General features: G+C 36.2%; 6 protein-coding genes across 8 annotated transcripts in view; 2 read left to right on the forward strand and 4 right to left on the reverse strand.

Moving 5' to 3' along the window:
* Nucleotides 1-14993: 14993 nt before the first annotated feature.
* Nucleotides 14994-16469, forward strand: LOC111886843 (DNA damage-repair/toleration protein DRT100). The gene has a single exon (XM_023883091.3). It carries the CDS (start codon nt 15153-15155, stop codon nt 16248-16250), a length of 1098 nt encoding a protein of 365 aa, XP_023738859.1. The 5' UTR covers nt 14994-15152; the 3' UTR covers nt 16251-16469.
* Nucleotides 16470-17866: 1397 nt separating this feature from the next.
* LOC111886823 (protein gamma response 1) lies at nt 17867-20881 on the reverse strand. Of its 2 annotated transcripts, XM_023883067.3 has the most exons (4): nt 20669-20881; nt 20443-20554; nt 18819-19986; nt 17867-18593 (listed from the first exon to the last, which is right to left on the reverse strand). In XM_023883067.3, the coding sequence occupies exons 3-4, from the start codon at nt 19984-19986 to the stop codon at nt 17974-17976; spliced, it is 1788 nt and encodes a 595-aa protein (XP_023738835.1). In that variant the 5' UTR covers nt 20443-20554; nt 20669-20881; the 3' UTR covers nt 17867-17973. The 2 variants fall into 2 exon arrangements, with proteins under 2 accessions (XP_023738835.1, XP_023738836.1); XM_023883068.3 differs by lacking the exon at nt 20443-20554.
* Nucleotides 20882-24002: 3121 nt separating this feature from the next.
* On the forward strand, nt 24003-25995 carry LOC111886833 (sm-like protein LSM7). Its single transcript, XM_023883085.3, has 6 exons — nt 24003-24160; nt 24707-24782; nt 25106-25187; nt 25321-25392; nt 25496-25548; nt 25686-25995. Exons 2-6 carry the CDS (start codon nt 24780-24782, stop codon nt 25773-25775), a joined length of 300 nt encoding a protein of 99 aa, XP_023738853.1. The 5' UTR covers nt 24003-24160; nt 24707-24779; the 3' UTR covers nt 25776-25995.
* Nucleotides 25996-54291: 28296 nt separating this feature from the next.
* Nucleotides 54292-55226, reverse strand: LOC111886781 (zinc finger A20 and AN1 domain-containing stress-associated protein 5). Its single transcript, XM_023883023.2, has one exon. It carries the CDS (start codon nt 55061-55063, stop codon nt 54566-54568), a length of 498 nt encoding a protein of 165 aa, XP_023738791.1. The 5' UTR covers nt 55064-55226; the 3' UTR covers nt 54292-54565.
* A 3145-nt stretch (nt 55227-58371) lies between these two features.
* On the reverse strand, nt 58372-60732 carry LOC111886837 (uncharacterized). The gene is made up of 5 exons (XM_023883089.2): nt 60595-60732; nt 60392-60467; nt 59709-59909; nt 58766-59644; nt 58372-58669 (listed from the first exon to the last, which is right to left on the reverse strand). The coding sequence occupies exons 3-5, from the start codon at nt 59873-59875 to the stop codon at nt 58567-58569; spliced, it is 1149 nt and encodes a 382-aa protein (XP_023738857.1). The 5' UTR covers nt 59876-59909; nt 60392-60467; nt 60595-60732; the 3' UTR covers nt 58372-58566.
* A 9741-nt stretch (nt 60733-70473) lies between these two features.
* Nucleotides 70474-72089, reverse strand: part of LOC111886798 (RCC1 domain-containing protein RUG3, mitochondrial) — a 2563-nt gene continuing 947 nt past the window's right edge. Inside the window, exons 2-7 of one of the 2 annotated variants that reach the window (XM_023883047.3) lie at nt 71931-72070; nt 71631-71825; nt 71403-71531; nt 71153-71308; nt 70877-71060; nt 70474-70719 (exon numbers count right to left, since the gene is read on the reverse strand). In XM_023883047.3, the coding sequence (XP_023738815.1) occupies nt 70716-70719; nt 70877-71060; nt 71153-71308; nt 71403-71531; nt 71631-71825; nt 71931-72070 (808 nt within the window). In that variant the 3' untranslated portion in view covers nt 70474-70715. Of the gene's footprint in view, nt 71061-71152; nt 71309-71402; nt 71532-71630; nt 71826-71930; nt 72071-72089 lie in introns of both variants that reach the window. The other variant, XM_023883046.3, reaches the window with a different exon arrangement.

A 72089-nucleotide genomic window follows, 5' to 3' on the forward strand; every position in this document is an offset into this window, starting at 1 on the left:
AACTTAAGGGACTGGAATTGTAATTATAAGATAATTGCAATTGGGCTATGGATTGCCTTATATTATAAGGTTGGACGAATTCTATGTGAAAACCCATTAGAAATAGTCCAAGGCCTTTAAGGAAAGGAGTCCATGGGTTGCTTAGGGCTTAAGCATCCAAATTAGGGTTTCCTTGTTAGATAACCCTAATAGCCTCACTATATATAGAGCCCTTATGCCCCAAAAACGGCGACAAGCTTCCTTCTAGGGTTTCCACACGTTTTGGGCAGCCTCCTTCTCTTCTCCTCTTCATCCTCTTACTCTTGGTGTTTGTGAACCATTAGAGGAGTGACATTTGTGACTCTAGGCTTTCTAAAGTCAATACAAGAAGGATTTGGGATTGTTATTGCTACATAACAATCAAGGTATGATCTAAACCCTAATTATATGTTATATTGATTATCATATTCTAGATCTAGGGTTTATAGTCTTGGATAACTTGCATGTACAATAGAGAAACCTAGATCCAAGCATTAGGGTTTGTATGAGCACATAGGATGTTCTTATGACCAAAACCCATCAAAATCAAGACCGGTTAGGTCAAAGTCATCTTGAAGATCGGCTTCAAGTTCAAAATCAAGTACCGAGGCACCCATCGGATCGAAAAAGAAATGGGTTAAACCCGACTACATATGGGTTCCGAAGGATCAATCTCCCCAATCACCTAATGACTCTAATATTTCTTCATCTTTTGTTTGTGATAAACAGGAGATGTCATGTGAGAGAGTACAATGCAAGGATGAAAAGGGTTAACCCAGTTTCAAAATGGACTGGGTTCCAAAGACCAACTGATCATGCTCTGTGTCGGAGCTGCTATGGAGGCATATCATCAGACTTCGGTTTGTTGGTAGTGGCTGTTCCAGGCACATGATAGGGGCATCTCTCAAATGTACAACACTCAGAACATTTTTTGAGAGTATGTGTCCTTTGCGGGAAAGGAAGAAAGGAGGGGATCACTCATGGGTTTTGTGCTTAACGATGTGAAGAATTTTCAGATCTGTTCTGAGATTATGCGTGCTATTCTTAGACCTTCTGGATGCAGATTCAATCCGTGACTTACGGTTTGAGTTTTCTTCTCTATACTCCTGAGTTTATCTTACACTGATTCGTTTTGAAGACAATCTTTTATTTTCTTATAGTCCTTAGTTAGTAGGTTGTTTTGGGAAGTGATATAAAGATAAAGTGATAACGGGCAGTCTAAAACCAGTGTAAGGGACTGAATCTGAATTGTCTAGACTCTATGTTCAATATGCTAATAGGCACGAAGGATTTGACAGTGTGGATTTAGATATAATTATTTGGACTGACCATACGACGCTCGGGTTGATTGATCAGTGAGATAAACACGGGAACCCACGGGATAAACCAAATTATTACGCATCTAGAACAATGATTCGACTTTTCTTTGATGTACGGACTTATGTCCTTAATTCTGGTTCTGATAGGGCGACTGGGGGGTTCTGATAAAGTAGGTCAGTAGGAAATTATTTTCTTGCTTTCTATCTGTAAGTCATATGTTGCTTCCTCTGTGTGATTGGAAGAGATCCGACCTGGAATGCAACATATGCAACTCTATTTCTACGCACCTCTTTATCTATGAAATTCTTTCTATTTGTTAGTCATATGCTGTCTCCTCTGCGTGATTGAAATGATCTGACCTGGAAAACAGCATGTGCAATATTCTATCTCTCAATTCCTCTATCATAGTTAGCCATATGTTGTCCCCTCTGCGTGATTGAAAGAGATCCGACCTGGGACACAACATATGCAGCTATTTCTAAATCTGACTTCCTCCTTAATAATTGTCTATTTACCTAAAGTAAGGAGTTCTTTGGAAGCTCTTGATAACCAGGATATATAGGGAAGTAGGGAACACGTTCTAGTGCAACTAACATTGAATCATTTAGAGGTTGTCTGTAGATCTCGCTGCTTAATTTAAGTGGAGAACAATACCCGTGGTCGTCGTCAGCTAAATGGTTTATTTAGAAAAGTTTGTCGATATCCTTTGTGTTTAAGTGGACCACAATACCGACAATTGACCAGATCTATTCATGAAGGTGAAGGTACTGATAAACAAAGTTAAGACTGTCTCACAACTTTGATCCCAAATATTTTTATTTTTGTTAAATTTGTTCATAGTTTTCCTCTATGCACAAATTTTAGGGGGAGAATTAAAATTTTCAAAAATCAAACAAAAATTAGAAAAATTAAAAATCCAAAAATAGTGTTATTTCTTGTTCAGAAAAATCAAAAATCCAAAAATAGTTTTGTTTCTATTTTATTTTTTCAAAAAATATAAAAAACCCAAAAATAATGTGTGCTAACTTTCTTTTAGTTTTGTTTTGTCTTGAAAAGTAAATTTAGATGTAGATGAAACTCATGGAGTTTGTGTCGAAAATTTATGAGCCAAGGCTTCATCCGTACGCAACGAAGAATTCTCATTCGCAGGAGCAAGAAATGAAGATTATTCTTCCAACATTCAATCTTTCAACCCCAGAAGCAAGGTCAAGCTGTAATTGAAGATTATGTCAGATTGCATTGAAGCCTCCTCAATCAATTTGTTGTTATCTTGTACTTGCTGAAGTGATCCAGAAGTTTCGTTCTCTATTCTCTCTAAAGATTCTGTAGCTGAAAGCACCATCTTTCAAGAATCTTTTCAAGAAGCCTCCCCACCCAATGTGCGTTCAATGTCAAATTCTGCAGAAAATCCCAACTGCTCAAGATGAAGTCATTTATTGAAGATTCATATGTTCATCTTGATGTTGTGAAGAAATTTGAAGATTAATGCTGAAGTCAAGCTCCCGATGTAGATTGACAAGAAAACCTAGTTACCTTTTTAGGGGGAGTTTGTTGGGTCAGTTATAAAAAGAAAGCTATAAACCAAGGGGGAAATTTTTGGGCCTAAAATTATGGTTTATACTTTGCTTTTTCTATGCAACTGTATTTTTCTATAGTGTAATAGTGTTTGTAGCTTGTTGTGTGGCTGTGTACGGCCGGACACGTGTGTACGGCCGTATACCCTGTGTACGGCCATACACGCGTGTACGGTTGTACACTCGTGTACTGCTGGGAGTGCTATAAGTAGAGGAGTGTATGTGAGGAGTATACGGCTAGAGAAGGAGAGCATATTGTAGAGAGAGAAACTAGAGATAAAAATAGTGTGTGTGAGAGAATCTAATGTGTATGGAGCATCACTCATATCTTTGAATACATCATAGATTCAAGTTATTCTTCTTCTTCTTCTCTTCTATTTTGATCTGACATCATCCGTTTGATTGGGATTCCACACCATCAAATGGATCTGATTGATAAACAAGCAGATTGGGGACTTACACTAAGATTTATTCTTAAATCCGATAATTGTTCTAATTTGAACATTTGCATATATATATATATATATATATATATATATATATATATATTACTTTTTCGATTTGTTCTACACAGATTCACAGTGAGTATAGATTCACAGTGTGTGTAACGACCCGTCTCTAGTATGTTGCTTCCATGATATTTATTTAGAAGTTTTCAAGAGGGACTCGGAGAGTCTATAGCCCGACTCGTCGAGTAGGGAAGGGATTTCGAGCACGTGTTAGTCAGCGACTCGGCGAGTCCATATTCGGGACTCGGCGAGTCTGCCTGCCAGGAAAAAACCCTAAATCCCGGGTTTGCTCACTATTTAAGCAATGTTATGTGCCCCAAACTCGCCTCCTTCACCCTCAGAGAGCCTGTGAGAAAACCCTTAGCCATTCCTTGATTGATTAAAGTGTTTTGTGTGAATCCTTGAAGGTTTGAAGAAGAGAAAGAAGAAAGGACCAAAGGGGAGAGGTGTAGAGCAAAGATCCAAGGTCAAAATCAGAGTTCATTGAGGTATTTCTCGGAATCCTTCTGTTTTGTGCTTAAAACCTCCATTAGAACACTACTAGGGCTAGTTTAATGTATTTTTCAAGCTTCATAGTTGTATGGATGCCTTAATGGGTCGAGATTTCCCTAGATTTGTTCATTTAGGAGTTGTAGAGCCCTGATCTATTGCCTTTTTGAAGTTGCTTTGCATGAGAACCCTAGATCTAGCCTTTATTATGCTTTTTGAGCCTTATAATCTTCATGGATGCTTATGGGCACGTAAAGATAGAATCTTTACGTGTTAATCGAGCTAAGGGAGCCCAGATCTATAAGTTTTATATGCTGGATTCAAGCAGAATCGAGTTTAGAGTAGCTGCATGCATGCGACTCGGCGAGTCGTGTCCCGAGTCCCCGATTTTTTTCCCCTTTTGAGTGATGACGAGTGGGGACCAGTGAGTAGTAGAGTGGACTCAGTGAGTTGGAGGTCATACTCAGTGATGGAGGGACTCGACGAGTTGTTCATACAACTCGGCGAGTCCAAGACAATCTTCTTAGCTCAAGAACAACTCGTCGAGTTGTTCATACGACTCGACGAGTCGGATGCAGATTGCCTGAGTTTTAGAATCGAAAGGGAACTCGTCGAGTTGATGCCATACTCGACGAGTAGCCACGAGTAGGGTTGAGAAGTGAGAATAGAGACTCGGCGAGTTGGCGGCCCAACTCGGCGAGTCAGGTCAACTGTAGGTTGACTTTGACCAGGAGAGTTGATTTTGACCTGGGGTAAAAAAGTCATTTTACCCCAAATCAGTGATTAGTATTTGATTGAGTGTGTTTATGAAATTGTAGCCGGGGAGATACCGGAACAGCAGCAGATAGCTTCCAGAGCCATACACACAGCAGCCAGTTCACGAGGTGAGTTTTCCTTCCAGTAGGAACGGGTCTACGGCCAAAATGCCGGCCCGTTTAGTTAGCAGTAGTTCCGGACTTCAGTCCGATGCAGTAGTTAGAGTGCTTGATGTCTTTGTGATTCAAGCATGTTTTGTGTTGTGTGTTCCGGACTTCGGTCCGATGCAGTATATGTGTTATGTTAGCAAATACGTGTTTATGCTATGCTATGTTCAGACAGTTCCGGACTTCGGTCCGATGCAGTGGGCAAGGCCCAGTATGTGCTTTATTTGTTATTGTGTGGTATGTGGTAGTTTGGGGGAGCTCACTAAGCTTCGTGCTTACGGTTTTAGTTCTTGGTTTCAGGTACTTCCGCAAGTAAAGGGAAGAACTCGGGATGATGGCATCGCACACACCACAGCTTCAGTTTTGTCCTGGGAGTTGATTCAGTTTCTTAGATATGTTTTGATACAGTTGTGACACAGTTTTTCTCACAGTATTTTAGCATGGTTTGAGATACGCAGCGTATGGTTTTATTATGTGACACTCAGATTTATGATTTTTGGTTATATTAAAAATGAAATTTTCAGGTCGTATTTTTGGGATGTTTCAAGTTGGTATCAGAGCCTTGGTTTGAGGGATTCGGATACACTTCCGGGTATATCTGAACTCAAACTAAGGGAAAGAGAAAAAGATTTTAAAAAGGAAAATGTTTTCGAAAGAATTTTGAAAAGCACTTAGAAAGAAAAGAATTCTTAAACGAGATAAGGGTGTGGTGCATGCGATCAGCCGAGCTCAAGTAAGTACTCCCAAATTACCCATACAAGTTTATTAGTTCAGTTTCAGTTTTAGTTCCAGTTCCAGTTTCAGTTTTAGTAGAACAGCATGCTAGTATAGGACTAAAGATCTAGGAGGATGCCTTATGTTCCTGCTATATGTGTTTCAGCTTTATGAGAATTGCATGCTAGTATTGAGTAGACAGCAGTAGGATAGCCTGTTTAGGTTATGCCTGATAGTATGAGTTTAGCATTGTATGCTAGTACAGTTTTCTCGTTATGAGGATAGAATTGCTTGAGTAGTTTCTTGTGTCCGAATGCTGCTTGCTTTGTGCTTTGTGGGACTCCGAGTGATGGGAGTTAGCCATTAGGTGAATACGTCACATCACATGTGATCAGGGTTGAATAATCTCAGAGTGTTGGATTTGACCCTATTGCGCAGCTCTCGTTTGAGTCCAACCGTTGTAGGGACGAGCCTTTTACTCGAAGGATTATCTGAGCCTCATCACATGTGATGGTATTCAGGTGATGGCTAATTAGCATTATAAGGAGGCCTTCAGCAGCTGAGGACTGATTTGAGTGGAGTCAGAGATTTCCCTAGGGCAAGCCTAGGATGAGAGTAGCAGAGATCAGTAGTAGTAGTAGTGACTTGGTGGAGTCAAGGCAGTTCTTGAGGAAAGTACGGATAGATGTGGAAGGTAGTATGGGCCCGTACTACTGAAAGCAGAGGATTCGTACTTGAATCAAGGAAGGCTCAGGCAAGACCAGGAAGCTAGTAGTAGTATCAATGATCCCTTGAGATATTTCAGTTTTCTGATGTTGCCATGATGTGTTTCAGAATGGTGGTTTTGCGTTCGAGGCTAGCAGACGGCAGTACCGGTGCCGGGGAGGGATCAGGATCAGGCTCGGGGGCCAAGCGTATGGATGAGCAGACCAAAGAGTTTCTTTCTCCAGAGATTACTCGTATCATACCGGAGCAGACTCCTGTGATCTCCAGTTCGATCAAGGAGGGTATCTTAGAGCTAATGGATGAGAGATTGGGCACCTTCTGTGCCGAGGTGGCGGCCATGATGGGGTCGCGCACACTTACGTTCATGGAGTTCAGGGCATGTGGAGCTCCAGATTACCACGGGGAGCGGGACCCCATAGCGAGTACTAGATGGTTGGCGGATGTGGCCAACGTTTTCCGCACGAGCAGGTGTCCCGAGGGGGACAAGGTTAGATTGGCGTCCTGTCTTCTGAAGGACAGGGCACGGGATTGGTGGGAAGAGGTCGGACATACCATTGGAGATGATGCAGCACTAAATGCCATGATCTGGGCTGATTTCTCTACCAGGTTCAGAGCGGAGTTTGCACCGGTTATTGAGGTGCAGCAGTTAGCCAGAGAGTTTCAGGACCTCACCCAGACTACAGAGACCGTGGTGGAAATTACCGCCAAGTTTAGGGAGAGGGCTCTTCTCGTTCCTCAGTATGCAAGCGATGAGGAAATAAAGAAGGCCCGTTATCATGAGATGTTGCAGAGCGATATCCGCCAGTTTGTGAGCCGGCCCAGCTGTAAAACGTTGGATGACATGATTGCTAGGGCTCGGGAGAGGGAGATTGACCTTGAGATGGAGAAGAAGAGGAAACCGGAGGCGGTTTCGGGTACAGGTAGTTCGGGCAAAAAGACCAAGGTTTCAGATCACAGATCCAGGAGTCAGCAGAGCCACGGTCGATGTGGCAAGTGTGGGAGATTGCACGATGGGGTGTGCAAGGCAGGGAGTTCCGGCTGCTACAAGTGCGGTCGGACTGGGCATTTGAGCAGGGATTGTACGGCCCCTGCTACCGCCATTGCAGCATCAGATCTGATTTGCTTTCAGTGCAATCAGAGGGGACATAAAAAGTCCCAGTGTCCGAGTTTAGCTGCAGCAGGGAGGGTGGCTGCACCTGCCCCTGCTACTTTGAGGATTACAGATGGCCGACAGGGCCGAGCCGAGGCGCCAGTGGCGAAGAGTAGAGCTTTTCAGATGACAACAGAGGAGGCACGAGCGACTCCTAATGTGGTGACGGGTATGTATCTTCCCTTCATCTCTATATTATTATTGATTGATTATTTCTTATGATTATATGTTTTGTATAGGGTCGTTCTTTGTGAACGGCATTTCTGCTACAGTATTATTTGATTCGGGGGCTACCTGATCGTTTGTATCGCTAGCGCTTAGCAAGAGATTTAGTAGAGCTCCAGGGGAGCTGAATTGTCCACTAAAGGTCGAGATAGCAGATGACAGGACCGTAAGGGTCGCCAGAGTGCATAGAGGATGTTCTCATCAGTTGTTCGACGAGCAGTTTTCGGTGTACTTGGTCCCTATTCCCCTGCGAGGGAATAAGGTCATAGTAGGCATGGATTGGTTGAGTTCCAATAGAGCGGTGATTGATTGTGAGCTGTAGCTAGTGAGAGTTCGCACTCCCAGTGGGGGAGAGTTAGTGATTCAGGGCGAGAGGCCACAGCACGGACCAGCTTTTTGTTCAGCAGCGAGAGCGAGGCGCTATTTTCAGCAGGGTTGCGCCGGATATGTAGCATATGTTTTGGATGCCCGGGAGAAGGGTAAGGTGGCAGTAGATGATGTTCCGGTAGTGCGAGACTACCCTGATGTATTCCCAGAGGATTTGCCTGGAATACCTCCAGAGAGACAGGTAGAGTTCGGGATTGATCTGATTCCGGGTGCGGCGCCGATAGCTAAGGCAATGTATTGGTTAGCTCCCCCTGAGATGCAGGAGTTGTCTACGCAGTTGCAGGAGCTGCTAGACAAAGGTTTCATCAGACCGAGTAGTTCGCCTTGGGGAGCTCCGATTTTGTTTGTGAAGAAAAAGGACGGGTCGCACCGTATGTGTATAAATTACCAGGAGTTGAATAAGGTAACGGTGAAGAACCGTTACCCACTCCCGAGGATAGATGATTTGTTTGACCAGCTTCAGGGAGCGTCTTAGTTTTCCAAGATCGATTTACGTTCCGGGTATCATCAGATGCGAGTCAGAGATGAGGATGTGCAGAAGACTGCTTTCAGTACCAGGTATGGTCATTATGAGTTTGTGGTGATGCCCTTTGGGCTCACCAACGCTCCAGCCGCATTCATGGACCTCATGAATCGTGTGTGCAGGCCGATGTTGGACCGGTCTGTGATAGTATTCATAGATGATATCTTGGTGTATTCCAAGACGCAGGAGCAGCACGATGAGCACCTGAGGGAGGTGCTAGAAGTTTTGAGGAGGGAGAGACTTTTCGCAAAGTTCTCCAAGTGCGAGTTCTGGTTGTGAGAGGTGCAGTTCCTTGGTCACCTCGTCAACCAGAAGGGTATTTTAGTAGATCCGGCCAAGATAGAGGCCGTGATGCGGTGGGAGGTCCCGAACTCTCCATCCGAGATTCGGAGCTTCCTAGGGTTGGCAGGGTATTACCGGAGATTCATTCAGGATTTCTCCAAGATAGCAGTGCCGCTCACCCGACTGACCAAGAAGTCGGTGGTGTTTCGTTGGGGGCCTGAGCAGCAGGCAGCATTTGAGACCCTCAGGCGGAGGTTGTGCGAGGCTCCGATCCTTACCCTGCCAGAAGGAGTAGAGGATTTTGTAGTCTATTGTGATGCCTCAATCACAGGTATGGGAGCAGTATTGATGCAGAGAGGCCATGTTATAGCTTACGCCTCGAGACAGTTGAAGCCTCACGAGGCTAACTATCCTACCCATGATTTAGAGCTGGGGGCGGTTGTGTTTGCCCTCAATATTTGGAGACATTACCTTTATGGGGTCCGTTGTACCATCTACACGGATCACAAGAGTTTGAGGTACCTTATAGATCAGCCGAATCTAAACATGAGACAGAGGAGGTGGTTGGATGTGCTGAAGGATTATGATTGTGAAATCCTTTACCATCCAGGGAAGGCCAACATAGTGGCCGACGCCCTAAGCCGCAAGGTGACAGCAGCCCCTATCAGAGACTTATGTCTGAGGATGACAGTGATTACTCCGTTGTTGGAACAGATCAGGGAGGCTCAGGTTGAGGGCCTCAAGGAGGAGAGACAGAAGTGTGAGAGGATAGTGGGCCGAGTAGCTTCGTTTGATTATGATAGTCGGGGTTGTTGACCCTTCATGGGAGAGTATGGGTACCGTACTGGGGCGGAGCACGGCAGGTGTTGATGGACGAGGCTCATAAGTCTCGATTTTCTATCCACCAGGGGCGACGAAGATATATAGAGATCTTCGACCCGATTACTGGTGGCCCTGCATGAAGCGGGATGTCGCCTGGTATGTAGAGAGGTGCCTGACCTGCAGGAAGGTCAAGGCAGAACACCAGAGGCCTCACGGCAAGATGCAGCCGTTAGACATTCCCGTGTGGAAATGGGAGGACATCACCATGGATTTTATCACCAAGCTTCCCAGGACCGCACGTGGGGTAGATTCGATTTGGGTAATAGTGGATCGGTTGACGAAGAGTGCTCATTTTATACCGATCTAGGAGAGCATATCGGCAGAAAAGTTAGCCGATATCTATGTGCGGGAGGTAGTGACACGTCATGGAGTGCCGGTATCGGTGGTGTCAGACCGGGACGTCCGTTTTACATCCAGATTCTGGAAGCGGTTTCACGACGAGATGGGTACTCGTCTCCATTTCAGCACCGCTTTCCACCCTCAGACGGACGGGCAGAGCGAGAGGACGATTCAGACTCTCGAGGACATGCTCCGGGCATGTGTCCTAGACTTCGGTGGCAGTTGGGATACGTATCTTCCGTTAGCGGAATTTTCGTATAACAACAGTTATCATGCGAGCATTGATCAACCTCCCTTTGAGATGCTTTATGGGAGGAAGTGTAGGACCCCGATTTGTTGGGGCGAGGTCGGTCAGCGGGTCATTGGGAGCACAGAGGTGGTGCTCAAGACGACCGAGTTGATTCAGCAGGTTCGTAGTAGGCTGCAGACTGCGCAGAGTCAGCAGAAGAGCTATGCCGACAGGAGGCGTTCAGACTTGGAGTTCCGGGTGGGCGATATGGTCCTTCTGAAGGTCTCACCTTGGAAGGGTGTCATCAGGTTTCGGAAGAGGGGCAAGCTGGGCCCCAGGTTCATTGGTCCTTTCAGGGTTTTGGCCCGAGTGGGTCGGGTTGCTTATCGGTTGGATCTTCCAGCAGAGCTTAGCCAGATCCACAACACCTTCCATGTGCCTCAGTTGAGGAAGTGTTTGGTGGATGAGTCAGTAGTTGTTCCCTTAGAAGATATTTAGGTTGATAACAACCTGAATTATATTGAGAGGTCGGTCGCGATTCTGGACCGGAAGACAAAGACCTTGAAGAACAAGGTAATTCAGTTAGTGAAGGTGCAGTGGCAACACCGGAAGGGGTCTGAGTGGACGTGGGAGGCTGAGGAGGAGATGAGAGAGCACTACTCGGAGTTATTTGCAGATTCAGTCGTAGCAGACTTCAAGGATGAAGTCTGAGACAAGTGGGGGAGAATTGTAACGACCCGTCTCTGGTATGTTGCTTTCATGATATTTATTTAGAAGTTTTCAAGAGGGACTCGGTGAGTCTATAGCCCGACTATTCGAGTAGGGACGGGATTTCGAGCACGTGTTAGTCGGCGACTCGGCGAGTCCATATTCGGGACTCGGCGAGTCTGCCTGCCAGGAAGAAACCCTAAATCCCCGGGTTTGCTCACAATTTAAGCAATGTTATGTGCCCCAAACTCGCCTCCTTCACCCTCAGAGAGCCTGTGAGAAAACCCTTAGCCATTCCTTGATTGATTAAAGTGTTTTGTGTGAATCCTTGAAGGTTTGAAGAAGAGAAAGAAGAAAGGACCAAAGGGGAGAGGTGTAGAGCAAAGATCCAAGGTCAAAATCAGAGTTCATTGAGGTATTTCTCGGAATCCTTCTGTTTTGTGCTTAAAACCTCCATTAGAACACTTCTAGGCTAGTTTAATGTATTTTTCAAGCTTCATAGTTGTATGGATGCCTTAATGGGTCGAGATTTCCCTAGATTTGTTCATTTAGGAGTTGTAGAGCCCTGATCTATTGCCTTTTTGAAGTTGCTTTGCATGACAACCCTAGATCTAGCCTTTATTATGCTTTTTGAGCCTTATAATCTTCATGGATGCTTATGGGCACGTAAAGATAGAATCTTTACGTGTTAATCGAGCTAAGGGAGCCCAGATCTATAAGTTTTATACGTTGGATTCAAGCAGAATCGAGTTTAGAGTAGCTGCATGCATGCGACTCGGCGAGTCGTGTCGCGAGTCCCCGATTTTTTTTCCCCTTTTGAGTGATGACGAGTGGGGACCAGTGAGTAGTAGAGTGGACTCAGTGAGTTGGAGGTCATACTCAGTGATGGAGGGACTCGACGAGTTGTTCATACAACTCGGCGAGTCCAAGACAATCTTCTTAGCTCAAGAACAACTCGTCGAGTTGTTCATACGACTCGACGAGTCGGATGCAGATTGCCTGAGTTTTAGAATCGAAAGGGAACTCGTCGAGTTGATGCCATACTCGACGAGTAGCCACGAGTAGGGTTGAGAAGTGAGAATAGAGACTCGGCGAGTTGGCGGCCCAACTCGGCGAGTCAGGTCAACTGTAGGTTGACTTTGACCAGGAGAGTTGATTTTGACCTGGGGTAAAAAAGTCATTTTACCCCAAATCAGTGATTAGTATTTGATTGAGTGTGTTTATGGAATTGTAGCCGGGGAGATACCGGAACAGCAGCAGATAGCTTCCAGAGCCATACACACAGCAGCCAGTTCACGAGGTGAGTTTTCCTTCCAGTAGGAACGGGTCTACGGCCAAAATGCCGGCCCGTTTAGTTAGCAGTAGTTCCGGACTTCAGTCCGATGCAGTAGTTAGAGTGCTTGATGTCTTTGTGATTCAAGCATGTTTTGTGTTGTGTGTTCCGGACTTCGGTCTGATGCAGTATATGTGTTATGTTAGCAAATACGTGTTTATGCTATGCTATGTTCAGACAGTTCCGGACTTCGGTCCGATGCAGTCAGTTCCGGACTTCGGTCCGATGCAGCTAGTTCCGGACTTCGGTCCGATGCAGTGGGCAAGGCCCAGTATGTGCTTTATTTGTTATTGTGTGGTATGTGGTAGTTTGGGGGAGCTCACTAAGCTTCGTGCTTACGGTTTCAATTCTTGGTTTCAGGTACTTCCGCAAGTAAAGGGAAGAGCTCGGGATGATGGCATCGCACACACCACAGCTTCAGTTTTGTCCTGGGAGTTGATTCAGTTTCTTATATATGTTTTGATACAGTTGTGACACAGTTTTTTTCACAGTATTTTAGCATGGTTTGAGATACGCAGCGTATGGTTTTATTATGTGACACTCAGTTTTATGATTTTTGGTTATATTAAAAATGAAATTTTCGGGTCGTATTTTTGGGATGTTTCAGTGTGAATCTGAACATATCAAAAAATAATATATATATATATATATATATATATATATATATATATATATATATATATATATATATATATATATATATATATATATATATATATATGTAAAATTTATTGAATATATTATTTTAAACGTGCACTAATTTTTCCAAACGAAACCATCATCGTGGCTTAAGGCACATGTGTGTTGGCTTGTTTCTACATAGACCGTCGTCGTGGCTTGTTTATTTTACTTCATATGCATCTGTTTAAGTAAATGTAAAGACAACCCACAATTTTCATGTTTTAAGATCTAAAAACACTACACCTGATGAAGAAAACATGTATCATGACTAGTACCTAACAATAAGGTTCGTACCTTTATATAAAATTTGGAGTAACGATTCAGGTTTAAGTTTGGATATAAAGCTATATTTAAAACATTAAACAAATAAGTTTGACAAAACATGATTTGAATGTTTGGAAAGCTCTATGCTTAATATGAAAGTAAAGAAAGTATGTATACTTTTATTAAATTTGAATCAAGTTTGTATTATTAAACATACTTTTAATAAATATCTCAAGTTATTGAAACGCTTGAATTGAATTGAACTTTTTTTTTTCCTATTCGAGTTGGAGCCTTTCTCAAGAAAACTTATGACTTTTCAATCGAGCTCTACTTTTGCCTAAAGTCATTTAATCTAGTTCAAGGTCGATTTTAGTTACATTAACAAGGATATATTCTCCAAAAAAGCATCTCAAAGTTAATATACCAGATTTGTAGAGAACTTCGATTGATGAAATATGTTTAGTTTGTTACAAACATGGTTGGACTCGTTTGGGAAAAATGTAGTATATTGTAGAGAACACTCAGGTTTCAAGTATCAACATAATATGGTTATTGATGTTTTCTTTGACGTTTTTAGCTATGTCAGGGTTTCTGCCAAGAAAGAAACATCAGTAAACTTTTTGCTTCACCCGTTGGAATAAAGATTCACCAACTAACATTTTAGTTTTTGAATGAATAGAAAAAGAAACATGGATGTTTGGATTTAATAGGAGCTACTTTCCTCGTAAGCTTGAAGAGTAGGGGTTTTAGTTTTTTACTGTGGACAAACTATTTTAAAATTTATCTCATAAAAAGTAAGAAAACGTGAGAAAATATGCATGAGAAAATCAATACATGCTTATGTTATTCGTTTTTGATACTTTTGGTTTCTTGCAATAGAAGTTATGAAGTTTATCAAAATAGTTTAATGGATCATTAACTATATTGTTATAATCTTAAAATTTGTATATGTTGTTTTTAAAAGAAAGGTTATCCAAAAATAATTAGTAGTGCATTTTATTGCATGTTTGCCTTGTACCTTAATAAAAAAAAAAGGCTTTAAATTATATAGATATCGATGTATCTTTGGACGTTTAACATTTTACAAACACTCAAATATCATCAAATACCTTTAAAAAGAATTTTTTTTTTCTAAAATTATATAACATTATATATCTGTTTATTAGCGGTTTTGCACCCATGATTAACGTTTGAGAGTGTGTGTTTTTAATAATCACTTTAATTTTTTGATAATTCTAGAATGAATGTGCTTTTTCTACTTTTAGTATTCTCCTATTAAATTGTATTTTCTTGTTTATCAGTAATTATCATTCATTACACGTTATTAATAAAACCATTTTTTTCTATAAGTTTTCTTTATTTTGTTAAAAGTGTTCTACTTTTTTATAAATGATAACTAATCAAATCCTTTCATTAAACTACATACAGATGTAAATATTATTAACATCCGTTTTAACTTTCCAAAGCTTTTTCGCCTTCTATTTGTTATAAAATACTCCGGTATACGATGAATCACAAAATATCAATTTATTCATAAATAATGTTTGTGAAACTACCTCTTTTTGCCAGATTACAAAATGATTCATATTTTGAGAAATATATATTTTTTAAACAAATAAATAGAAAATAAAATAATTTTATAACAAGAACCATTCATAAAATAATTTTGTAAATTAAAATAGTTTTCCGAAAATCAATTATCATAACATAACAAGAACCATTCATAATTTTTTTTATATAGTTTCTCTGGTTATTTGGTAATTTACCATTTCCCATTTAGGATTAACCGTTGGATATATAGCGCCTCGACTGCTTAAACAAAAACACTCATATTTGAAACTTCCAACGCCAAATTAACTTGAGAGAGAATCAGAGAATGGAAACTACATACCTGGTGGTGACGACGGCACTATTCGCCGCCGTCGTCAACTGCTGTCCCCCGGCGGACCTGTCAGCATTGTTGGCCTTCAAGTCCGCCCTGACGGAACCATACTTGGGCATCTTTAACACCTGGACCGGCACCGACTGCTGCACCAACTGGTACGGCGTCAGCTGCGACCCAACTGACAGCCATGTCATCCACGTTATCCTACGCGGCGAATCGGAAGACAAGCTCATGATCGATAAAACCAGCCAAATAAGTTACATGTCCGGTTCACTTTCACCTTCTGTGTGTTCCCTGGACCGGCTCACTACTCTAATTGTTTCCGACTGGAAGGGTATATCCGGCGAAATTCCGGCGTGTATCACTTCCTTTTCTCACCTCCGCATCCTGGATCTCACCGGTAATCAGATAACCGGCGAAATCCCTGCTGACATCGGAAAACTCGGGAAACTCGCGGTCCTCAATATTGCTGACAATAATATCACCGGAAACATTCCTCCGTCTATTGTAAACCTTAGGAATCTCATGCATCTGGATCTCAGCAACAACCGAATCTCTGGTGAAATTCCGGCGGATATAGGCAAGCTCTCGATGATGAGCAGAGTTTTACTGAAACAAAACCAACTCACCGGGAAAATTCCGACTTCGATCACTAAAATCTACCGTTTGGCCGATTTGGATCTGTCAATGAATCAGATCTCTGGCACGATTCCTGCTGAACTCGGATCAATGCCAGTCCTCTCTACACTCTACTTGGATAACAACCAACTCTACGGCGAAATTCCGGTGAGTATACTAAGAAACGCTGGTTTAAACATCGTGAATCTGAGCAGTAACAGTCTCGTCGGCTACTTGCCGGATGTTTTTACTCCGACAACGTACTTCTCCATGATAGATTTATCGCACAACGAATTAAAAGGATCTATACCGGCATCTTTGACTTCGGCTAAGTACATCGGACATTTGGACCTCAGCAACAACCATTTCTGTGGCGCAATTCCAGCGGGATCACCGTTCGAACAATTGGAAGCGTCGTCGTTCTCCGGCAATGATTGCCTCTGCGGGACGCCTCTCACACGAGTTTGTTAACGACGTCGTTTCAGGCTCCGTTTGGTTGGTCACGGTTTGTGTATTGGTATTTGATACACTCCGCATGCGTGATACACTGATACGCGTTATTCACATAAAATCATAAAATTACATGAATATTTCATAGATTTGTATAGACTAGTTAGTAACAAATAAATTACTAAACAATACTAGTTATTTAATTCTTTAGTCATAATAATATATTGATACTAATTTATATATAGTTTTTTTTAGCAGCGTAGACATATATTTAATAACTTGTGATTTATAAAAGATGATATGATATCGATTAATGGAATTCCCCTTGCATTTCTCTTTATCATTAACGTATGTTTACAGATCACGTTTAATAACGAATTCTCGTTTGTGTTCCCAAAACTACAAAAATTAAACGAGGATATGTTGTTATTGATGACTATACGGATTACCACAACAAAACTAGAGCATATTCCACTTGGAGATGTAGTGGAGTTAGCCAGATAGGTATCGAAGGAACTCCTAAGTATTGTCAAAAGATACTTTGATTAACATGTGTTTGTTATGCATGCGTTTAAGTTGTTTTCTTTTTGTTTAGAGTTTTTAGATTTAAATATTGGTTTCCTTTTTATTTATATGTACAGATTTTAAAAATATTTTTTGGCGGTTTGTTCTGAAAAACATTATTGGTATGTTCCTTGACTTTTGATGTCATTTGTTTATGTGATTTTGTTAAATTCATAACTTGTATATATTGTTTATGTGATTTTATTAAATTATGCGACTTCGTGAAATATTTGAACTTTGAAAGTTTTTGATTTAGATAGTAACGTCGATATTGAAAGTCTTTCGCTCAGATGTAGTACTATAATATTCTGCGATGAAGTAAGGTTTTCAGCTTTTAAGCCAACAATTATAGCATGTAATTGAACATTTCTCTTGTTGGTTGTATATCATTTTGAGATTTATTTTATTTAAATTGAAATGGAAACATAGATCATTGTGACAGACACAATTATTTTGACCCAACCAGGTCATATATAATAACTATATACAAGATCGTTAGTCCCCAACGAAGAAAAATTGAATACGCCTGAGAAGAAGGAAACTGAAAATCGGATGCATGGGGACTAAACTATAAAATAATCCCTCGATTATACATGAGCATGCACTTTTAGTCCTCTTAGGGAATTATTTTACATTTTCATTCAATGGTGGCAATCCATTAAATCAAGTAACATGGCAGGTAAGGTCATTTTTGTCATTCAACCTAATCCATATTCATGCATTCTGAAATTTAATTTTTGACCAAAACCCAACCAAGTATTTTCTAAAAAAGTTGTGATCTTTAATGAACACAATAAAATTATTTCAAGAACATGATTCTTAGAAATCAGTCAACGAGCACAAAACCTAAAAGACAAGTAGTTAGCTACTTAGTTATGTATAATAGTTGTACTTACAAAATGTAGTTTAAAGAATGTTCACACCATAAGTAACTTAAAATGTAGACCTAATATCCGATTCTATTGAAAACATAAACTGAACCATATTAATCATCAAGAACTATAAGTTTTTGCCCTGAATGACTATTAATTAATGGAAAGTATCAGAACACTTTGATCATATACTAAAAAACATTATTAACAAAATTCAATTATCTTTTAAAAGAATCTCAATTCTAGAAATACAATAACACCCTAAACTTCGAATTTCCAAATCGATTAAAAAAACTTTAATCTTTTTTTCACATTTCAGATTCAAATCCAATATTCCAAAAACCTTCAGGGGTGGAAGGAGGTGCAAACCTGAATCGATGCCTGGAAACCCCCTCATGATGCTCACAACGCAGATTCTGCTTACTATTATCACTCCCCTCAGGAAGAACAGCATCATAGAATTTTTTACACTGTTTACATTCAATTCCTTTAAGATTCGCCCTATCGGCTTTCTTTCTTACTGGTTCAACATACTTGAAGTTTTTCTTCTCAGGCCTCCCGCTTGGATCCTGTGTCTCATCATCTGAGCTTTCAAAATTCATGTCTTTAGGAACCCGATCTGGAAGATGATGAATCACTTCTTCTTCTTCTTTTTCTTTTGATACTTTTTTCAAATCTTGTTTGATGTTTTCTAATGGAGTATCGAGAAAATCATCGTGAGGGTCTGGTCCGTTTCTGTTTTTTGTAGGTCGAGTGTCTCTCCAGTGAGAAACCGGGCGTTTTGTTCCCGATAATAAGTTTGACTTTTTGGTGATGTCATTTGAGGTCGATTTCATTTCTTTTTTGACTTCACAGTTTTGTTGGTTTGTGGTATGATTAGTTGTTTCACAAACAGGCACTGGGATATTCGGAGATTTCTGTCCATTGACTGTAATCATATATTGATAAGAAGCGATATGTTATTGTTACTTAGCTATTGCTTCGTTCGTTGTACAACAAATAGCAATGTACTTTAACCAGTAAGACAAACATATTCATCTTTGTTCTCCAATTAAAGATAGTATGTTTTTTTTTCTTTTTGGTAATTAATATAATTAACAACATAAGAGGATAAAACAAAACCAAGGAAAAAAGGGAAAAGAAGAAGGATTACCAGGTGAATTCAATATATTTTGATCATGGCCTAACGGGTCTTTATTAACTTCTTTGCTTGTGCTACCAATCATATTTTCTGGAGTTAGGCCTGATTTTGAGCATAAATAAATGTACTGAGATTTGAGCTTTTTATAGGCATCTACAACTTCCCTTCTTTTCTGCTTCTCTATCATTATCTCAGCATTCTTCCCTTCAATCTGCTGAAGTAATTTCCCATGCAATTCCATTCCTTCAGTCGACTCATTACTCCTCTCTCTAACATCCATTTGAAGCTTATCAATTTCCTCCTCTAACCCTTTTACTTTCGCAATAAGCAATTGTTTCACATTTTCACAATCATCAAGAAGCTTTCTAGTCTTTACAATCTCTGAAGCTTGTGTTCTCGTTTTTGTCAGCAATGTTTCTTCACACTCGGTCTTTTCATCCATCTTTTTCTCTGAAATTTCAAGCTTTGCAAGAAGCTCATTCTTTTTATCGTTTGCTTCTTTCAATTGTCTTTCTTTTTGCTCTATGAGAAAAACCTTTGACTGAACTAACTCAAGAAGCTCACAGTTTGATTCCTCTTTCTCTTCGATTATTCTTGACTTGCATCTTAGAGTCAATCTTAACTCTTCAAGTTCAAGTTCTTGCCCATTTGTTTTCTCACGAAGCAAGTGGTTTTCATCTTCAAGCTCCTTTAATCTCTTTTCATTGCCATGTACAAGTGAGGCCTTTGAATCTAGAAGTTCACGTAAGCTTTGTTGTAGTTCTCTTTTTTCAGCTATCTCTTTATTCTTTCTTTTCAGCTCCTCTTCAAGATCATTACCATGTTTAGATGATGATCCTGAAACTTTCTTTACCTTGCTATTTTCCATCTTTAAAAACTGGTTTTCTTCCAAAAACTTTTGTTTTTCAGATTGGAGTGTTTTTACTTGATCAATTAGATCGTTTTCCTTTTTCTTACATTCTTCTTCGGCGGCTTTCTTTGCTTCAGAATATACTTTTTTCAGTTTTGATTGGAAATCTGGAAATAATTGCTTGCAGAAGAGATATTCTATCTGAGAAACACTTTCCTTTGTTTCTTGGATTGTAGCAGCTAGTAAGGTACTAAGTCCTGAGATGTATTCTGTATCAGTTCCATCAACATGGTAAGCTGGTTCTGGAGATGTTCGTGAATCCTCTTCCATCTGTGGATTCCATATGAACAATGTAAATATGTGGGAAACGATAACCCCTGTCTCTTTAATTATTATAATCTTTCCTTACAGCTATAACAAATTTGGCAGCTTATAACCACATCCAAACATATATGTCTATTTATCATAACACTAAATGGGTGGAAGAAGGCATAACAAACAGAACAGAGTATTCTAAAATGATTACCGTTTGAATATTTTCAATGATATGATCATACATATTAACAGGGATAGAAACAACCACGGTGAAACAACAAAAACGGTGCCTTAGATTCCCAATTGGTTATCCATAAGGTCATAGATAGTCAATATTTTGTTAAACCTAAGAAAAATCAGAAGTGGAGATATGCTAGATTCTATCAGGTAAAGAATGTATGTGCGAATTACACCTAGATTAGGAGATTAAGACCTAAATTAAAGTTTTACTTGGATGAATTTCAAACTTACGTTTTAGTTTTCAATAGTATGGATTTCGCTAAGATCAACGTCCTTCTATCCCTAGATTTGAAATGTGAGATACCTTGATTGATTCTCGTCCTGACTCCTGAAGATTTTTTTTCTAAATAACAAAAAAGTTGTAAGAGAGGGCTCGTGATGAAATAACTACGAACATATGTGTTGCATTTGCTTTTACGCGTGAAGGTGTTCACAATGAGAGCTAGTTGGTACTTACTGTTGAATCGGCGACGGAGGAGGAGAAGCAGATACAATATCTCTAGCAGCCGGAATATAGGAGAAGAAGGGAGGAGGCCGGAGGGAAACTGATTTCATTCGATTATTGGGGGCGTGTTCTTAAGAGGTAATATGGACAAATTGAAACGGATTTTAACAATAAAAGTCATTTTGCCCTTTGTACACAAGAGAAAAAAAAAAAGAGTAATCTAACCAGCATATAATGATGAAATATGAATTTATAGAAAAATAATTTAAAAAAAAATTATTTCTAGAAAACTAACTATCAAGTTTCGAACCGTAGGCTCTGACTAAAAAAAATATCAATTTTCAAAAAAAAAAAACACTTCGGACTAATATTAGGGGATTCCAGACTAATATTCTAAATTGAGAAATTTTATACGTACATTTTTAATTGTTTTGTGTACCCTTGTATAAGTGTAATAGTGTCTGTGTATCTTCATGATGTGACAATTTATATGAATGAGGGGTAAATATAACAACACCCTTTTGGATTTCATATTGAAATTGTGGAGTTCGAAAAAAAAAAACTCTGCAATTTCAAGAACTAACTCTGAAATCCGATGAAACATTTAAACACTTCAAAATGAATATTCTAGATATAAGTAAAGAGATTCTTTAAACATAAATACAAAAAAAAAAAAAAAAAAAAAAAAAAAAAAAAAAAAAAAAAAACCTCTGAAATTTAAACAACAGTTTGGAATGGAACACCGGAAGAAAATAATATTTATTCAAAACTGAAAAAAAAATGGTTATTTAGAAAAAAACTCATTTATAATGGTTATTTTACTTAATTTTCCGTTGATCATATAACATTTTATTATTTATATTATAGTCATAAGATTATCTGACGATTTAACAAGCCATTAAGATTAATAAATTTATTAAAGTCATCTAAATTTGATTTAATCATAATATTTTTTTTATGATTTTTTTCTTAAAGGCTGATTCTTTAAAAAAAATAGATCTTATAGTAAAAATTTGTATATTTGAGTAATTCAAACAAAACATTTTTTACGTTCTTTTTTTTTTGTTGGTTCAGGTCTTTTACTTTATTGTTGATCAGTCTTTTCGTTGGTTTTTTTTTCGAAACTCTAACGCTTGTATTAGTTGGATTGATTGGATGCACAATCCACTAATGCCTTAATTTTGTACTTTTTTGCTAGCTCTTAGCTAGCTTTTTTCTTAATTTGAGTTTTGTTGCTATTAAAAAAAAGGTCTTTCATTTATGTTCTGAATATAATCGATCCCTCGATCAAGTCCTAACTCTCGATTAAAGTGTCATCAAATCCAAATGTCACATGTAGCCATGTCATCAAATACAAAAGACTACCCAAAAAAATAATAGAAAATGAACAACTTGTAAAAATTAAAAAAAAAATTGTTGAATGCTATTCCTTGATGTTTATGTATTTTATGTTTGTGGTGGTTGAAGCGTGAAATATTATCACGTTAGATTATTTTTTTTCAAATGTTTCCAAGTAAAATTTACGTTCTTTCTATCTTTCTAAGACTAGATGGACAATTTGTAACATTTTAAATTTCAAACAAAACTTTTATTTTTTTAAACAAGATTAAACATCCAAAAACCATTCTTTAATTACATATCATAACATCCATTTGTTTCAAAATCACAATATTAAACCAAAGTTAAATTGAAAAAATCAATGGAAGACTCAAAATAACAACATAACACTAATGTGAATGTACAATCATGTCATGCCCTTCTGTTTTAACCTAGACAACCTGCAAAACATTTAACTTAACAACGTAAGCATAATCCTTAGTGAGTTCCACAACAATAAGCTCACAATTTCACCGTGCATAACAACTGTTGGCTCCCAACTATCATACTATTATAGGCTCTCAACCATCGAGCAAATTATAGGCTCCCAGCCCTCATAACACTTGTACGCTCTCAACCATGATACAAACTATAGACTCTTAACCATAATGCAAAATATACCAAAGTTTATGCTAATATAGACAAATTGCCTTATGAATGCATAATCATACGTAGTTGAAGTCGGATAAACGATGGAACAAATGTTCATACCCGAAAGTAATATATCAAACAATAACCATGCAATAAGGCCAAGTCAAGAGTTATAAGGTTATCTGATTGTAACTACATACAACCCTTAAGGCATCCACTCAACGGTCTACCAATAGTAACATAAACACTAACCAAACAAAACATGTTGTATATACTAACACAAGACCATTGTAGCCTATCACATACTCATATACTAACAAAATATAAACATCATATCACTCATTGGACATATAATGTCACACATAGTATAGTAAGAAAACTCACATGAGTCTAGAAACAAAATCTCAACGACAACCTCTGCAAACAAGACAACTAACACAAACCACCTAATACCAATCCTCAGTTAAATACTTAAATCCATCAAAGTTTGACCAAAACGGTCAAAGTCAATAGTCAACATGCGTCACGAGTTGCTTCCTGTATGGATGTGGCACGTCCATTAAAAGACAAAATAGTCGTGATGACACCAAACTCAACGTGCCGCGTCCAATAACAAACACGTCATATTATCTAGGCAAATGCACTTTTTTTTATTAAATGCTTAATCCTTTAAATGGATAAACTTTCCAACTTTATCCAGATTCATGTCTCTAATAAACTAAACTATAAAATGTAGGTCTAAAATGAATCTAAATGCTTAAACACTCCATGCATGGTCCAAAACGAAAGACAAAACTCTCCTTATCACTAAAATGAGTCCATAAAGCAACTCAAAACAGCCTTTGGACCTAGAATTTTCCAAACTCCAAAGAAACATGATAATAAGGATCTAAAACAACACAAAATACTAGACCTTTGGTGAAAAACATATTAAGGTTGCATCTTGATGACTTACAAAGATACAAAAGGTTATGAAAAAGCTAGAACAACTTTGGATCTAGCTTCACAAGCACCAAAAACACATTCTCCTTCTTTAACTCCACTCTCAAGGCACAAAACATCACAATGGGATGAGAAATGGGTTGGGTTTTGCTCTCTAACGTTTCAGGAGGATGGAGGTTGTAAAATGTCGGACCCTAGAAGTTAGAGCTTGTAATAGGGTCCAAAATCCGAGACATAGGTTTTTGAACTTAGTAATAGGCTTAAAAAAACTATTGGACTTTATATATTCGCAAAAGTGAGATTTTAAACATTTAATAGGTTGAAAATGACTTTTAACTAGCGATACTTACTTGAAAGACCAATTGGCATTGTAGTAGACGAGCTACTTTAAAGTTCACATATTCGCACTCAGCGAGTTGAAACTTGTCATACTTCAGGGACCAGTTCTGAAACCTTGAAGGTCTATATACTCTAGTCGAACCGCGTTCCTTTCCCCTACTTCTCCTGTTCTCCAGACTCTCACACCTTCTGTTTAGAGCATACTCCGGCTGCCTGAGATCCTACCTCCGCAGCTCCTCCGTCGCCCTATCAACGGTAAGTACCAATTATGCCCTAAACTAACTCTAACTCAACTTTCGCACGCGCAAACCCAGTTGCAAACAAGCACGTACGTGTTCGTTGTTACGATGCAGATCATACCCCTAGGTTTTATATACTGTGTATGCATAATCGGAGATTTGGTTGAAGTATGAATATCACTGTTATTCATTGTTAAAAACGGCAATTTAGAATTAATCTGTCTAACCATCAATTTAGGGCATAATGCCCAATGTAGTTTGAAATTTCTAATTAGAACAACTATTCTCGATACAGTGCTTTCAAGTATGTCTGTTGCGTCTTTATTCCTTAATGTAACATGATTTCTAAGATTCAATGACCTGGTAGACGTATCACGAATGGGGATTCCAAGCCACATTTACCATAATTCATATCAATGATCGTATGTGTTCATTACTTGGACATAGTATATAATTTTAGACTACTAGGCTAATATGTCTTTCTTTCTTTTCCGTAGGTGATGATATGTAAAATTGTTTTTTTTTTTAAATCTTGACTTATTCTCAAGCTTGAATTTTTCAGGCATACATTTGTTCGTGAGCTTCAGATTCAGAAAGGAACTTTTGGTTGCAGTTAATCGCTAAAAACATTTGCAATGGTAATACAGTAATACTAACACTACATCTTTTTGACATCTTAAAAGACCAACTTTTCTTAAAAAAGCAAGATTGAATGCAGTAGTTTATGCTAGTAAGATCAACATTCTAGGGTAGATGAGTATCTGATAACCCCTCTTATATATTTCTCATTCTTGATGAAATCATTAGCACCCTATACAATCAATGTCAGTATATCTTCTATCCTCATTGTCCATTAAGAACAACACTTTTCATTAGATGCAAACATGGGGCCCTTATGGTCCAATTTCTAGTGCTAAAAGACCTTCTTAATTTATTGTCATTTTTATCTTACTTATTTCAGTCAGGCAGGAAGGAAACAGTTCTAGATTTGGCAAAATTTGTTGACAAGGGTGTCCAAGTCAAGCTCACAGGTGGAAGACAAGGTTAGCAACCACATTTACTGTTTGTTTATTTTTGACTTGATGCATAAAGCATGTCTTAATAGGTTAGTTCTCCCACATAGAGAAGCTTTGTGGTTGTTACTTGTTAAATTTATATTCTTTTTTTTATGTATAGTGTCAGGGACACTTAAAGGATATGACCAGTTGCTTAACCTTGTATTAGATGAAGCCGTGGAATTCCTTAGAGGTAATAATTTCATTTTTTGAGCTAACATGAGTATTATTGACAAATCTTCTGAAAAACTTCAAATTTTTATCAATTTTTTAAGCCATGTGAATATGTGATGCAGATGCGGATGATCCACTGAAGACAACTGATCAAACACGTCGCCTTGGCTTAATAGTATGATTTCCTAATCCTCATCACTATGAGTTTACAAACTTTCTAGAGCTATTTTTGATAACGAGGATAAAAAGGGCATTCATGTCTTTTGCCATTGTCACACCTTTTTCTTTCTTTTATAATTGTATGTATTGCAGGTTTGTAGGGGTACAGCTGTCATGCTTGTTTCTCCTACTGATGGTACTGAGGAGATAGCCAATCCATTTATCCAGCCAGATGGAGCTTAATCTTTTTCACTTTCTTAGCAACAAAGTTAGCTACTTTCTACTAAAAACCCTTGTTTAATCAAATTTGGTGTGGAATATTACAAAATATGATCTATTTTAAAATACATCATATTTTGGAAACCTTGTTTTATCTTTGTAAAATGTAAACCGTATTTGGACTCAGAGAGTTTTCTATTTTTTTTTTCTATGAAATACAATGGAAAACCGGGTGAAAGAGCAATGAGGTTTATAGATCTTTTAAAATAAGATAATGCATTTTTTAACCATATTAACATATTTATATTTTTATGTGGAAGTTACGAACCTGATAGTACTTGATTATATATGTTATTTGGTGTATGCATAAAGATGATGTGAAACTCAGTTAAAAACCTTAAACTATAAGGCTTGAGTGAGTGGGGTGTAGTCTCGGGTGCACTCTTGCCACAATGTGGTATTTTCCCCACTCCTACCATACGGTTTCAAAGTGATAAAATGAGAAAAATTATAAGTTGTCGTCTACGTGACATAGGAGGAAGTGCGGTGTTTGTGTCACCACTCTCTTTAGCCTAATGTCTTTTATAAACAGGAGAGTCCTAATTATCTAATTTTATAAACAGGATAGTTTATCATTTTTTGTTGAAAAAAATAACTGTTGTTTTGTAAATGCCCCTTAACGGGTCCGTACCCATCACCCTTATATTTTGTCCTTTAAGTTATTTTTTGTTCAAAAATTATCATTGAACTTGTTTGAAATGTAAACAAGTTTAATGTTGATATAGGAACAAAAAAAAACATAAGAGACTAAATGTGAAAAAACCTAAACTATGTTATCTTTATAAATCACAGAAAAAATAATGTATTCATACTAGAAAAAACTAAGAGTAATATGCATACTTTTTTTTTTTTATGCAAAATAATCGAATAGTAGTAGTTTCTTTAGAGGCTGCATATTTCAAGCATGTTTTAAGGCAAAATTGCAGAATGAAAATTTAAGCATGTTTTAAGGCAAAATTGCAGAATGAAAATTTTCGAAGTTTTTTGAAACCATATTTCAAGCATGTATTTATGTAGCAGAGAGCATACAGAAATTGTAACTAATTTTTTTTTAAAAAATTGGTCAACATGTTATATGAGAAAAAAAAGTCTTTTTGTGAGAATGGTTTTTAAAAATAGGTCAATCACATAATATATCATAGTACTATATTTAGGATAGAAAAAATGCAATATTATATTTAGGACAACGGGAAATCACATTAATTTAAAGGATAATGTATATGGAAACACTAGGCGTGCGCGGAATAAAATATATATCGGGATTTCTGAAGGCGACGTTACTTCAACTAGAATACAAGATTCAGTCGCTACTTAAACAAGAAACCAATATCAATCTACTACTTATAAAGAAACCAAAAATAATAAGACGGTTGCTCATCACATTCAAATCCAATATTAATATTAATTTGCTACAAATGACAGACACCTTACTCCTTCCGAAGATATAGACGAAGAGTTTGATGATCGTTGTTGATCTTGGCTATATGAAAAAAGGGTTCTCTACCCTAAGGATGATCGTTTGACCGAAAAATCGAACCAAAACCATTACTGATTGGTATCAAATTAGCTTAATCGGCCTAGTTGTCGATTCTTACTTTTCCTTAATTTTAGTATTTGGTTATACGGGTTTCGGGACTACCACTTCCAGGAACCAGAACCAGAAGTTTTTGTTTTTCAACATTGGGCGAAATTATCACTCCACTTTAAACTGCCATAACTAATTTGTTATTAGTCCGATTGGCCTAAAAAATTTTCCATCATGTAGCTCACCTCTTTACCTATATTTTAGACTCTTAAAACGTCATATTTGGTTATATATTAGTTGGGTTACTATCCCTAAATATGGGTATTAAAGCTGTAAGGGTTGTTTCATCGCTCAGAATATCATTCCACTTTAAACTACTATGACAACTTTGTTATTAGTCCGATTGGCCTGATTTTTTTTTCTAACATGTAGCTCACTACTTTACATACATTTTAGACTATTTCCGGAATTTCTCCATATCTACCTAAAGGAATACTGTACAGGCATCACATGATTCCATTTGTGAGCTATTATCTTCCCTCTTCAGACTCGGAACAACTTGATCTGCCAAGATCTCCTCATGGAAGATATTACGTCAAGTTCACCCCATTGCATACGTCTGAATAACAAGAAATTCTTGTTCGAACTGAAAGAGAACGCTTATGCACCTTCTACGCCACTAATGCTTTTCCTAAAAAAGAAGTCTGGTCAAAACGAAACTGTCCGGAATCATGGAGAGCATCGATAATCATCAATGGAAGTCCACCCACTGAATTTGTGATGTCAAAGGGTGTCTGGCAGGGAGACCCTCTCTCTCTCCCTTCCTCTTCATCATTGCTATGGAAGGTCTTAACTTGGCAATGAAGACGACAGTGGATACTGAAGTTTTCGACGGGATAAAACTCCCAAACTCTAACATTTGTTTGTCTCACTTATTTTATGCAGATGACACGCTTTTCATGGGAGAATGTCAAGGAGAAACATTGCTAATCTCGCCCGTATTTTGAGATGCTTTTATGTATCATCCGGGCTGAAAGTGAATTTCAGAAAATCTAAGGTGTTCGGGATCGGAGCTTCCCCCCTCGAAAATATCAAATTGGTCCTCTCCCCTTGGTTGTGAACCATCGACGTTACCTTTTACCTATCTTGGAATCCCCGTTGGTGGAAACATGAATCTAAAAAGTGCTTGGAGGCCGATAATAGATAAATTTCAATCAAAACTTTCACTATAGAAAGCTAAAACATTGAGCTTTGGTGGTAGAATTATGCTTGCAAAGGCGGTGCTAGGTAACCTCTCGATGTAATATATGTCCATCTTCGTAGTTCCTAATGGAGTCATTGACACTCTTGAAAAAATAAGACGAAAATTTATATGGAGTAGAGAATACAACAAAAAAAATCTGTTGGGTGAATTGGGAAAAGATCACTGCCCCAAAAAAGGGGGGGGGTATTGGGCTTGGATCAATTAAAGCTCTTAATCTCTCCTTGGTCACTAAATGGTTGTGGAAACTAAAAAATGACAATTTTGCCCTCTAGGCAAAAGTGATCAGTTGCCTACACGGACTATCGGGGAGGCATTGGACTGTGTTTGGTAACTATACTATCACCAGGGTTTGGAAAAACATCATAAAATTTAGCAGGAGCTTGGCAAAACTTAACATCGACCCCAATGAAGTTGTTTCTTGGAATCCAGAGGAGAACAAATGGGTCTCTGATTTCCTGTTTGGCGATCGATTCATTGTTAGTTTGTTACGAGACCGAATCGAGTTAGTGAGTCATATTGTAAATGATGGTCCCTTTGATTGGTGGAAGGTGATCCCATACAAGATCCTATACATGCTTCATATGAAGGGAAAAACACGGAAGAATTCCAGTTGCTGTGGCATTAAGTCAAAGGGGAATTACCATTCCAATCACCATATATAGTATATGTAATGCAGATGAGGAGACAAGTGATCACGCTTTACTTTCATGTTATGCAACGAAATCCGTGTTGGAGTCGATCTTGTCTTGATGTGAAATCAAAACTGATAGCTTTACATCGGTGAAAGATATGGTTCTCTTTATTTCTTGATGGTCCAGATGTAGAAAGAAACAGAGCTTACTGAATGTAATTCTCTGTGGAGCTTTATGGTGCATATGGACAACTAGAAACAAATGGATTTTTGATAAAGTTTCAGTGATTCCGATGAGTATAGTGGATAGAATAAAGGCAGTTACCTTCACTTGGTGCAAGCATAGAGGTTCTTTTGGTAAAATTGATTGGAGAGTGTGGAACATTAATCCTTTCTTTTGCTTGTTATTTGCATGTACTTTGCTTTTTCTTTTTCTTTACTTTTGTACTCTTTTCCCTCATTGTCTTGATGGGGTTCTTTAATTCATTTGCCAGTTTCCAAAAAAAGCCTATTATGTGCAATATATTTTACGTAAAATCAACATTACCAGAAAATCAATATCACATGGATATTATTAATGTTTGTGATATTACTTTAATTTGCGTGATATTATGCGGTAAGATTTAGGTTCCGTTTAAGTGTAAATGATTATCATCAATAAATGTAAATTACATTTATATCTAAATGTAAAAATTACATTTATATCTAAATTACATTTAAGGATTCATTTATATGGTTATGTAGATTGCATTTACGTAAATGAAGATAAGGTTTGTTTACTTTACAAATCATTTTTCTTTAATAAGCAAAAGTAAACACCTAGTTCAAATCATAAAACCATATTAAAATAATTAAATAAATGTTTGATTCGTTCGGTTCAGATGTTTGTAGTTGATAGTAAGTGTTATATTTATATTTATATTTATGTTAATCATCTACTTTACTTTGGGATACCTTAACTTTTGTCATGAATTGTTTGGAATATTAAATAGAAAATGATTATTTGTTATGCACTATATGCAATTAGTAGTTGTCTATTCCATTAATGTTTTCGTAAATTTTGATTAACGACAAATAATACTAGATGGAAATGTATTTTCGTTTAAGTTCTATCTCTACTAATAAGGTTTAATTTTTTAAGCAATGCTACAATCGGATGTATGTTTATGTAAAAGTAAATCATGTTATTACGGTTGTAATATTTGCAGAAATTATGAAATCTGTATTTTTGATACCAATTAATATTTGTAATTTTTTTGTTGTCAATAATTTTCAGTTATGGCATGTTATTTGTTTTCAAAAGTAAATTAATTGACACAATATATTGTCAAATAAATCATTTTTGTGAAAATTATTTTACAAAGAACATAAATGTTCAGGTTTTTTGTGTTTATTATTGCGAATATTAACCGACCCAAAGGTAGGTTGATATTTAACCGGATAAATGCATATATGATAATAACCATGAGACAATTTTTTTAGGTTACATGTCATTAATAAGTCAATCCAAAGAGGGCTTTTAATTGACATGATTTATTGTCAATGTTTATTATTAAATTTTATGATTTATGTGTTTATCAATGCGGATATTAGTCGACCTAAAGGTTGGCTGATATTTTGTCGGATAAACACATATGTAGTGATAAACATGTGGCGATTTTTTGGTTCCATGTGATTAATAAGTCAATCCAAAGAGGGCTTGTTAATTGACATGATTTATTGTCAATATTTATCTCTAAAACAAAGATATCGCTTGCAAGTTAGTATTACTGTCCAAAGACTTGATATTAATGTTGTGTTTATACCTTGTAAATATGTCATAAATTGAATTTATTGATTACGGTTTATGGATTAATGACCATAAAAATAGATTTGCTTATGTTTGAATTATGGTATTATATCTGCTAACATTGATCACATTTGTGATTCATGTACTCAATGTGATTAACTTTAAATAATGGAATGAGGGCATTATGTTAGTTCTCAATTGCATAGATATTAACCTTGCATTTTGGATAGAGCAACATTCTTTGAGGATGTTGAGTTTGGGGTAGAAACAATGTTAAAACATTATCCTTAAGGAGGAATCAATCTTGATTCCTATTATTGTTTTCGATAGCATGCAGATTATGAATCAGTGATTGACAATGTTATTCAATATCCTATTCTGAATGCACAAACTCAACAACCTCAACTTTTGATATCCTATGCGCGCTACCACATTTTTCATCAATTTATTATCTCTTTTGGTCTTGAGGATTTATACAGTAGATGATTTTGTGTACCATAGATTAAGTGGGAGTAAATTTATCTTTCTGGTTTTAGGCAGATATCTACGCAACCCAAGTTTTGATCATAAGAAAGCAACCAAACGGATTTTGAGATATCTATATATAACAAAAGGCTATATGCTCAACTAAAGGAAATCAGATATTTTGGAGATCATTTTTATTAAGAATCTGATTTTATTAGATGCCAAAATGGTGTGACATCCCTAAAATTACGGCCAAAAAAGACCGATTTAATTTATACTTTTAAAATAATTTTCAGAGTAATCCTTTGATTAAAAGAGTTGTGGGATTTGTTTGTAACGTCCTAAAAACACAGTCTGAAAATTTCGTTTAATTTAATAATAAAACCATATTCATCAAACGTCATATAAGAATCATAAACAATGTATCTCAAAATATCTTAACAACTGTCAAATATACCAGAGTATAAACATCTCAGGCTGAACAAATGGTGTGTGCACTGCAATCTTCCCGAGCTCCTCTTTTGAAAACTGAGTACCTGAAATCAAAAGTGAAAACCGTAAGCACGAAGCTTAGTGAGCTCCCCCAAACTACCACATACCATATAATAACATATAAAAACATATTGGGCCTTACAAACTGCATAGGACCGAAGTACGGAAACTACATCGGACCGAAGTCCGAAAACTAACCAGGGCCTTGCCCTCTGCATCAGACCAAAGTCCAGAAACTGCATCGGACCGGAGTCCGGAACTGAATGGGACCTTGTCCCCTGCATCGGACCGTAGTCCGGAACTAACTGCATCGGACCGAAGTCCGGAACTGACTGGGACCTTGTCCCCTCCATCGGACCGAAGTCCATAACTGACTGAACATAGCATAACATTAACTCATATCAACTAGCATAAACACATATACTGCATACTGCATCGGACTGAAGTCTGGAACACATAACACATAGACATGCTTGAATCACAAAGACGTTAAGCACCCTGAACTACTGCATTAGACCGAAGTCCGGAACTGACTGCTAACTAAACGGGTCGGCATTATGGCCGTAGACCCGTTACTACTGGAAGGAAACTCACCTCACACTGCTGAAGTCTCGTAGACACAATCCCACACTGCTAAAGTCCCGCAGACTCATCCCAAGCTGCTGGATGGTAGATTCCCGAACTGTCAACACCAAAACAACACCCAATTAATAATTGGGTTCTAACACATAACTATATAATACATACTTTGGATAATTACTACATTACCCCTAGCTTGGCTTACCCAAGCCCAAGGCCTAATCCATAGGCCCAAAGTCAACTAGGGATCAAAGCCCAACATATGGCCCAACTTTCCAAATTGGGCCCAAACCTAACATGGACTTCCCTTAAGGCCCAATTGTTCAGTCCAGTCCAACATGTCTCATTCTAAGGGCTCAATATCATACAACCATCTAGGCCCAAAATTATGGTCCATCTATGGCCCAATTTTCCAAATTGGGCCCAATCCTTCATATGGGCCTTATCCTAAAGCCCAACTAATTACTCTAGTCCATTTGCTTGTTCTTGGATGGCCCAACACAAAGCCCAAGTGAAATAAGGGTTTTACATAAAATGATGATTAGGGTTAAGTATTTCTTACTTAACCCATTAAGGACTTAATCCATTAAGTCCTTTACTCTACTAGATAAATGATATGGAGAAAATTAGGCTTAATACACAATCCAATCTCAATAGCCCAAAAGTGGGTCCAAATAAGTCCAAGGCCTAAATGCTAACAATTAGGGTTTTCCACCCAAACATGGCCCAATAGGCCCAAAACCAATCTCTAAGCCCATTAGGGTTTTCTAGTGGGGCACCACCCACTACCACCTCGGGTAGTGGTGGTCAATGGCGGCTCACGGCGGCGGCCACCACCCTACGGTGGTGTTTTTGAGTTTCTTTTTATTATTCATCTTGCTAATTACAATTACATTGCTTTAATTCAGAATAACACACACACACTCACTAACACACACTAACTAATACACACACTAACTACACACACGCACACACAGCCACACCATGGTGGCCGGCGGTGGCGATTGGCGGCAGCCACCACCCTATGGTGGTGGTGATGTCTTTTCCGGGAATTCTAGCCATACACACATACACTCACCAACTGCAACACACCCATCTTCACGTCTTTTGCTCAGAAAGAGAAGCCAACCACTCGCCTGGCGGTGTAGGGCGGCGGCAGCAACAACCCTTGCGGTAACAGCCACCACCTCACGGTGGTGGCGGCGGTTCTATTGATTCAGCCAAGAAACACACGCCCATAGCATCAAAACTCGCACATCCACCTTCGAATACGCACCAGCCCCGACCACCCCTGTGGTGGCGTGAAGCAGACGAGCAGAAAACGACGGAATATTCATCGGGATCCCACAACGTCGCATCACCGAGAAGAAGCAGAGAAGAGAGGAAGAATACAGTATAGAGGTGGTCGTACGACATCCAAACAACAACAACGACTAGGCTATCTCGGACCTCTACCGCTCGTAACTAGGCATCGACTTCATAGCTCACCCTTTGTCGTTCACAACGCATAAATTTGGTCTCAGTGGTCCTTGTCGCTCACAGCGTCACCGACAGTGGATAGCAACTTGGTCCGCATCATAAATATGAGTGGAAGGGAGGTGGCGACTGAGGAGTCACAAGGTGGGAAGGTGGCGGCTAGAATAGTCTTCTAGGGTTAGGGTTCCCGAAATACATATATACCCCGTGCCATTAAACTTATTTCCATATTGACAGGATCAGCCCCTCCTTCATTAAAACTTTTCAACTTTAATCAGTTATTTACTCTCTTGCTCCTGGTTCCATAATTCTTTTCATAATAGATCCCCATAATACCAATAACCCCCCTAAGCCTTCAAATCTTTTCAATTTAAACCCCTTTATTACCAAACGGACCCTGGCTTCTGAAATCCTCTTCAAATTAAGTCCAGAACTTGCACTTTTAACCCCCGACTTTTAAAATTCTTCACAAATTATTCTGGGACTTACATTAATAAATTTATTTAAATGAACGGGGCATTACATTGTTCCTAAAACAAAATATGATAAATAAAATTTATCAAAGCATTCCTTAAAGAAATGTATTTTCATATATAACAAAACTCAGGATGTCATCTTCCGATACAGACCAAAAGCATAGGCGACGCATTATAAGCCTTACAACAATTATATACAAGTACTGGCCTATAACCAAAATATCTTCACAAGTTGTCCAACTTATGCTCTCGCGCCACTACCTGCAATACAAAGAAACTGAGTGGGTCAGACTTGGGAGTCTGGTGAGTATATAGGGTTTTCAACCCACAATATATATATATATATATATATATATATATATATATATATATATATATAATTTCACCAACCAACAATAACCCAATTACCTATTCCCGTTATCCTCACCTTACATCCCTAAAACAACAACTATCACAAGGGACCTAGTCTAGAATTTTTCATCAGGATGAACATTACTGCAAAAGGGTTTCCTCAACAATAGATGTCCTAAAGGCAACCATGAGGGGGACAGAGTACACCGGTAAACACATCGTTCACAACACCTACAGGTTATGAACCTGCCAACGTTCCACTGGACTGTCTAGAAAGAGTCTGTGGTCGTCATCCATACTCCGCTAGATGACTAGATCAACAACATCGAGACCTCTCATCAATTTTATTTCATCACACATCAACTATCTACCCATGTTTTACCCAACATTTTTGTAGATATACATATATATATATATATACACACACACACACATACACACACACACACTCTTTCATACACAACTTAAAACCAATATAATATATTCATTCAATACTCATTCCAAATTATAGATAATATATAAACACATAACAAGTATTTTATAGAGAAATAATTCATATCTATGTGTTAGAAGAAAGCAACTACACACTCACTTGATAAGATGATGCCTGGATAGCACTAAGGCTCTTAAAATAATAATCTTCGATGAAACCGAGATATCTTCCAAAAACCAGGCTTCTCACGGGCAGAGCTTCGACTCGGAAACTCTCTTCTTCTCGGTATCTTCGGAGCTTCGGGACTCGCTTCGGGTCTCGGGATGATACCGGGGCTTCGGGAGGTATTTCTTGCCAAGTAGAAGAAAGAAAAAGGTGTGAAAGAATGGAAATTAGCAAAAAAGATCGGCAACCCTCAAGTTCTATTTATAGGGGCTGAACCCCCGATTTACACTGGGCGTACTCCGTTGTCGACATGTATGCTGGGCGTACGCCTAGTACGTTGGGCGTACTGGGTGGATCAAACCGGACGCGTCATGACTTCGGATAAGCTCCAAATTAATATTATTTATTTATTTATTTATTTTTATTTAAAAACTTCAGAAATTCTTAACTTCTGCATACGAGCTCCGTTTTTGACGTTCTTTATATCCACGCGTAGGTGAGACTATGCTCTACAACTTTCATTTAGACTCCGTTAAATAAGTTTGACTTTATTTTTATTATATTATTTTTAGTAGGTCGGGACAGGAAAACTCCATTAGAAATTCATAACATCTTCATCTGACGTTCGTCTTCGTCTGTCTTTTTATCGTTGCATTACTATTGACGAGATCTTCGATTCTCGTTTAGATTGTTTCCGCTAGAAATCACTCGATCTCATATTCGAACTTTGGGTTGCATACCGCTAAGTCGAAATTTCGAAAAATAATAACTTCCTCATACGAAGTCAGATTTAGATGTTCTTTTTATGCACGCTCTCGGTTTAACATATTCTAAAACTTTTGTTTAAATTACTAAGGCTAATTATCGCTCTATCGTTAATTCACTATTTACGTCATACAGTGTCGCACCAGTTCTGTCGCGAAACTTCGACAGGTCATAACTTCTTCGTTATAAATCAGATTTCGGCATTCTTTATAATTTCGGAATCCTCGTCACGACCACTACAAATTCCTTCATAGATATCGGGCTTATCTAATATTTTATTATTACGGTTATTCTTGTTCTTAATTCATTTAAGTCACACAATCATGCATAAAACACATAATACTCAAAGAATGCTTTCTTATTATTTCAAAACGAGTTACAAAGGTTAACCTAGACTATTATATCAACATTAATGCCTAGCCTAGAAACACGGGCGTTACAAATGGTTACCGATCCATATCGGGATACTTTACATTTTAGCATAATGAGCCATTTCATGGAATAGACTTTAGTAACTTCTTCCATAATGGCAGCATAGTTTTTAGCATGGAATATGGTTGCGGAAATTTGTCACGAGGCTACACAATATTGGTATTGAAAGACAACTAAAGTTGTGATAATAAGTCAACAATGTTATATTCCAACAACAGAAGTTCTACTAAGTCAAACATATTGACATCAAGTTTCCTTCTGTTAACACAATATTGCAAATTGAGCATACTACACACAGTGTGATATTTGGTTTTAATGGGAGTTTTATGGTGCTTTATGTTTTCTTTAAGAACAATGAAGATTTTCTATATAGAATTAAGAAGTCGGTTAATTCCATTATTAGTTGCACTTATGTGAAGTTTGATCTTACTTCAATATAAAGAGGAACTCGTTAGAAATCTTTTTAGATTTTAAAACCACACATCAGGTTTAATCTACGTCGTTAGTTATATATGTATATGTGACCATTGATTGGTTTAGTTACATAAATTGTAACGAAGACCACTTTGATCCTATACTATTATGATTAGTGGATGAGATTGTTTAAGGGTACCAATATTATGATAACATTCATTAAAGCCCTTATACAGTTATACATATATTTATATATTCGTGGTCCAGTGGGAGATTTTTAGATAATTATATAATTATGGGACCACATTATATATATATATATATATATATATATATATATATGTATTGTTATCATTAAATCAGTTATTATGGTAAGAATATAAATTGTTGATGGACCGATTTATAGAATATTTATTTACCTTGTGGGTTGAGTTCCCGGTTTGACTCAAGATCCTCAAGATCCATTCCATCTCTCATATTAGGGTTTATATCCATCTATAAATACATGTAATGAGGAGAAAATCAACACACAAAATACACATGAAAATTTGTTTAGGGTTCGCTGAGGGATTTTAGAGAGAGCTTTTGAAATCAACTGGAAAACTCAACCCTGGTTCTTCAGATTCGAAGATCATAATGAAATCAGGTATGTAATCGTTCTTTCATGTTTAAGTTTTCTTTTAACTAGATTCGAGATTAAAGTTCCAAATTATATGCTTCCGCGTTTATGTTTTGAAGAGAATTGTTATCGAGAATTTAGAAAAGAAAAGATAGATTTGAACAATGAAAGATGATGAACACGAAAAGTAAATATTAATCAGATCTCATTTTCATTAAGACTGATTACAGAATAAGCTGAAGAGAGATTTCGTGTTTTGCTTTCTTATCTCTACTTCAAGCCTAAGTCCCTATTTATAGGGAACATACAAAAAATATACTAAGTCTATTCATTTACACTTCGCATACTACACTTCGCATACAAAATTGACTTAGTAAAATAACATACAAATGCGAAACATTACAATACACACTATTCGACTTTTACAACATACATCTACATTCTCCCCCTTTGTAAACAGTCGATGCAATTCAACTCAAAAGCTTTTGAATTGCAGAGTGAATTGTTCTTCGCACTTCTCCATACCAGGAGATCACTTTCTTCAAGTCTTTCTTGTCTCCTTCGTTATTTTTCTTGCAATTGTTCATACGTACAATGAAGTGCGTATATTGCGAAGAATTGTATCTTTCAATCTCTGATGCTTTGAATAGAAACTTCTTCGGTTTTCCTTTAGTATCTCTTCCCGAAAATACCATGCCAAAAGGTTTGAGGCATATCTCACCCACAACATACTTCGACAGAGCAGATTGTGTCAAAGTATCCTCCCAAGGAACTTTAACTTCTCTTCCTAGCACATTCGCTAATTTTTCATCAGTAAGAGCAAGACAATCGAAATAGTTATCGATGAATGTCTTTACGTGAGCGAATCCAACTTTGAACACATCTATCTCAGAGCCTTTGAGTTTGTTTTCTTCCATATGCTTCAGGATCAGAGCTACTTGAATAAGATCGTTGTAGTTCATCAACGGAAAATCAGCAACTGTGAAGTCATATTGATTGTTGTCAGCTCTGATGACAAAATATCGAAAGTTTTGAAGCATGTCTTCAAACAGAACATCCTTTTTTATTGTAAGCACCTTCTTGATCTTCATCAGGGACCAAACTTCATCTGGATTCTTCCCAAGAACAGCATGAAATCTGATTTTCATATGAGTGTATTCATCCGGATTATCGAATTTCTCACTGATCTTGTATTGAGCTGTGATGAACAACATTTCGTTAATTGGGAAGTCCAGCTGACAATGATCTGAGTTCGCAATATCGTAACTTCTTTTAGGCTTCTTCTCGAACTCATACATCTCCCTACCCACAACTTTTGACTCTATTGTTTCGTAAGAGTAAAGTTTTGCAGGATCTCCTTTGTTCATGGAGGGAGGATCACTTGCCCTTTGTCTCATGATGCTCTGAACTTGTCTCATCCTCTCCAATTCAGCCTCAGCATCAGCTTTTAACTCCTCCTTCGACTTTTCATACAAGATGCCTTTTCCTTTTCCTGATACATCTTTCTGAGGTTTTGAGCTTGAACCTCCTTCGTTTTCTCCAATAACAATTCCCTTGGAAATTGTTTTTGTGGTGATTGTTGTTGAAGAAATCGGTTTTGTAGGAATGGGAAGAGTAGCAACCAGTTGAGTCGAAATCACTTTTCCCACTATTTTAGCCTCATCTTCTTTGCTTCGACTTTTCTCTCCCCCTTGCACCCCTGTGAAAACAGGTGGAGCACCCTTCGGAAGTAAAGAAGTGAAGTTTGTAAGCGGAGCAAGAGCTTTTTGAATAGCTTGTTCTAAAGTGTTAATCTTTAGAGACAAGAATTCAGGAGTAATGATTTGCAAAGATGATGAATGCGAAACGGCTGATTTAAGCTCAGTGACCAATTTGATCAAGTGATCAAACTTCTCCATTGTGGCAGCTTTCTGATCTTCAACAACAGGAATATTATTGAGTTTGTGGAGTTGAGAAGAAATTTCCACAATTTGCTTTTGAAGATCTGCTTGTCTCGTATGCACATCCTGAAGATCCTTCGCAAGTTCAGACTTCAATTCCTGAATTTTGAAGTTGACATCCTCACGAACTTTCTTGACGTCTTGTACAAAAAGAATGTGTCGTTCTTTTGTAGCAGCTTTAAGATCTTGAACTGCAGACGTAAAATTGTTCCCTTGTGCTTTAACTCTGAGTTCGTTATTTTTATCGGTTTGATCTACTTTCACCATGATTCTTTTCTCAGCACCTTTAATCATGACATCAACCTCCATTGCTGATATCGAAGACATTCTCCCAGAATCGGCTTGCGATTGGATAATAGCCTTTAACTTTTGATTCAGTATTTTAAACTGCTTTCCTGTCATCAGCATATGATCAGGAATGTCTTCTTCATCTGAATCAAAAGGAATGTCATCTAGAATTCCTCCAAAAGCACCTCCTTCGACTTCAGGATCAGACATTTGTTGCGAAGGTGGAGGATTTTCAAGTGATTGGGATGGAAAAAGTGTGGTAAATGGGTTTTGAAGGGCATGATCAAAGATGGATGAAGTGGTAGATAAAGTGGTAATAGGTAAGGATGTTTGTATTGTGGGTGCAACACTCGAGATAGGTTCCCCCGTATCAGATACGTTGACAACCGTATCGGAAATAGGTACCTCCTCAGTAACTGATTTGGTAAGAACTATTTCAAGTGGTTGGGTTTGTGAAATGGTAGTAGAAATTTGCGAAGTTTGAGAGATTGGTAAAGAAACATTTACCATAGTTGTGACAAGTGGAGTTTCTGGAACGACTTCTTCATCTGATGATTCATTGCGAATCACCATTTTTCTCCGTTTAACTAGCGTGCGTTGCATGTTTTTCGCAACATCTTCAGCCCGTTGGCATTTCTTTCCTGGAGACACTGGTGCAGCAATACTGCGAATAGTAACTCCTTTACTACTCACTTCCGCTTTGCGAATTTGTTTTAGAACCCCAGACTTGGAAGGTAAAATTTCCTTCTTCGATTTGGATAAAGTTTCCTCAGTTGGAACAACTTCATCTTGTACAATTGGGGAGGATGAAACCTTCGCACTTTTCTTGCTAACCTTCTTCTTCTTCGACGGAGTAGCAACATCGGGTAATACGCCGGTCTGATCAGTTGTATCAATGTTTCGCAAATATCTCACCAACACTTTGTGAGTGGGAGAAACTTTGCGAAGCATCGCATCCAGAATACGAGCCACACGAGTAAAAATGGCTTCATCATCTTCAACCACTTTGGGAAATTGGTAGAAGGAAAATTCAGCAACTTCGACATCTTGCATTATTGGAATAGCTTCTTTCTCGTAAACTTTCTCCAAAATTAAACTTCAGTATCTGGCACAAGAGATCCCCTTCTCCGAATTTGTATTTTCCAGGCTTTTCACAAATTTTTTCCACAGCTGAGTTGCGTAATTGACATTGATGTCATAGTAGATACCCATTACCATGGCATAAACTTCGACTCTTCCTCTATCCAAGCCGACTGATCTTCCAGTAAGGCACCGTAGAAAAATGCCAAAAAGAAAATTCCAGATGCATGGCAATCCCGACTTCCTGAAGTCACTGATCTTCTCCAACTCCGGTTGATGTCCCATCTCATTAAACATATGAATGATCTGGGAGTTTACAGGTTTAACAAAGGGAGGGTTGTTTGGAATCTGCAAGAACTCCACGAACAAATTCTTTGACAGTTTAACCCTTTTGTTGTTGATGAGATTGAAAGTAATCACATCCGTCGTGTGATTGTATGAAGCCGTGGAAGCAGCACGAGATAGCCACACCATTGGAACGGGAAATGATCTGAACATGGCAGTTGATAACGGTGATCGTTTCAAAGCCACAATAAGCATCTTAAGGTCTTCTGGATACGTAGAAACGGTGGGATCAACTTGATAATTGGTGCTTTGAATCTTCATAAGTGATTGAGAAAGAACCTCATCAGTGTTGGAATTTGTTGCTGCCATTGTTAGGGTTTGAAAGAAAGTTGAAGTTTGGATCAAGGTGTAAGCTTTGAAGTTTTGTGAGAATTCTTGTTTGCGTAACCGTACATAGTGTTCTTGATCCCCCTTTTATAGGTTACTCAAACTTGATTTGAAATTAAAGCGAGATACATTTAATGTTATCCGATGTGGCACCTTGAAACTCGGATCATTACTGTAAAAGATGACTATGTTTCAAAAAGTAACTGTCACATCTCCTCGAAAACCGGATAGAATACCAACCATTTTGAGTATACAGCCTGTCAAGTATCCGTTATAGAATCTGAACCGGTAAAACCCTTCGCATGGAAGCAAGGCTCTTTCACTTTTGGGATTTAAAGTGAAGTCATATACCAGACTTGCGAAATCATCAGTCTGAGTTGGTTTTACTCAGAACCTCAAGGATTTCGTGTGCATTGTGCCAATGGAATAAGATAAGAATCAAGAAACTTTGGAATGTTGTGATGTCAAAAAGTTAATTTGACATGAATGCAGTAAAACCCCAGGCAAAGGTTGCTTCGTTAATCATCAAGAGAGATAATCAACAACTTGTTTAGTTTCCCGTGAATTACAATCGAATACTTGTAAAGAAGTATCAAAGGGCTTCTTTTAAAAGTCATTTTGGGTTGGTTTGAAATTTCATTACATATCAGCCTTAACATAAGGTGAGAAATTGTAAATGAAATTACTTGTTTAACCAGTATAGTCAGTGACAAGTTGGCTTGTGAAAATATTTATCATGACAAGAATTTGCGAATGAAACTTACACTGAAATCATATTCAAAAGAAAATTTGTTTTGGATCTTGTTGGGTAACAAATATTCTTGGTTGTAAATATTTGATCAAGACCACACATGCGAATTGAATATGATTTGAAGTTTCGAAATTTTTGATACTGAAACAAAGGTTTCGTAAAAATCTGGAACAAAGTTCCCCGTCAATTCCTTAAGGTGTATGATTTTTGGGTTTCACTTTCATCACGGACCCATGATGTTAGATCTTAAACACAGAGTTGTGATTTGTCTAGGTTTTGATTGGTTTGATCAAAGACCTCAAGGACAAATCCTTTTAAAAAAAATTTGGAGTGTAAGAACTGTTTGGTTTAAAAAGATTGGATAAGAAACGAAGTGTACCTCTGTTATAATGACCAAGACAGAAAACTCTTAACTCATTTGAGAAGAGTAAGGTAGCTCGTTTTGACTTATGCAAATATAAGCCTTTTTGGGAAGAAATTTTCTTGAGAGAATTTCATTAAGGCTTTCTTGTCACACATAGAGTCATGTTGAGGCTTTTGGTCTACATACAGCAGCATGCTTCTAGGGACACCCTAACTAGTTTGTAAAAGAAATTTAATACCTTCCCACAGAAACACAAATGTATGACCTCTTCGCATTGTAGCCCTGTATTAAATTCTCAACATACACAATTTAAAGAACAAAGAAAACAAAAATATTTTTGTGATTTTTGAATTTTTCAAAACTAAAAAACAAACAAAATAAAATCTTTTTGTATTTTTGATTTTTCAAAATTAAAGAACAAACAAAATAAAATCTTTTTGTATTTTTGATTTTTCAAAATTAAAGAACAAAAATAAAATCTTTTTGGATTTTTTATTTTTCAAAATTAAAAAAAATTATGCGTAAACCTTACCGTAACCATCTAAATGCGAAAAGATGTGGTTGCGAAGCCATGTGAAGCCTCTGAATGAACGGTAACCTCTGAATGATGTTGACTCTTATCTGCTGAACAAAACTGTTACTCTTGTGTTGATGAAATTGAATTCGCATTAATCATCCCCAAACCTGCTAAAATTCGAACAAATGATTTTTCATCAAGAGGTTTTGTAAAAATATCAGCAAGTTGTTCAGTTGTTTTGACAAAATGAATTTCAATATTCCCATCTTCCACATGATCTTTAATAAAATGATATCGAAGAGCAATGTGTTTTGTCTTTGAATGTTGCAATGGATTGTGACAAATGCGAATTGCACTTTGTGAATCACAATACAAAGGAATCTTTTTCATGTTTATTGCATAATCACGAAGTTGACTCTGAATCCAAATAATTTGCGAAGTGCAAGCAGCCGCAGATATGTATTTTGCCTCAGCGGTTGATATAGCCACACAAGTCTGTTTCTTTGATTGCCAGCTCACTAACTTTCCATCCAATAGTTGACATCCACCAGTCGTACTTTTCCTATCCAAAGTACATCCTCCTAGATCGGAATCTGAAAAAGCGTGAATGAAAAATCCTGTTTTCGCAGGATACCAAAGTCCTAAAGAAACGGTTCCCTTTAGATAGCGAAAAATATTTTTCACTGCAGTCAAATGAGGTTCTCTTGGATTAGCTTGATATCTAGCACAACAACAAACCGAAAACATAATATCAGGTCTACTTGCAGTTAAGTACAATAAAGACCCAATCATGCTACGATACAGTGTCAGATCAACAGCAGGAGCATCTAACGAAGGAGTTAGTCTTGTTCCTACTGCCATAGGTACTCTGAGCTTTGTGCTATTAAGCATTCCAAACTTTTCAAGCAAGTTCTTCGTATATTTTTCTTGATTGATTAAGATTCCTTCCTTGTTCTGTCTTATATTTAAACCAAGAAAATTATTAATTTTTCCCATCATGCTCATTTCAAACTGACTTTTCATTAAATTTTCAAATTCAATTGACAATGCTGGATCAGTCGAACCAAAGATAATATCATCAACATAAATTTGAACAAGCATGAGATGACACCCAACTTTCTTGCGAAATAATGTGGGGTCAACTGATCCTTGTTTAAATTTAGATTGTTTCAAGAAATTTGTAAGTGTTGCGTACCAGGCCCTTGGTGCTTGTTTTAACCCATATACAGCTTTGTCAAGGACATACACATGATCAGGATGCTCATTGTTTACAAATCCTGGTGGTTGTTCAACATACACTGTTTCTTCGAGTTTTCCATTCAAGAATGCACATTTAACATCCAATTGATAAACATCAAAGTCTTTGTGAGCTGCATAGGCTAAAAATATGCGAACTGCTTCAAGTCTTGCAACGGGTGCAAATGTTTCTTCATAGTCAATGCCTTCTTGTTGCGAATAACCTTTAACCACTAGTCTTGCTTTATTTCGAATAATATTGCCATCTTTGTCGGTTTTGTTTTTAAAAATCCATTTTAATCCAACAATTGAAACATCAGAGGGTTTAGAAACTAATCTCCAAACCTTGTTTCGTTCAAATTCTTGGTTTTCATTCAATACCTCATTTTTCGCACGAATTTGAGCTCTAGTCAACACACCTTCTTGTGGATTACCAATTACCTGTTCTTTTGGATGATTTCGTGTCTATTTGTCGAGTGGTGGAAAATTTGGATCAAATTCTAATGGTGCATCTTCATACATATCTTCATTTTCAGATCCTACAACAGAAAAGTTATCATTAACTTCATGAAATTCTTCATTTGTATCAAGATTAATTGTCTCTGTTTCATCATGCTCCCCCTCAACATGATCTGTATCTTGATACCCCCCCTCAAAATGATATTCTTGTTGATTCTGCGAATGCTCCCCCTCAACTTGATGTTCTTGTTCCCTACGAACATCTGGTGTGCTTTCACAAGTTATCGTTGATTCATCAGTATGTTTTGAGGATTCTGATGTTTGATTATCAGGAGCATTATTTTCTGCATCAATTGCCCTGTCAGAAATTCCAAAAATTAAGTCATAATCAAAATCATTTATTTCAGAATTATCAATTTGAGTATTTGAATCCACAAGTATTGGTTTATTATCGAATTTACTATCAATTTGTTTAAGATAGTAATCATCAAATGTTAAATTGAAAGTTTCTTCAATTTTTCTTGTTTGTTTATTTAGCACTCTGTATGCAACTGAATTCTGTGAATATCCTAAGAAGATGCCTTCATCAGCTTTAGCTTGAAACTTGGACAAATTATCTTTGAGATTCATGATAAAGCACCTGCAACCAAAAACATGAAAGAATTTTACATTAGGTTTCCGATTATTGATTATTTCATATGGAGTAACATTAAATCTTCGATGAATGTATGATCGATTCTGAGTAAAACATGTTGTGGACACAGCTTCTGCCCAAAGATATTGAGGTAGATTCGCATATGTTAACATGGTTCTGGCAGCTTCGCATAGAGATCGATTTCTTCTTTCAACTACACCATTTTGTTGTGGCGTATATGGTGATGAAAAATTATGCGAAATGCCTTTGCTTGTAAGAAAAATGTCAAGAGTTTGATTTTTAAACTCAGAACCATTATCACTTTTTATTTTTCGTACATTCTTCTTCAGACTAATTTCAATCTTTTTGATAAAATCAATCATCGTCTGAGCAACTTCAGATTTCAACCTGAGAAAAAATACTCACGTGAATCTAGAGAAATCATCTACAACAACTAAAATATACCGCTTTTTGTTTATTGTTGCAACAGTTGATGGTCCACATAGATCAATATGAAGAAGTTCCAATGGATCAACTATTTTTGAATCTATCACAATCGGATGACTCTTTCGATGTTGTTTTCCTTGTTCGCAAGCTGCACACAAAGAATCATTGTCAAATTTTAGTACTGGTAACCCTCGAACTAAATCTTCAGTTACAAGTTTATTTATATTTCGAAAGTTCAAATGTGACAATCTTCTATGCCAAAGCCAGCTGAGATCATTGGATGCTTTTGATAGTAAACAAATAGCTGGTTTTCCCACAATCGGTTTGATGTCCAGTGTAAACATATCACCATGTCTTTTGGATTTGAGAAGTATTTCATTCGTCTTTGTATTTGAAATGATACTTCCTTCTTCATTAAATACCACTTGATTTCCAGTACCCATAACAAGTTGTGACACACTTATCAAATTATGTTGAAGTCCTTCAACATAGGCCACTCTGTTTACTGTGAAGTTTCCATTTGTGACTTTCCCATATCCTTTCACTTGACACTTGTGATTATTTCCAAATTTGACTACTCCAACATTTTCCAAGCTTCTGTAATCTCGCAAATTTTCCTTTCTTCCAGTCATATGACGAGAGCAACCACTATCAATGTACCATTTCATATCATATTGCTCGTCACATATCACCTGCATTTATTGGAAAAATTTAGGAACCCAAGACTTTTTGGGTCCATCATTAGTAGAATGAAACAAATTTTTGGAATTTAAAAACCATGTTTTCACTTTGTTTGTAACAGAATCCATTATATCAACATCATCAGTTCTAGATTTTGAAATATAGTCATTCAATAATTTTGGATTTCCATTAATTGTAATCTTATCCTTCACAACATTCGCATTTTTGATAACTGGTTTCCATTTTTGAACTGGAACTTGCGAATTATGAGATGACGCACTAGCAATTGAAGAATTATTTGTGAACTTATCAAATGCACTTTTAAGTTGTTCTTCTGAAAACTTCCCACTTTGATATTTCTTTCCTTTCCCTTCAAACCAATGATTGATTGTACTTACATCAGATTTTCCTTTTGTGTATGAAACTTTTGTTGGTTTTGATATTGAAGGATTTGGAAAATTTGGTTGTTTTGTTGAAAATTTCATTTTGGCTTGAGTTGAGTTCTTCAAACTTGATAAAGCATTCGTGAATTTGCCAACATTTTGAAACTTTTGATTATTTGCAAATTTTTGCGAATTCTCAAATTTTCGATTGTTGTCATATTTGCGAATATATGGAACCTTGTCAACATAGTTTATTTGTTTATGAAAACTTGATGATGTTTTTGAAATTTGTTCTTTTTCATCTCTTGATTTTTCATTAGACACAACTTGCCAGAATATTGATTTTCTTGCTTTTCTTTTTGAAACATTATTTTCTGTTGAATAGTTTCCAACCATCAATTTGAATTCATGAGAATTTAGTTTCACTTCAACCTTTGGGTTTTCAACTTTTTCAAAAATTTTGTTTGATTTTTCACCTTTAACCACCCATTTTTGTGTTGATTTTTGTTTTTGAAACACATAAGGATTTTGGGTTAAATTGTTTTCTTCTGTGTTTTGATTTGCGAAAAAACCTTCAGTCGTGGACTTTTGATTATCTTTTTCAATCATTTTATTAAACTCAGGATGAAATTTCTCAGCATTTCCAGTAGTGACAAAAACTTGATTTGGAAAAATGGTTTTATCAGTACATACAAAATTTGGAAATACCACAGTGTTAGTTTCCAAATAATGTGCGCCTTTATCATTTAAAATTTTGTCAAATTCTTTTGTATCTTCAAACACTTGATCAACCACAACCCTTTGAGGTGTTTCTGTTAAAACTTTGTTTTCTTCTTTATTTACATCTGTGTCATCAGATTTCCAGCTTTCAACTTCCACATTATCAAATTTACAATGTTGCGAAGTTGAAGGTTTATCAATTTTATCCTCTACTATTGAATCAACTATTATTTCTTTACCTTTGATCTTAGATGTGATATTAATGATTGACAATTGAGAACAATCAACCTCTTCTTCCTCTTCTATCTCACTGATTTCACTCACATTATCAGAATTTTCATCAATATCAACATAATTGAATTTTGAGGCAAGAGTTGAATTTTCAGTTTTCTTTATGATTTTCACTTGTTCACTCTTTGTCAAACTTTCATTGACAATGTTAACCAACTCATCAGCATTCAGAAATTCATCAATTTTGACAATACCATAAGTATATCTATCATCAGGTATTTTGTCAAATTGAGCAGTTGTGCTTTCGCAATCATAAGAAACAACATCAACTTTTTCACGTTCATACTCAAGAAAAGGTAAAAGTTTCATATGTTGTTCTTTGCTAATATCAGAAGAATGATGTAAAGCTGTTAATTTTGCATACAGTCGTTTTGCAGAATTACAATATATGTTTCTTTGTGCTAGTAATAACCTAACATCGTTAGTAAGATTATTCCTATCACAATCTATATTTTTGACTTGCATTTCCAATTTTTCAACTCTGCTCTTCTTTATTTCTAAATCTCTTCGTGTCTCACTAAGTTGCACATTTAATTTCTTAGCTTCATTACTAGCAGACACAATAACAGAATCAAAATAAGCCACAGTATCATCAAATGAAACAATTTCAGCATCATAAGCAGATAAAAGAATATTAAAAGATTCAAGAATTGCACGTACCTTGGTTGTCATGGGTGACTTGTCAGTGGATTTAGACACAAAACATCTCCCTGAAATGTTCTCTTCGCAATCCTCAAAACTTGCGAACATTGCTCCATGTGTGGGATGCCTCATTTCCTCATCATCAGATCCTGAAGACCAGATCTGATAAGTTCCACTTTCTTCTTCAGCAGCTTCTCCTTTAGCAACTAATGACACTCCTTTGGTCTTAGCACGTAATTCTTCAATCTTCTCGGAGTAGTATGCTTCATCTTTGACTTTTTCTTTCTTCTCTTCTTTCTTTCGCAACATGCAGTCAACTGCGAAATGATTCGCACCATTGCAATAATGACAATAAATTCCTGAATCACCTTTCAACTTTTTCTCTTCATTCGCATTTTTCTGTTTTTCATCAATTTTCTCCATTTTCTCCCTCTCTTCCCCTCCAGTCCTTGTGACAACATTTTTCGCATCATTCATCTTTCCTTTTGGATTAAAAGGCTTTTTGAAAAAAAAATTTAACTCTGTTGTTTGAATAGAATGCTACAGCTTCATCATCGGAGTTCATCAAAAATCCTTCTTCATCTGAACCATCTTTTTCATCAGTTTCTGATACCTTTGAAACAAGAGCCAAAGGACCACCAATAGCTAGTTTTGATTCTTCATACATTTCTGAGACCTCACATTCATGTGTTTTCAGTTGATTATAGAGATCATTCAATTTAGTTGTATCAAAACTTTGTTGATTCTTAATCATCATACTCACACTTCGCCATTCCTTGCGAAGACCCATAATGAAAGTTAAATTGAATTCCATGATAGATCTTGTGATACTATACCTATTGCATCGAAACATAAGCTCATTCAGACGATCATAGTAACTTTCGAGAGTTTCTGCATCCTTTTGTCTGAATTCCTTCAGTTCAACCAAACATTGCTTCACAGAATTGATCTTCGTCTTTTCGCTACCTTGATACTTTTCTTTTAAAGTATTCCAGATGTCTTTGGCCGTTTTACAACTACGAATGTAATTGTAAACTACAGGAGGTAGAGCACCTCTTAGTTCCCTCATGCACCTCTTTTCATTATTCTTCAGTCGTTTTCGTTGTTCTTCAACATCAGGAGATGCAGTGGATGATCCAAGTTGTTGAACATTAGCAGGAGCTTGTACTGTTCCATCGATACAATTCCAAAGTTCTTCATCAATTCCATTTAAGTAATCTTCCATTCTATCAGCCCACTGATCATAGTATTCTGGAATCAACATCGGAATTTTGGTTGAGGAACCAAGCAAGTGAGAGAAAGAAGTCATTGTATTCATGTTGAAGTTCGCCATTGATGAACACAGAAAATATCTGAAAACTTGAAAACTTGATGAATTTCAGAATTCGATCAAATGAATTGATCAAAAATCATTAATCGATTACTCGACTTAACAATTCAAATACAGAATCGATTCAAATCTGAAGATCAAAAGTGATTTTCAAAACAAAAAATGCGCGGAAAATTTTGAGTAAATTTTGCAACTCAAAAAGCAAATGATTCTTATACGAAAATCAGATCTAAGCAGTTTGAATCCTGCTCTGATACCAATTGAATTGTAACGTTTAGAATTGGACTTGGGCTCAAATAAGTCGGATAATGATTTTGAGTGAAACACCGATTTTCACAAAAGGATTATGGATAGTGGATTGGGCTATTGAAGTAAAGATGAACAGTAATCATTTTGGGCTCAAATCAAACGTGAATAGTAACAGATAAGAAATTTGGATCAATTTTGTTTGGACTTGAAGTTAACAATAAAAGGCTTACAAATTGTTTTGAGATTTGGGTTTTGATCTAAGAAAAAATATTGTTGGATCACCAATGGTGTTGAAACGAATTTGATCCAACGAGACAAATCGATCAAAAATGAAAAACGAAAAATACGAATCGAAATCATGGACGTTTTGGAATCCATTTGAGAATTTGTGATACCTTTTTGACGAATCGAGTTCCGTTTTCAACGAACGAATCAAATTTGGAAGATCTTGGTTCTTTTGTCGGAATGAGAAAATCTCCAAATCGAACATTGTACCACCCACCATGCGAGATGTACAACTCGTTCTTCGTGTTCTTCATCAAACCAAGAACATCTTCAAAAGAACCACCAACACATTTGTGTTTTGACTTCAAATTCAATGCAACCTTTTGAGATTGTTGCTTTGGAACCCAAATTTGCTTCACGGATTTTGGCTTCACAACATATGACGATTTTTGTGAGTAAACCCGCTTGTTCTTTCGATTCATCTTCTTCTTCTTTTTCTTTATCATCTTTTTACATCTTGAAGACTTGACTTCATGAACAAACCCACTTTCAACAACATGAACATTTTGAGTTTGAATCTAATCTTTTGGAGTTTGATACTTGTGATTTTCTTGGATCATCGGCTTCCGATAAGGAATCATTCCTTCAAATGAATCACAAGAACACAAAATATCATCGGTTTGAACTCCAATTGAGCAAAAAACTTTTTCATCTTGAGAATCAACTTGAACTCCTTTTTCTTGAACATCAAGAACATCACATTGAACTCCATTATCAAGAACTTCAACAAACTTAAGAGCACGCAGATCATTTGGGTTTTCAATTAGAGAAATGTATTTCTTATTGAACAAATCTCTTTCTTCTCCTTCTTTTTGATTTCTACTACGAACTAATATGGACAAGGCAATTTTATTCAACCATGTAATCTTACAAATTGGTTGAGATACCAAGCTTCCATGATCATCCTTCAAACCTCCATAAGAAACCATATTCCCCCATGAAATCAATTTGCTTAACACCAACCCATAAAATTGATCTTCATTGACTTTGTATTTCACATCTTTAACGATCACAATCCAAGAATCATATGGCAAACCCACCATGATCACAAAAACTTGAAAAATTCTAGAGAGAGAAAGTGATTTTGAATGGGTTTTCTAGAAAGATAAAGTGATACAAACAAGTATTCTAGAGAGAGAAAGTCGAATTATGGATCAAATCAAAGAAAAATTCGACTTCTAGAATACAAAAACACTCTCTAAACAAGAAGATCAATGAACAAAAAGAATCACCAAATCAAAATAGCCATCAAGGATTAATTCTTGATGAGATTCAAGAACACCCGCTCTGATACCAATTGAAGAGAACTGTTATCGAGAATTTAGAAAAGAAAAGATAGATTTGAACAATGAAAGATGATGAACACGAAAAGTAAATATTAATCAGATCTCATTTTCATTAAGACTGATTACAGAATAAGCTGAAGAGAGATTTCGTGTTTTGCTTTCTTATCTCTACTTCAAGCCTAAGTCCCTATTTATAGGGAACATACAAAAAATATACTAAGTCTATTCATTTACACTTCGCATACTACACTTCGCATACTACACTTCGCATACAAAATTGACTTAGTAAAATAACATACAAATGCGAAACATTACAATACACACTATTCGACTTTTACAACATACATCTACATGTTTTGGTTAGTAAAAGAACCAACATTTTTCAACATATTGAGGATTGGCACTTTCATCCATATAAAGCATCAGATGGTTTGGCCTTTATATTAATGTAATAACTATCGTTGTAGGAAAACTCAATCAACTGATATTGTGCAGTCACATCGGGCCCTTCCCTTTAGAATCGGTAGTACCTGAAACCTTAAACATAAATTGTAAGCACAAAACTTAGTGAGTTTCCCAAAATACCACAGACCATACATATCATTGGGCCTAGCCCGTACCTGAAAAATTCTCTCTCTGTCTCTCTCTCTCTCTCATTATGTATTGTATGATTAAGAAACTTACTCTTCTATAATTCACCAAAGTCTGGATGGCCATACTAGTGGTAAACCTCACCCCCACTAACTTTCCCCACTACACACATGGGAGATAAATCGTGGAAAACTAGTAATATTTTGGGTGTGCCAGTGTTTGAAATTTAGACATCCTGTATGGAATTCCACTCATAAACCAGTTGGCTCTCATTATGGGTGCTATACGTTTTTTGAACAACTGTATGTATTAAACTAAAAAAACTAGCAACAGGCTAGCAATAAAAAACAAATAGTTCATGAGGGGATTTAGCATTCACTAATTCCAATTCCTCATAGCTTTACAATTTCTATTAGAATACTAATTGAACGGAAAAAAAAAAAAAGTTAAATCAAACAAAAACTAGTTCTTGTACTTCATAGTTCCGAAAAGAAGCGCATTCCGATACGTCTAAAGCACCCAAATTAGGGTAAATCAAACGGACTCCGTAATGACCCTATGTAACTGAGCAGTCCTAAGGCCATCGATCTACTGCATTAAATTAGAAATAGAAGAAAAAACTAGAATCTTCTAATCATCCACCCAAGACGCCAATTTTAGTGTGGTGAGTGGTAACTCTAAGATACATTTAAGGAGGTTCGTCGAACACCCTCCTCACGACACATACACACACATACTAATAGATTTTTTATCGATGCTGCTACTTAGTTTAAACTCATCGTCCTCAAAGCCCTTTACGATGAATACCAAACTTCATGCAAGAATCCTCATTACAAGTTTAGAAACCATCTTGAGTAAATTCAACAATTCGATACACGACAACTGCACGTACAATACAAAACAATGTATTTCCTATATATGAGTTTTGAAAATTCATGTCTCGTGTTTATTTGCGTCGCCATGAATTTTAAATCCGTGTTTCATGTTTTACAAGGACCATACACAAATTATCTTTTAATCACATATAAGACACATAATTTTCTCATGACATGCATTCCATATATACACATGAACATTCATACGTACAAATTGTTATTAGAATTTTAAATCCCTCCATTTGATTCAAACTTAATATGCTTATTCTAAGTATGTGCTTCGTGTCTTACTGCATCGCCTGAAGGGCTTGGGCTTTTGTAGAACTAGATGTTGTGGGGTACAATTCTTTTAATGTCTTTCCATTCAACAACATGAAAACATAGGAGTAGAAAAACATGTGATGCGGTTTATTATTTCTTAAATATATTATAATGTTGTCGCTGAGCAAGTTTCAACTCTCAGCTTCTATTACGTCCCCAGCTAAGGTCATGTATATGAAAGAACCATCAGCCCATCAATGGATTAACAATGTTGGATGTATAATTATATGTTAAAAATCAATTTGAGAAAGAATTCATTTGCCGCAGATTGGATTTATAGATTCAGCTAGAAAAACTATCAACCCGATCAAAACCGCGTGTTTTATGCAAATTCCAAAATTGCATTCCATCCCTTGTTTACAAACTTCAGCAGCCACCTAATTTAATTATTTTCTAGAAACTACCAAATAACATATTATGCATTTTAAAATCAACAAATATCACATTTGATAAGGGTGGTCGGAGTGGAATCGGTTTGGCTTCCGGCAATGGCTGGGCCACCACTCACACATTCATTGTACCGGAAAAAGGTGTTTTTGGACGGGTTATTTGCGACGAATAATTCCAAACAAAAGTTTCAATCTTTTTTATTTTATTTTATTTTATTTCAACATCAACCACCAACAGACAATCTATAATTCAATCTCTAATCTCTAATAATTCAAATCCGTTCATCAATCTCCATCCTAATCACCACCGAAAGGAATTTTCTCAGATTAATTAATTTCCAAAAAACGACGATCGACTGTTCTTTTCGGAGCTTTACAATTTTTTCCAATCAGAAATTTTGATTTTACGAAAAACATTTTTTTTTTGTGTTTTTATTTGTGTTCGATTCATATTCTAACGATCTTTGCCGCTTTGACCACCGGATTATCCCTAGCGATCGCCTCACGGCCAGCGGTCTTGTAATCGTAGCTGCAATCGTGGCGGTCTGAGTACCGGTGCTCGGCGCAGAACAAATCTCCACACCGGCACCGGAAACCGGTCAAACCTACCCTCTTCCGGCATCCAGAGCATCGACTCACCTCCTTCTTCACCACCACCGTCTCTGTCTTCTCCGCCTCCTTTAACTCATCATTTAACACCACAACCGTCCGATCTACCACGAGATCAACCGATACAGCGCGTGGAGACGTTGACCTGAAGGAGCTAGATCTGCTACGAATACGATGCGACGTCGTAGAGCTAGCGGTCGTGGTGGAATTGAAGCACTTTTGACACATATTATTGGTCGCCGGGTTCCCAACGACGCCGCAGTTATTAACGCACATAGTCAGCGTCTCCGGCACCGCCTTGAATTCCGTCTCTTCTTTCTCCGTTCTCTGTGCCATTTCCTCTGATCAAAGATCAAATTCAGAACTGAAATCAAAAACACAACTCAACGATTGAAGAAAAGATCTTGAGAATTATGGGATTGATCAATAAGCTTTAAGCGTGAGAAAAATGAAAATTTCGGATTGAATGAATGAATGAATTTTGGGGCGTGCGAGGTTTTTTTAAGGGGAAGGAGGTCGGTCAAGCGCGTTATCATCATGCGTTGGTGACCTCTGTGTAATTACAAAAATGACATCGGAGTTGGGGGTATTCCTGTAATTTCAAAACAGCGTATATTAATATATTATCCTTTCGGACTTTCGGTAAACAAAAGTAGGAAAGCCAAATTGCCTTGTACTCTACGCAATCTTTATTGTACACCACATGGTATATATATATATAATCCAAAAGTTTTGGTTAAAAAATCTCACGGCTGACGAAAAAGCATGCTATGGACTTGAATATAATATGATTTTCACCAAGTAGATTAATAATATATATATATATATATATATATATATATATATATATATATGATTGTATTGAAGCACGTTAGAAAAATGTATTCACAAATTATATATATATTTCCTGTAATTTGAAGGTATTAGGCTTTCTGGTGTCAGACGAATATAGTTTTAATTGTTGATTTTTAATAACAAAATTGTTATGTTTGAAAAAAAAAAAGCATAGAAATTGCTGTAAATAACCGATATTTTAAAAAATAAATACGAAATTACATGATTATTGTTAGTATTAATTATTATTTATTACATCTATTCCTTTTGATTTTAAAAAAGCGAAATAATTATTGAAAATACGTATTTAAGATTTAAGTTTTAACCACGTTTAACTCTCGTTTGTGGATTTGTGATATAACCAACATTTGAGACAAGATTTCCACAATCACTAAAAATTGCTTGTATATATGCATTATAAAGAAAGGATTGATGATAAGTTGATGAGACAAATGATAGTGTGCTTGAATATTTCAAAGTTTTATAAATATTTTAAGGCCATTTAATCTGTTTAGGATAATGTATTTTATATTTTGCTTCATCAACAAAAGATTCTTCAAAGTTTGGTTAAATTGTCTGTTAGTTTTCATAAAAAAATAAATTGTTAACTCATTTCGATATATTGTTCGGTATGTATGAATAGACATTTGAAATAGATTAAATTGATAAATATAAATAAATTAAAACTCAGTTCAGACGTGCTATTAATTAATTTGCTTTTATAATATTAGGTGTTAAGTTTTTATATATGTTAAATACGTAATTAGCAGGCAAACAACTATAATATATTGTGTTAAAGCCTTTTTGAGCTTTATTTGTATAAGGACAAAGGACAAATGATAAGTATTTCTTTATTTTGTTTCAAGAATAAGTCATGGACTCATGGATTGCATCAACTTTCTCTACTTGATGATTTTATTTCTGGATCAAGATTCAACACCAAGGGGGTGTTTGGGAAAAGAAAACTATTTAAGGTTAAAAGTCTTTTTGGGAAAAGAAAACTTTTTAAGGTTAAAAATCTTTTTTGTAAAAGGATTTTTTGGCTAGTGATTTTTTTCAAAAAAAATCTTTAAAAAGTGTTTGTATTTACTTTTAGGATAAAAGTTAAATTTTCAGGTTAAAAAGTCTCAAAAATCACAAAAAGATAGGATTTTGTGATTTTTAAAACATCATATTTTCCTTCTATACAAAAAATCATTTTAGAAAATCTTTTTCAATACCCGAATATTTTTTGGATCTTTTTTAACTTTTTGGAAAAGTTAAAAACCAAAAGTTATTATAAAAACACCCTCCAAAACCAAATGTCACTACACTTGAACACGACTATGCGTGTTTGTTCATTTTCAAAATATGAGAGGGCTAATTGATAAACATCTTTGCAAAAAGAGGGATAAATCCCTTTAACAAATTACAACTCCCCCAGATACATCTCTTTGCACCTAACAATACCCCTCCCCTTTATGGCCACCCTTAATATTAGGGATGACATTAAGATATGTTAAAGGGAATTGTCTTAATGCATCACAATGTAGTCGGTCAAAACCTACTTTATCCATGGAGAGTATTTCAACAACGAATATTGTCCAACACTTCCTTTTAGCCAAGGTTGTAAAAATCGTTCGACGTTCGCTAATCGGTGGACTGGGGTCAAGGGATTAATCGGCTAGGCGGAGATTAATCGGGGGATTAATCGGGGACCATTAATTGCTAATTTGTTAAATTTTAAAAAATTAAATATGACTAATATCATATAAAAGTTCATAAATATCACTAATATCATAACAAAATATGTTAATATGATAAATACAACACTAATCATACCTCAAATAGTTTCTAATAAGATATAACTTCTTCAAAGTGTTAAAATTTCATCGGGTTCTACTATTTTAGTCATTTTGTATGCATGGATTAATCGCTAGACGCTCTCTAATCGGTCAAGTAGCGCCTAGAGATTAATCGGAGATTAATCGTGACCTTATCGAGATTTTTACAACACTGCTCTTAGCAAATGCCTTCGAATTTGATATTAGCATTTCATGTGAGATGCATCTATGAAAGATTGAAAGTGGACCAATTTTTCACAATTAATTAGGATTAATGTCACAAATTTATCATACCGAATTGCCTTTCAAACCACTCAATATTTTAATTGTAATCAATACGAAAACAAAATTTTCTTTGGTTTTTAATTTCAGGAGCCATTTTGTAACCCATGTGGGATCCACACCTTATATTTATGTGATGCTGACATGATTTAGAAAGAGATTATTATCATTTCATTAAAATTCAAATCATTTTTTTATTTATTTGATTTTTATTTTAATAGTAAATTAACTTATTTATAATTCATTTAATTTAATTTGTTCATAAAGAGGATTAAAATCACATCCAGAAGTTGATTTTCTTTTTGCGGAAAATACTCAAAATAACTAAGGATTTGGGTCAACGAAGATAGTATGAAGAAGGTTTAGTCAAAGACGCAGGTTAGGGACAACAAAAAAAATATTTGTTAACTAATTATAGGTTTGATACAATAGAAATTAGGACCCGTTTGGTCGTGAAAAAAAATACCATGTTTTCTAGAAAAAAATTATAAGAAAACTGAATTTTAAAAACGTGTTTGGTTTATTATTTTTCATAAAATTTCCCAATTTGCTAAATTATAAGCAACTTGAAAACTGATAAACATTGTATTCCATACTTTTATTTTGAAAAATTCATGGAATCATAACAGTGAAAGATGTTTTGTACATTCGATGACATTATTATCATTATAACTTATAACTATATAGCTTTTTCAAAAATACAACTAATAAGAAATGAAAGTAAGATGCTACAACAAACTAATGAAAGTACATTACAGGTTGTACTACAATTTGAATCAAATGCACAAATTATATATGAACAAAATATCAAACTAAACATAAGTTTGGTACAAGAAAATAAGATCTTGTAAATAAAAAGTAAAAACCCTAATTTAGTTACTGAAAATATAACTCACTGAGTCATCTTGCAGTGAAAACAGGCTCAGAATTTGCAGTAGGCTGAGTTCTTCTAGTGTATTTGAGCAATAAACCATCTGAAGTAAGTCCAGGAACACTTAAATCCCTATAGCAAATGCAAAATAACATGTTAGCAACCCTGCTTTATTTTTCCAATCACCCATAAAAGTAACAAAATCACATAAAGAAACATAGATAAAACCTGATGTAAGGATGAAGATCTTTCCAATCCCATTTAGACCTTTCTTGAAAAAGCCTAGAAAAACGATTAGCAGGATCTGAAGGCAAAGAAGAAACACTAAAACCATAAACCCAACTCTGAATTCCAAGTTTTTCCACCAAAACTTCCCCTTCCAACATCTCAAAACTCACCACCATTCCTCCAGGGACTTTCCTTGCCCATTCCTCCATAAAACTTTCCATTTTCATCTTTCCAAATGACGATAATATCCCTCTAGCAAAATGCACACAAACCCGTTTCTCATCTAATCCCCAAACACTTTCCCCATTTGTCTTACTCCCATATACCTCCAAACAATGGTGTGCAATCACTCTTGAAAATCCATCTTTCACTAAAGATTCCACAACTTCATCTTCATTAAGAGCATTCAAAGACCAATCGTTTAACAATGAGTTGTTTATAAGCATGCTTAGGATTCGATCCATGTATTTCTGATCAATAATTCTCCAATACCCATTAATCTCTACAGCTGAAAGAACTCGAAGAGCGGATCTTAATTCTTCATCACTAGCTTGAACCCTATCAGTTAAGTCATCCCATTGGTATAAACCAGAATCATAGATCTCATTGACTTCATCAAATTTATATGTGTTTTCTGAAAGGAGGAGTTTAAGTTTGTCTATTCTTGGAGCAACTTCAACAAGCTCCATGGTTCCAGGTGCTACTTTAAGGACAGATGCTGCATTGCTTTCTGGATCTTCACCTTCTTCATTTACTGAAAATTGATCTGAAGGAGGGACAAGGAATACAGAATTTGATGTTCCAACAAATTTAATAGCATAAGTTTTTGACTGTGTGCAGAGAACTGCATCTTCATCTGATTGTCCACGTAAGCTTACTCTGAGTAGAAAATCAGAGTTAGTGGCATGTCAATGAAAGAGGAGATAAAGAATACCAAGAATACCTTTGGTTGATGACATCAGGGAGAAGCTTTTCATCAAGCTCAAGGAGAAGAAGGTCATTATGAGGACCAAAGAGAGGGTGATATGCAATTGGTATTGATGAGTTGGGGGGAATACTTAGAACTGCATCTGCTCCTTTTGTGAAGCGGGAATCTGTCTTTTCGGTCATCTTTGGGTTTTTGGTTTATCTTGTACTGAAAAACCTGAAAAACAGAAAATTTTGATGTATAAAAATTAGGTAGAACTAGACCTGATTAGTTATAATTTCATTTTCTTTAGTTACATATAGATTCTCAGTGAAAAGGTAAACATTGACTTTGAAGACCTAAAACCAGATGGAAAATTTTCCAAAATAAAAAATTGTGGTTTACTCCAAACTGCTTTGGAATCTTTTCATAAACACATCATATTTTGGCAGAAGAATTACAAAATGAATATCTTTCATGCGCGAGTAACAAAACCCGTATCAATTGTGTATTTGAAGATGTGCTAGGTTTGACGTTATGAAATCAAATGTAGCAATGTTACGAGAAAGGAGGTGGCCACTTTTGGATTATTAAATTACGCTGTGAGAGCATTCAAGGGCCTAATAACAAGCAGACAAACATCACAAAATTGTATATATACCTACACAATACAGCCAATTTCATTGCATAAAGAATAAAGGAAGGGGAAAATCGCTAACCTGAATAAACTTCTGAAGGCGATCTATTTCAATCAACGTAAATCTTTGTTGATTCCGATGAGCTAAAATCCTCTAACTGTAATAAGAGACAATAGATCGAAAACAGAAGAGATTAACGAGAGAATAAGAATAGTTAATCCAACAAAAAACTAGAAATGTGAACCATGATAAAAACGCGTAATCATCAGACAAAGATTATTCACCTGTTTTGGTCAAATCAGCTACGATGGTTGAACATATTCTAGGGTTTTAGGAAAGTAAAAGGGCGGGAAAGCTTAGCAGTGAAAGATGAGGAGGTATAGGAGTTGGGATCTCGCACTTTCTTAAAACATATATTTGGCTAGGTCCGAATCCAACGATAATGGATTTTAAAATAGGGAAATCTTAAAAAAAAAAAAATAAAAAAAAAAAAAAAAAAATAAAATAAAATCCCAAATTTTTGGGAAAAGTTACATTTTTGTCCCAACACTTTTTTTTAACAAAAAAACTCAGGAAACCGGATAAATTGAACATTTCGGCCCTATTTTACCGGTGACCATTTAGCTAGTTAAATTGGCTTATGTGGCAAGGACATGTTTACGTGGGTTTAATCGCTCTCATTTACACACATACATACACAGTACAACTTACCTCTCTCATTTCACTTTCTCCCTCTCCTCAGTAAACTAGGGTTTTTTACCCCCGTGCAGTTGAAATCATGGATGACATCCATGATTTTGATACAATAGATGTGGAGCTGGATGCGTACTTCAAAAAGAAACAAGCTTCCCGATGCAAAGACGAATTTCTCAATATTCTATGTGAAGTAGACGATTACGAGGCAGTAGATGATGCTCAAACTGAAAATGATGCTCAAACTGGAATCACTAAAGAAGAATCAGATGAAGATTATCTGGAAGGTAGTAACGAGGAAGGTAGTGATGAGGAATTTGAGTATTCCACCCACAATCCAAAGGTGAAATGGAACAAAATGAGACCAATGCTTGGTGAAAGGTATGAATCCCCACATGAACTGAAATTGTGTTTGACCAACTATGTTGTTAGTAAGGGTTTTCAAATCCGTTTCAAAAAATGTGATAGTGTTAGACTAGTGGCAATATGTGGAAGTGATCCAGAGAAGTGTCCATTTGTGGTTAGGGCTTCTTGGATGACTACTGAAAGGTCTTTCCAAGTCAAAAAGATGATAGACATTCATAAATGTGTTATAGATCAAAGCTTATGGATCCTACCTGGTTAGCTAGGAAATTTGTGAAGGAGTTGATTATGAAACCTAATTTAAAATGCAAAGAGATGCCGGTAATTATACAAAGTAAATTTCATTGCAAAATTTCACGGTCAAAGTGTTATAGATCAAGGATGAGGGCACTGTCATTAATTCATGGGAATTTGAGTGACCACTACGCAAGAGTTTGGGATTATAGGCATGAGCTACTGAGGTCCAATCCAGACAGCATAGTTAGGATTATAGTTACTATAAACCCTGATAATACCACAACATTTCATAGATTCTACATTTGCTTTAAAGCAATAAGAGAAGGGTGGAAAAGGGCATGTCGTAGGGTAATAGGATTGGATGGTTCTTTTTTGAAGGGACAATGTAAGGGTGAATTGTTAACTGCAATAGGTAGGGATGCCAATAATCAGGTGTATCCTATAGCTTGGGCAGTTGTTGATGTAGAGAACAAGAACAACTGGAAATGGTTCCTGGATTTGGTTAATGATGATCTTGGATTGCAGGGTGGAAAGGGTGTGTGTGTGTAATCAGTGACCAACACAAGGTAAAGTAGCTATCTCTTTATTTTTCATTATTTACAATAGTGTATGGTGTTGCTAATTAACTTTTTTTTTTTCATGTTATAGGGTCTTGTTGAAGCTGGTAAGGATATTCTACCATATGTTGAGCACATGCAATGTGCAAGGCATATCTATGCCAATTTCAAAAAAGTTTATAGTGGAGTGCAATTCAGAAACATGTTTTGGGCAGCTGCAAAATCTACCACAGAAGGAGATTTCAAGTTTAATATGGAAAGGATTAGGGCAATAAGTTCTGCTGCTTATGATCATCTCATGGCAAGGGAACCAACTTCATGGTGCAGGGCTTATTTCTCTACTGGCTTGGCTTGTGAGGCTGTAGAGAATGGGATTGTTGAGTGTTTCAATGCAATCATTATTGATAGCCCCTTTTGTTGATAGCCCCTTTTGTTTACATCCATATAAACTATAGGCTTTGGGCCCCTTGATCATGTTTTTGGGCATTTACACAACTTGCCATACAACTTGTTTGGCTTTGGTTAATATTACTACATGTTCTATGATTAACAATGTTTATGTTCCCTTTGGTTATATTGATTCCTTGTTTTATAGATTCCAGTCATGCATACATTACTTGTGCTTACAATGTTTGCTTATATGGATACTAGTTATGCATGATTTCGGTCATGCATGATTCCAGTCCTCTTATGTTAAACTTGTTCTGGCTTTGGTTAATATTACTACATGTTCTATTTTATTTTCCCTTTCTTTTAATTGCCTCCATAATCCTCTTATGTTAAAATTGATGTAAGGGTAAAATTGTCATTTCAGACACCAAACCTTCAAAATCTTCCCATGAATGTGGCCATCCATTCTTGAAAGCCATACCTGTCAAGGTTGAAAGCCATATCTAGTTATGCATGATTCCGGTCATGCATGATTCCAGTCATCTTATGTTAAACTTGTTCTGTCTTTGGTTAATATTACTACATGTTCTATTTTATTTTCCCTTTCTTTTAATTGCCTCCATAATCCTCTTGTGTTAAAATTGATGTAAGGGTAAAATTGTCATTTTAGACACTAAACCTTTAAAATCTTCCCATGAATGTGGCCATCCATTCTTGAAAGCCATACCTGTCGAGGTTGAAAGCTATATCTAGTTATGCATGATTCCGGTCATGCATGATTCCAGTCATGCATGATTCCGGTCATGCATGATTGACTCCATTATGTATTGATCCATTTGTGTATTAAGTCCATTATTAACTTATTACAGTCATACTTTGATTCCATTCATTGATTATAATCAACACATTTAAAGTTCATACATAAACTAGATACTTCATTCATAATCATATGAGTAACAAGATACTACATTCATAGTAAACTAACAACCCTTAGTCATAACCAAAACAAACTGTAGCACCTGGTTCCTGGTACGTAAATCTTATTTGAGTATTTTCCATTTTTCAGCCTTGGACTCGGCGAGTCATAGGTCCGAATCGTCGAGTAGAGACTGGACTCGGGACACGTTTAAGTTGGTGACTCGGCGAGTCACCGCTGTTGGATGAAACCCTAAGTTTCAGGGGTTTGCACCCTATTTAATCTCTCATTTCCGCCCCAAGCCAGGCCCCATTCACCCTCAGAGCCCTATACCTCGTTCTAAGCCTTAATTCTTGTGGATTTGAAGTCTTTGGTGTTCTCTTGAAGCTTTGGAGTGAGAAGGAGAGGAGATCAAGAATGAGAAGAGGAGGTCAAGCATCTTTGAGCTATCTCAGAGTGTTCACTAAGGTATGACTCGTTTTCCCCCATGTTTTCATGCTTATGGCCCCATTAAAGTCCTTCATGAACCATTTCCAAGCTTGTGTTTACTTGAGGACTCGTAATAAGCAGAGTAGCTCATAGATCTAAGTGGAATCGAGCTCCAGGAGCCTGGATCTACCACCTTTATGGACCCATGTTGCTTGTTCACCCTAGATTTACCCTTTTGAGGCATTTTGAGCCCTAAATCCCTCATTGGTGAGTATCTACACGTAAAGTTGGAAACTTTACATGTGATTCATGCTCTAGGAACCCAGATCTGTGAATGGCATGGACTGGAATCGAGCAAAACCGCGTATTTGGTGATTGCATGGCAACGACTCAGCGAGTCGTTCATCTGACTCGGCGAGTCTGCTCACGAGTATTCGAGTTGTCCCCTTTTTCGTAGTGTCGAGTGTGAGCAGTGAGTCACGGGGTGTGACTCAGTGAGTCGGAAGCTGAACTCATCCATGGAGGAGCTCGGCGAGTCAATGCCCTGACTCGGCGAGTTCAAGGCAATCTCCTTAGATCAAGAACAGACTCGGCGAGTTGTTCATACAACTCGACGAGTCGCAACATAAGTGTTATTCGGATGAAGATGAACTCGACGAGTTGTTCATACAACTCGGCGAGTAGGATGAAGGACTTGAATATCATTTTAGAAGGAGAACTCGTCGAGTCATCGCCTAACTCGACGAGTAGAAACGAGATTCAGGACAATCGTTTGGGTAGGGACTTGGCGAGTTGGAGAGCCAACTCGGCGAGTCGGGTCAACTGAAAGTTGACTCTGACTTTGACTTAGGGCATGATCAGGGGTAAAATGGTCATTTTACCCAAAGGACAGTTAGCAGTGTTTGATTGAGTATGTTGTGGGAATTACAGCCGGAGGATTTCCGGAGCAACAACAGCAGCAGTAGACAGTCAGTTCCCGATCAGATCAGCAGCTACTTTGAGGTGAGTTACCTTCCAGTAGCGGTGGGTCTAAGGCCACAATGCCGGCCCACCAGTAGGAGACGTATGATAGATGATTGTCTCTGTGATATCATCTAGGTTTGCTACTACCTGATATGTTATATGCTAGCATGATATGTTATATGTGATAGTAGTATAGTTCGGTTGTTAGGACCGGAGGGTAGTCAGACACCCCAAATACGTCTGACAGTATGTGATGTTATGTTTATATGCTAGCATGATCTGTTATATGAGTTAGAGGTAGTAGGAGGGGAGCAGTCCCCGAGTTCGGTTGTTAGGACCGAAGGGTAGTTCAGACACCCCAGATATGTCTGATAATATGTTATGTTATGATATGTGATAGTAGTAGCAGTAGGGGGTGAAATAGTCCCCGAGGATCGGTTGTCAGGACCGGCGGGTAGTCAGCACCCCAGAACAGCTTGACACGGGTACTCAGCACCCCAGAATGGTTTGACACGGGTAGTCGGCACCCCAGAATGGCTTGACACGGGTAGTCGGCACCCCAGAATGGCCGTACCGGGTAGTCAGGCACCCCAGAATGGCCTGGCAGTATGTATGATATGTGTTGTATGGTATGTGGTACGATGGGGGAACTCACTAAGCTTTGTGCTTACGTTTCTCAGTTGTTGTTTCAGGTACCTCTTCAGCCAAGGGGAAGGAGCAGGCGCGGTAGCGGCTCATCACACACACTCCTTGATTCCGCATTTATGAGTTTACCCTGGGATTGATACTTTGATATTTCGATTGGTTGTATGATTTGGCTTTTAGACATGGTTTACGTTGTGATGTGGTTTGATCAAACAATGTTTTCTAAAGTAATGTTTTAAAAACGAAATTTTTGGACGTGAAAATTGGGTCGTTACACAAACACAACCAAAATACATTAAAACAACTTTCTATCCCACCAATCCATCAACATAACCAACAAAAACACAAAAGAAACCACAAAGACATAAAGCAATGATTTCCATCTTCCTCCTTCCACTGCTTGTTGTGCAATTGGTTGTTCCACAACGTCTCCAAAAAAGTTCCCAACTGGTTGTTCTTGCCCAAACTCCCCAAATATTCGATGGTTCTCCAAATTGACATTGTTGTGTAATACTAATAACAGATTTGCATACCACTGGCTTGGTAGAGGAGGATCCACCTAACGAAAGTACTTGCAATCTTTGAGTCCATTCTGGTAATTTGGGCATCCTATAAACCTTCTTCCTGGGTTTAATGGAGTCCATGAAGTCCATCTTCCTACAGGATCACCACAGTAGCACCTCTTTCTGAGACGATTCATTGAAGATGAAGAAGACGAAGAAGACATTTGTCTTGGTCCTCCACTACTCCTGCCTCCACTGCTCCTGCTTCAATCGTTGTCTGCTAGGGCACGAATGAAGTTTTCCACTATATTTAGAGTTTAATACAAGGCCATTAAATGACTCACTAACCACCTTAGCAAGTCCTTGCCACATAAGCCAATTTAACCGGCTAAATGAAGGTCACCGGTAAAATATGGCCGAAATGTTCAATTTACCCGGTCTCCTGGGTTTTTTTGTTCAAAAAAAAAATGTTGGGACAAAAGTGTAACTTTTCCCAAAAGTTTGAGACTTTTTTGAAGATTTCCCTTTAAAATAAAATGATTATTTTGTAAAATATTATCAAAAAGTGGGAAAAGGAATTTATATCAAGGTTGTTAAATATCAGGATTGTTTTTGGGTTTATATCAAGGTTATTAAATATCAGAATTTTATTTAGGATTGTTTTTGGGCTTATAAAATTGAAATCGGAATATTAAGACCCCATGAAATAAAACATATTTATAATTTATAATTTTAAATCATAAAAAATATTTCAGTTATTTAATTTTCCATTCAAAAGTTACAAAAACTTCAAACTATTAGTTATAAGTCACAACATAAAATCATAAACAGTAAATTGGTAAATGGTAAAAGAAATAAAATACTAAAAATTTTTCATTTGCTAAAATAAATAAATAAATAAATAAATAAAATCAAGGGAATGTAAGATCGGATTGGATCTCGATCCTACCTATGATTTTACTATCATATCCCAAATACGATTTAACTTATTTTTCATACTTAGGATCGTAGGTTCGTACGATCCTACAATTATGATCACGATTTTGACAACAATCATTCATTATGATGTGTTTGACAAAACTAGTTGGCACCAGGTAACATGTAGTCTGTAGCATTTTATTAAACGTTATGTGAGATAGCTTTTGGATTTAGAACATATTGTTTAAAACCAAACGTTATAAACTTGATGTGTCAAACGATGTTTTTTTTTTTTTTTTTTTTTTTTTTTTTTTTTTTTCAAACTGAAGCATTTTCTTAACCGCTGGAAGCTAAAAGCTCTTAAACACTCACAAAGATGTCGGACACACCCAATATCATCTTTCACAAAATTAAACAAAATTGATTTATAAATAATTATAGGTCCCAAATGACATCTTTTTCTAGGAATAATGAGTTATAAGAGAAAAACTTTTGATTTTGTTTATATTTAATTAATTTTTTATATTGTTGAATAAAAACTTTTGATTTTATTTACATTTAATTATTTTTTTATATTATTTAATATTTATCAATGAATTTATTTTCTGTATTCAAAAATATCAATATGACATAAAAGTATTTTTTGAAAAATAAAAAATATGTTCACCGATAAATTATGTAAACAAAGAAAAAAGTGACGAATGCGAACAAAAGTCAAATATTGTTACCTCATTCATTATCCTTTTTTTTCATTTTATTTTTATTAAAAAATCTATTAATTTGTAAAATATTTATTATTATAAAATTTTATTTTGTAAATCTATTTTTAAACAATTGCACAAACATTTAAGTGTTACACAAAAAACTTTAGAAAAATAAATATTTATAAATGTTATAACAAAAAATAACCTAAATTATTTTGATAAGTAATTTATAAATATTTATCTTTTTCTATCTTTAGAACTTTGTGTTATAAATATTTTTGTAAAAAACTATTTCGTGAGTCCATCCTCAATGTTCTTCAACCGATTAAAAGCAAGTCAGGCTATGTTTGGCGGACTAGCTGAAAAGCTAACTGATGGCTGAAAAGCTAGCTGTTAAATAAAAAGCTAGCTGATAACTGAAAAGCTAGCTGATAAAAAATAACGTTTAGTAAAACTAGCTAAAAAGCTAGCTGAAATATATAAAATTACATAAAAGGACATGTAAAAATATGTGTTTTTATAATTAATTAAAGGGTGTATTGCAAAATTTTAAAAAAACTCTTAAAAAGCTAGTCTAAGTAGCTTTTCAAAAAGTTAGCTTATAAGCTACTTTTTGGCTTACCAAACACAACAACATAAAAAAGTTCAAAAAATAAACTAGCTTATCAGCTAGCTGTGACGCGCCAAACACAGCCTTAGCAATTAAATGTGAGTTTGAGTTTTATTGGAAATTGTAAAAAACAAAGATCGGTGTTTGCTGTTTTCACAATATATATATATATATATATATATATATATATATATATATATATATATATATATATATATATATATATATATTAATTTTTTTTTTGTATCACTCAAATATTTGATATTTCTATCCACTTAAAATTTTCATTTGTTAAGTGAAGATAATGTTTGAAGGATCATCAAAACAATTTTCATTTATTAGTGGTTGTTAGGTCAGATTTTAATACTTAATTATTGTTTTTATCAAGACAAGAAAGAGAAATATATTTTCAGAATAAAATATTATAAAGTTAAATATTTTAATAAAGTAATAAATTTTTTGATAAATTAAAATAAAATATTAAAAGGAGATAATGAATTATATGATAACAAAATTTTACTTTTTGTCCATATTTTGTCAAAAATATATATACATAAATTACCTCTAAACTTATTTTTGATGTTTGAAAAATACCCTTACGATCTATCGTAACAGTCATAGTGACATTTTTTGAATATATAAAAAAATAAATCACCAATAAATGATGTAAACGTGACCCAAAATCCTTTGTGACAGAGCTTTGCAAAATAAAAAAATAAAAATAAAATAAAATAAAAAAAAAGCTTCAAGCTCATTTTGAAAACTGAATTTTTTATTTTACGATGAAGTAATAAACATCGAAAATATTTGTGAAGAACCTTGCATATTTGGATGACTTTGATGATTAACCATTTAACCATTTAACCATTAAATAAATAGCTATATTATAGGCTTATTTTATTAATTTTTTTAGTAATTAGTTATTTTTTACCATATAGAATAACAAGCTTCTCAATTATTTGGTCTTAGATATCAAGATACATATAAACATAAAATATTCACTGCCACAAAATTATAAACTTTTATAAATTGGGATAATGACTTGATAGGGTAAGACATTTTTTGAAATATACATATTTAGTCCTTATTCTTTTTTTTTTTCTTGTAAAATAAACCTTTATACTTTATTAATATGTACACATTAGGTCATTTTCACCGGATTCTACAGGTTTTGCTTACGTGGAAAAGTTTATTTTACAAAAAAAAGAATAAGGACTAAATGTGTACATTTAAAAAAGTATCTTACCCTATCAAGTCATTTTCTATTTCTTTTATTTTGTTGAAATGAAATACATAGGTGGCATCCACATATCCACAACAAGATTTTTCCAACTTTTATTCATCATGAAAAAGAGGGAGAACCCCGATCTCCGGCGACTCCTTTGTGTGTTCCTACACATCACTGGTAGCAAGGAGGAATGATGGTAAAAACAACAAGGTCGAAGGGTAAGGCAGGAGGAAGTAGAGACGGTAGTTGGCGGCGATGAGCTGCTCTGGTAGCCCCCTCGTCGATTCTTTCTTCTTTTTCTGGCAACATATCTCAAAGATGGAGGCAAAGAGAGACAGATCGGAGAAACACAATAGGTAAAGGGTGTTTGACTGTTGTTGTTCGACCGGAAGGAAGAGAGACGAGAAAAAGAAGGGTCGCTGCCCTTTTCTTGTTGCTGGAGGATCACCCACCTCCGGTGACAAGCTAATTAATTGCTATTTAGTGCCACTTGTACTTCCACATCAGCAAAACCTGTAGAATCCGGTGAAAAAAACCTAATGTGTACATATTAATAAAGTATAATGGTTTATTTTACAAAAAAAAAAAAAAAAAATAAGGACTAAATGTATACATTTCAAAAAGTATCTTACGTTATCAAGTCATTTTCCCTAAAAGAAAATTTGTATATGACCGGTATATCGGGTATAGCCGGTCACAAGGACTGCATTGTTACAAAAAATAAAGTATAAAAGTTTATTTTATAAGAAAAGAAAAATAAGGACTAAATATGTACATTTGAAAAAGTATCTTACCCTATCAAGTCATTATCCCTTATAAATTTAACCATCAAATTATTAACATAATTGGTAAAAAAATAGCAAGATTAATAAAAATGATAAACATAATTTTTTTTTTTTTTTTTTTTTTTTTTTTTTTTTTTTTTTTTTTGCACTTTGCAACGAACCTTTTGATTTTTAATTACAGGTGAATGAAAGTATAATGAATTTCTAAATTGATAACATGACTAGAATACAAGTGGCTTTGTATTATGCTCAAATTAATAAACTAAAATAATAACAGAACATTAAAAGAGCTATAAATCAACAGTTAAGCAACATTCAAGTGAGAAACACAACCACAACTAAATATATCCGGTATAATTCTTGATTCTTGTTCTTTAGAGAATCAAATCTCGATCCAGGCTGAACCGAAGTTTATTTATACGGTTTTTTTTAACCTCATTTGTTACAGTCTCTGCAAAATCGAGCTAACTACAAAATGAGATTCAAGAGCACCATAAAGTGCTAAACTCAAACAAGTCTGCCATAAATAAACAAATAACATGCACATGTGAGGTGTCAAAAAAGGCAGTTACAAAATCCAAACACCATTCTTGAGTTGAGAGTAAATCATGAAGAATTAGTTGACCTTGAAACCAAACAAAGAGCATGTGATGCACCAATGGCTACAGAAACAACATTATGGGAACCCCCCAAACCATCATCCTCCATTAAAAATTTCACTTCAATTGGAAAAGCTTGTATTTCTGGCACACCAGGAACCCCTAATTGTCCATCCTTCCCATTCCCCCACATGTACAGCTTCCCTTTATCTGTTGTTGTATATATTAATTCTTAATATAGAATATAGAATGTCACCTTCACAATTCAAAGTATTTGAAGGGGTTGATATATTATCACTTACCAGTTACAGCAGCTGATGAAGAACCTCCACAAGCAATATGGACAACTTTCTCAGCAGCTAGAGACTCGATAATCAAAGGAACAGTTTGATTTTGTGTAGAAAAATGCCCCAATTGTCCATGTCCACCATACCCCCAAGAAAGCACTCGACCATCATCTTCCAAATAAAAACCAATAAATCATATCAGGGAAATATTATTAAAACCGTTTGTTGGAATATAAGGGTAAAACGGTCATTTATGGCCACATACCGGTTAAAGCAAGAGAGTGATATCCACCACTTGCTATTTGAACAACACGAACACCCTCAAGACCGGGAATCTGTTGAGGTTTCCAACCACCAATTCGGTTACCTCTACCAAGCTCATTGTTTGAATTTGCTGTGTAAAGAAAAACATAAATTAGGGTTTATGATTATATGAAAACGGATAGATAAAAAGAAAGCAGTACGTTTCGTATTTTTTATTTTTATTTTTTACCTCCCCAACTCCACAACTGGCCATCATCTGTAATCACGGTTGTAAAAAAACCACCACAAGCAACAGAAACAACGGGAACTTGTAGTGATTTTACTTTTGAAGGTATGCTAAGTCCACCAACTTCATTTTGACCACGAGTGGGACCTAGCCCAAGCCTCCCTTCCCCTTCATCTCTTCCCCATGTATATACCTCACCTATGTTCAACATGTATAAAATAAAGATAAAAATGATATTGAAAATCCCATTTTTTTCAAATAATAAATGATGTAATTAAATATGATTTGTAAATGGATCCACACCTGCTTCAGTGATTGCAGCAGTATGTGTACCACTGGTTGCAATTTGGGTAATTTGTCCCTCCCAAGTGCCTTGTACTCTTTTTGGAGAGAGTTCTCTGGTATAAACAGAATGACCAAGAGCACCAAAACCACCATAACCCCTGTAAACTTCATTATAAA

This window comes from Lactuca sativa, chromosome 4 (assembly GCF_002870075.4).
Source record: "Lactuca sativa cultivar Salinas chromosome 4, Lsat_Salinas_v11, whole genome shotgun sequence".
Lineage (NCBI taxonomy): Eukaryota > Viridiplantae > Streptophyta > Magnoliopsida > Asterales > Asteraceae > Lactuca > Lactuca sativa.

Excerpts from the sequence above, each read along its gene's own strand:
- LOC111886843 (XM_023883091.3), top strand. The coding sequence starts at position 15,153 with ATGGAAACTACATACCTGGTGGTGACGACGGCACTATTCGCCGCCGTC.
- LOC111886823 (XM_023883068.3), bottom strand. The coding sequence starts at position 19,986 with ATGGAAGAGGATTCACGAACATCTCCAGAACCAGCTTACCATGTTGAT. Across the intron at positions 18,594-18,818 it reads AAATATATTGAATTCACCTG|TCAATGGACAGAAATCTCCG; the intron begins GTAATCCTTCTT and ends ATATGATTACAG.
- LOC111886833 (XM_023883085.3), top strand. Across the intron at positions 25,188-25,320 it reads GCTCACAGGTGGAAGACAAG|TGTCAGGGACACTTAAAGGA; the intron begins GTTAGCAACCAC and ends TTTTATGTATAG. Across the intron at positions 25,549-25,685 it reads CACGTCGCCTTGGCTTAATA|GTTTGTAGGGGTACAGCTGT; the intron begins GTATGATTTCCT and ends TATGTATTGCAG.
- LOC111886781 (XM_023883023.2), bottom strand. The coding sequence starts at position 55,063 with ATGGCACAGAGAACGGAGAAAGAAGAGACGGAATTCAAGGCGGTGCCG.
- LOC111886837 (XM_023883089.2), bottom strand. The coding sequence starts at position 59,875 with ATGACCGAAAAGACAGATTCCCGCTTCACAAAAGGAGCAGATGCAGTT. Across the intron at positions 59,645-59,708 it reads CCTGATGTCATCAACCAAAG|AGTAAGCTTACGTGGACAAT; the intron begins GTATTCTTGGTA and ends TTTTCTACTCAG. Across the intron at positions 58,670-58,765 it reads GATCTTCATCCTTACATCAG|GGATTTAAGTGTTCCTGGAC; the intron begins GTTTTATCTATG and ends CATTTGCTATAG.